The sequence below is a fragment of the Arvicola amphibius genome, chromosome X (genome assembly GCF_903992535.2).
Source record: "Arvicola amphibius chromosome X, mArvAmp1.2, whole genome shotgun sequence".
NCBI lineage: Eukaryota > Metazoa > Chordata > Mammalia > Rodentia > Cricetidae > Arvicola > Arvicola amphibius.
This window is the reverse complement of record NC_052065.1, coordinates 116,894,084-116,966,172: the sequence shown is the minus strand read 5'-3', so window position 1 is coordinate 116,966,172 and position 72,089 is coordinate 116,894,084. Positions and strand designations below refer to the sequence as shown.

General features: G+C 42.3%; 1 protein-coding gene and 1 pseudogene across 1 annotated transcript; one reads left to right on the top strand and one right to left on the bottom strand.

The window, feature by feature from the left end:
* Positions 1-6,976: 6,976 nt before the first annotated feature.
* LOC119804460 lies at positions 6,977-9,465 on the bottom strand (annotated as a pseudogene).
* A 22,982-nt stretch (positions 9,466-32,447) lies between these two features.
* Positions 32,448-47,533, top strand: Rap2c (RAP2C, member of RAS oncogene family). The gene is made up of 4 exons (XM_038316808.1): positions 32,448-32,522; positions 33,997-34,781; positions 37,084-37,397; positions 45,051-47,533. Exons 2-3 carry the CDS (start codon positions 34,509-34,511, stop codon positions 37,360-37,362), a joined length of 552 nt encoding a protein of 183 aa, XP_038172736.1. The 5' UTR covers positions 32,448-32,522; positions 33,997-34,508; the 3' UTR covers positions 37,363-37,397; positions 45,051-47,533.
* The last annotated feature ends 24,556 nt before the right edge of the window (positions 47,534-72,089 follow it).

Here is a 72,089-nt window from a genome sequence, read left to right as displayed (position 1 = left end):
GGAAAGCCAACATATCAACTGCAAGGCTATGGAAATCTTTGTAATACAATAAATATTCCACATTTTATTTAATATAAAGAGCCAAGACATTTAACACAATCATTCTTTTTATTAATTTGGTGTTTAATTTTTAAATGTCTGTTATTTATCACTTTCAAAATAAAATATATTCAAACAAAAATGAAGACGTTTTAGACAACTAATTTGGTAGTCAAGAGTCCTTCTAAAGTCAGTGTAGAGAATTGTCTCTTGGTTGTCATGGGCCACAATAAGAGACCACAACAGACTTTACACAAGTAAACAACAGAATCTATGTTCTCATATTACTGGAGCCTAGTATTCTAAGACACAATTGTTGCCTGGGTTTACTGCTTCTGAGGTCATTTGTCTTGGTTTGTCAATGGGCACCTTTTAACTTCTGTCTTCATAATGCATAGATTAACAATTTACATTTATATTTCTTATTCTTATAAGGTCATAATTCACCTTGGATTAGGGTTCACTATTGTCTTACTTGCAGCTACTACTGCTGTGATGAAACACCATGACCAAAAGCAAGTTGGGGAGGAAAGGGTTTATTTGGCTTACACTCCACATCACAGTTTATTATGAAAGGAAGTCAGGACAGGAACTCAAACAGGGGAGGAACCTGGAGGCAGGAGCTGATGCAAAGGCCATGGAGGGTGCTGTTCACTGGCTTGCTCCTCATGTCTTGCTCAGCCTGCTTTCTTATAGAACCCAGGACCACAAGCCCAAGGCAAGTACCACCTACAATGGGCTGGGCCCTCCCACATCAATCACTAAATAAGAAAACGCCTTGCAGGCAGATCTTGCGAAGGTGTTTTCTCAGTTGAGGTTTCCTTTTCTCAGATGACCTTAGCTTGTGGCAAATGGACAGAAAACTAACAGGGCAGCTGTAATCAGCTCGTTTTAGCATAATTTCCACTTTAAAATCACTGTCTCTAGACACAGGCACATTCTGAGAACAACAGTGCCCATCAAGAACCAACCGAGGGAGAGTCATCATTGGAACAGCGATCCCCTCGCTCCCCTCTCATTATGAGCTCATTCTTTGGACTCCCATAGGACACTGGGGTTACCTTTCCACAGACATTTAATGCAGAAGGTGTTTGTTGTCTGTGTCTGTCCTCCTCACTGGACACTGAATTCCTTGACAATGGCTACCTGACTTGGTCATTGTGGGTTTCTTACCATGGTTAATATGTCATTTGGGATATTACTTATTCTTGAAAACCTGTCTGACTTCATGTCCTCCAGATGAGATGAGGTTCCCCTTCTCCAGGCACTTTTCAAAGTCATCACAATTTCGACTTATCTCTTCTACAACAGTAGTCACATTGTATAAGGGAGGGAGGGAAAGCTTTGGTTAGGATGCATAAACAAGAAAAGCAATTGAATGCGTATGGGTGTTTTGCTGTGTGTTTGTCTGTGCACCATGTGTGTGCAGTGCTTACATAGGCCACAAGAGGGTATCAGATTCCCTGGAACTGGAGGTACAGGTGGTTATGAGTCACCATGTGGTTAGTAGGAATTGAACCCTGGGCTTCTGGAAAAGCACCCAGTGCTCTTTACTACTGAGCCATCTCTTCCTCCCCAGGCTTCAGTTTTTTTAAAAATAGGGTCTCTTGAATATCTACTTCCGCTGCCTCTACCTCATGAGTGCTGAGAGTGTAGGAGTGTGCCAACACGTCTGCAGTGCTGGGGTTGAATACCAGAACTTTCTGTATGCCAGACAGGTACTCTAGCAACCAAGCCAAAGCTCTGAAGGCACTGCTGTGTTTGGGTTGCCATGGCTGGCCCTAACAATGGAGACATTCCAAGAGCTAACCTTTGCAAAGCTCTGAAGCAAAGTCCTCATCGTTTATCTCTGACTTATCCAGCTCAGCTTCTCCTGAGATTCCCACAGTGAAGAGGCTTCTCAGGCTCCTCCTAGCTTGGCAGGAGTTCCTTAGGTGCTGATTTGGACATTGGTCTGGATGGCATCCACCTGCCAGATGTCTGGTTGAAGCAATTAGAGAAAATCTGGTGGGACTGGCACTGGAGACACGTTTTGGTTCCTTCCTGGAAGGCTGATAAACGGTGTACTATGACACGCCTACTGTGGGTTGATTGGCAGTTACGGGCAATGGCCTCCTCTGTGGTTTTGTTAGTGTATCCTCTGCCCAGAAGGCCAGCAGTGGCAAGACCCAGTTTGAGGGCTCTTATCAGATGAGCATGTTGGGAACTGGAACCTAATTTCCCTCTCTGTTACTGCCTCAGCTTGTCTCTTCTAGTGCCCCTTCTCCATTGGCCATGATTTTGTCCTTAGAAAGAAGAGAGGCTGGGAGTAGAACAGGCTGATGGTGGACTTTTGCAAGATCTGAAACCGAGGCCAGGGACTCAGGCCTGCACCCAGCACTTGGGAGGCAGAGAGAGGAGAGGGGATGGCTGCAAGTTTGTGGCATAGACCTTCTTTGTAGCCTGGGCTATGTGACACAGCCCTGTCTCCAAAGTAATGAATGTAATGAATGAATACATAACCAAACAGAAGGGGAAGATGAGGGGGAGCAACAGCAGCAGCAGAGGTGTGAGCAGCAGGAATTTGCTAACCAAGTGTTTGCGCTCCGAGTGGAGGGGCCCACAAAAATCCCATGACTTATACCACATTATCCTTATTCATTCCTCTGTTGTAGGATACTTATACACAATGAATATTTTTTCAGCCATAAGGAAGGAAGTTGTGTTATTTGTGGGAAAATGGATGCAATCAGAGCTGATATAATAAGCGATGTAAGCCAATTGCAGCAAGATGAATATTATGTTTTCCCTCATTTGTGGTTCCTAAAGCATATATATATGGTGACAGCCAGAGGAAGAACTTTCCCTCAAGAATGATTTCCCACCTGACAACTTGTCAGACTGCCTTGCAAGACAATGGCATGTCAATGGTAGGCTGAGACTAGCCCCTGAGCAGACTGCTTATTTATGAACATGTCTTGCCCTCTATTTAAACCTAACTCTCATGTCAGTGCTCTGAAGATAGACTTGAGGATCACTGAGCTCTTTGTTATTCCTCTGCTTCATATAGCCATATTAAGTGATGCTTTTCTTTCGGCTTTTTTACTAATACTTTTCTCTATTTAAAATATTTTTACACTGATTTATTGTATTATTTAATATCTACCAGTGTTTCAGCTGGTGTATGTGTGTGCGCCGCATGCGTGTCTAGTATCCTCAGAGGTTAGAAGAGGGTGTGGAATCCCATGGAACTGGAGTTCTAGATGGTTGTGAACTACCATGCACGCACTAGGAACTGGACCTAGGTTCTCTGCAAGAGCAATAGAAGCTCTTAAACTCTGATCCATCTCACATTTTTAATATTTGTGGGGTGTGTGTAAGTGTGTGCAAGTGAGGGAGGGGGCAGAAGGAGAGGGGAGAGAGTATTCATGTGCCACAGTGTGTGTGTGGAGGCCCGAGGAGAACCATGAGCATCAGTCCTGACCTTCCTGTTTGAGATAACCTCTCTTGTTATTCACCACTATTTATACCAGCTTTGCTGGCCATTGAGCTTCCAGGGATGCTACTGTCTGTCCCTCCCGATTCACAGTAGGAGTGCAGTGATAACAGCTGTATGCACATCTGCGTCCAGCTTTACTTTGGTTCTGATTAACTGAACTCAGGGTCTCACCCTTGAGTAGCAAGTCGTTTCCTGAGTGAGCCATTTCCCAACTGCCCCTAAAATGTCCCTGTTAATTGGCAGGTTGGGGATGGGTAGCTGTACTAGCTATTATGTTAACTTGACATAAGAGAGTCATTTTGGAAGAGGGAACCTCAATTGAGAAAATGCCTTCAGCAAATTACCCTGTAAGCAAGCCTGTGGTACATTTTACTGAATGATGATTAATTTCACTGTGGGTGGTACCACTTCTGGTATGATGATCCTGGGTACTAGAAAAAAAGCAGGTTGAACAAGTCATGAGGAGGAAGCAGTAAGCAGCACGCTATTCTATGGCCTCTGCTTCGGTTCCTGCCTCCAGGCTTCTACCTTGACTTCCTGCCCTGACTTCCCTCAGTGATGGACTGTCTTGTGAAACAGTAAGCTGAAACAAACCCTTTCCTCCCCAGGTTGCTTTTTATCATGATGTTTTTTCATAACAACAGAAACCCTAACTATGACAATAGCTAAGCCTGTCCTGTTGGGTTAAGCTCACACTTAACCCTAAAAACACCAGTAGCAAAAGCACTTTTGTGCAGTGGGTACCGAAACTGGGGTCCCTCAAGTCAGTCCTAGATCCTATTGGCTGCTGCGTCTTTATTCACACATTAACTAGATGAGCTTGGCCTTATAGGATTCAGACAAGACAACCTTGGTAAAAAAAAAAGTCATTTATGAATGCAATATAGCTGTTTGGTTTGGTTACTCCACTGAGTTATACACGAGAGCTTCCCTGCTACCAAGTACCAACCCGTGCAACTGAACTTTGTCTTGATCAAGATTTCTGCTACTGTCTTGTATATCCATGTCCAGAATTATTCCTTGCTCAGAACTGGCACACCCCACACTCTTCTTTTTTTTGAGACAGGGTTACTCTGCAGCTTTTTTAGAGCCTGGCCTGGAACTAGCTCTTGTAGACCAGGCTGGCCTCGAACTCACAGAGATCTGCCTGCCTCTGCCTCCCGAGTGCTGGGATTAAAGGCGTGCGCCACCACCGCCCGGCTCTTCTTTTTTTAAAACTGAAAAGCTGATGAAGCCACTAAGGAAATCAGTATGGAGCTTCTCAAAAAAATTAAAACCAGGATTACCATGTTACCCAGCTATACCACTCCTGGGCATATACCCAAAGGACTCTAACTCCTACCTCTGAGATACTTACAGTTCTACGTTCATTGTTTCACACGATTCCCAATAGCCAGGTGTGGATCCAGCTGAGCTGTCCATCAACAGACAAGTGGCTAGGGAAAATGTGGTCCATAAACATGGTGGAGATCTATTCAGTAAGAAAGAAAACTGAAGCCATGATACATGTAGGAAAATGGATAGAACAGAAAATTACTACCTAAAGTGAGGAAACCCAGGCTTGGAAGGACTAATGCTGGATACATTCTCTTATACATGGTTCCCAAGTTTTAATCTTATTTATGTGGATATGCTGTAGGAATTCCTACAGCCAGTAGCCTTTAATTTACCTGCCCACTTAGGCATGGTCTCTTATACTGTATATGCCAATGTAAAGCGCACGTCTGGCCTCTTTTCTGGGTGGCGTGATTCGGTTCCTGTTCCCTGTTCATGCAGAGGATCATGCTCTGTGAGTCTACCCCTAAATAAATAACCCTTTATTATACTCAATTGTGAGCTAGTGTGGGATTTCTTCTTCGCGTCCTTCTTCATGTATATATGTAAAGGTATGTGTATAGATCATGAGGGTAGAATGGAAGGCACAGAGAGGAGAATAATGGTATTAAATGACGGGATGAGGGGACAAAAGAGGGTAACAGGGTACCTGTGACATGAAAGCTGTCTTAGGGTTTTTATTGCTGTGAAGAGAAACCATGACTGTAGTGACTCTTATCAAGAAAGCATTTAATTGGGGTGGCTCATTTACAGTCTATTACCATCATAGCAGGGAGCATGGTGGCATGCAGGCAGATGTGGTGCTGGCTGCCTCTTGGCTTGCAGGAAACAGGAAGTTGACTGAGATGCTGGGTGGTATTCTCAGCATAGAAAATCTCAAAGCCCACCCCACAGTGACACGCTTCCTCCAACAAGGTCATGCCAAAAGAGTCACGCCTCCTAATAGTGCCACTCCCATGAGATCATATTCAAACTCCCACAAAAACTATTAGTGTAATAATGGAAGGGGACCAACAGGAGGAGGGCAGGGTGATTGGGAGAAGGAGGGAGGAGGTTCAACAATAACAAAGTAAATATGGGAATGCCATACCCAAACCCATTGCTTTGTATGCTGATTTTAAAAATAAAAAAAAAACTTTAACATAAAGTTCAAAAAAGGAAGCAATCTAATTTAAACCATCAAAAATAAATAAAACTATAGATTTTTGTCTTCTGGGATCCTTCGGGCTTGCTCTGCTAGCTTTTCTAGGCCACTGGGACCACCTTCCCAGGAGTGGTTATCGTCCACAGTAGGATGGGCCCTTCCAAATCAATTAATATAAAGCAAATGGCCCGACACACTTGCCTACAGGCCAATATTAGAGAGGCATTTTCTCAGTTGAAATTTCCCCTTCTCCTATGACCCTAGCTTATATGAAGTTGACAAAAATTAACCATTACTACCATCATTGACTATTTTTCCAAATAATTGTGGTGTGTGCGTGTGTGTGTGTGTGTGTGTGTGTGTGTGTGTGTGTGTGTGTACACGTGCACGTGTATGTTGTAATATGCATGCAGGTGCACACTCTCATGCGATGAAACTAGAGGGTGCTGCCAGGGCTCCTGCTCAATTACCTTCTAACTTATTTCCTGGAAACAGGGTCTCCCACTGAAGCTGGAGCTATGCTGGTAGCCAGCAAGACCCAGTAATCCTTCTGACTCCACTCCACCCCCCTCAGTGCTGGACTTGCAGACTTGCATGCAACCACCTCTGACTTTTTTAACATGAGTTCTGGGATTTGATCTCAGGTCCCCTTGCTTGCACAGCAAGCACCTTTACCCACTGAGCCATCTCCCCAGCCAACAGTCTTTGTTTTTACAAAAGTAATTTACGGTGCATTGCGATATTGTGTCACTTTGTTCTGAAGGCTAAGCTTTCTGCTCTTCCTCTGTCCACATACGTGCCACATCGAACTTTAAACCTCTTTCTCATGGCAACTTGTTTGTCATAAGATAATTTACAAACACCTTGCCGTCTCTGCATCTCAGTGGACCCCGCTTCTTCTGACGGAGAGCCGTCAGTCAAAATCAGCTCGCTGAGTTTTCCTTCATTGCCTCTTGTCTAAGGATGCAACTTGATTTTCATTAATCCTGAGCGGCAGCCCCAGAGATGATTTTAATCAACTCCTTTGTGATGATAGCCACGCAGCTGAGGTTGAACATCAGCATCAATCATAGCAGAGGCATTCTTGCGGGTGCTATCCATAGCTGCCGGCCTGGCACTGTGCTCACTGATGGCAGGCTCCTTCGGGTAGATGTACAGATTGTGTTCCTGGTGATGCTGTGGCGCATCCGCAGCAATGTCCTCAGAAACCCTCGTGCTCTCGGCAGTTGCAATGGCACCGAGAGATAAGGGGGCTTCTCTTCTGTCTTCCAGGGGACAGCAGACTTGAGCTGATCAAAAATGATAGCGCCTTCCTCAAAGTCATATCCAGAACTTAGCAATCCAAGGGCGATGATTTACTCATCTCCAAGTCTTTGGATGACACCAAAAACTGGTCAGAGTGAGCCCCTTAAAATATGCCCCTGATTTTTTTTCGCCAATCCTAGCAAGCTGCTGGGAGGATAGTCCCTGAGGACTGAATAGTCCCACAAAGCCCTCAACCTGAGGACACACTGATAAGAAGGTGTGTGTTTCTTCTTGTCCCCAGACCCCTTACTATAGCCTTCTCATGGAGAGCCAAGGAGCCTGTTCTGTACCCCTGAGCTGGCTCCTCCCGCTCACCTGGCACCATCTTCAGAGACCTGGTAATTTTCTGAATAGTTCGAATGGACTTCAGTGTCTGGTAATATCTGTCAAAGTTGTGTTTCAAACTTGGATCCATTGCAGCTGCAAGGTAGAAGCCGAAAAGCCAGCGATGCTGGCTGGTGAGAACGGCCAGGCAGACAGGCCTCACTGTGCATGCGTGGGAGCTCCCAGTTCACTGGCCCTCTTGGCTTGTATGTTTAACTGTTAATGTTTAACTGCTTCCATGTTTCTAAATAGCATTCACGCTTATCTTTTCATTTATTACCGTGGGTCTATGTTCATCTACTAGTAGATGAGGATTTAGTCTACGTACAACCCCCTCCATCATACAGTAGAGGTATACCACAATGTAAAGCTATCATCCTTGAGATAATGGAAACACATTCACCACTGATCCAAAGAATATGCTATGTTTACATTTTCTTCAGGGTTCAATGACATTTTCAAGGGAATTCATGATAGTGTAATCCTTTTTTTCTTTGCATACTGTGACCAAATTTCTAATATCTTCGAATCCTCTTGTCTCCGGTAGCACATGATCACACCCTTCTTAAAGCTCTTCTGACCCAGGAGCCCTTAGTGGGCATAGTCAGAAAACCTGCCAAGTAGCATGATATTGGAACAGAGCGTGAAGGATGCTCTGTTAGGCTTCTATGACTTGCCTAACAGAGTACAACTATACTATGAACTTTGGATCTTAAAAAGACAAAACATTTTTACAGATTTTTTTAATTTTATACATACGTTGTTCTTGCATGTGTGGTTTTGTACCACAAGCATGCAGTGCCTACAGAGGCCAGAAGAAGGCATAGATCCCAAGGAATTAGATTTAGAAAGAGTTGGAAGCCACCATGTGGGTGCTGAGGACCAAACCCAGGTCCTCTGTAGGAACAGTTCTCGCCAGGTTGAGAAAACCCATTTATTAGCTTACTGTTCCATTGTTGAAAAATAACTTTGTGGACATTATGACCTCATGGCTTCTATGCTTTGAGCGTCACAAAGTCTAAGATATGATAGCTGCATTTATTTCTGGGACTTGGAGATGGATTTGCTTTCATGCCTGCTCAGATGTTCACCAAATTCACTTCCTTACCTTTGTAGGACAGAGGTTTTCATTTCCTCACTGGCTCTTAGCCAGAGGCCAATCTTTGCTCGCAGAGTCCACCCTCATTCCTTCTCACAATTTTCGTGTCACGTCTCCCTCCAGCAAAAGTGGATATAATGGCTGTGAGTTGTTCTCGTATTTCACGTTTCTCTGACATTTCCTTTTTTCCTCTGTTTTCTTTAGCTCTCTAATTACAGACAAGAAAAGTTCTCTGATTGGAACTGACCTTCTCAGATGGCTCAGGACCAGCCTCCCTATCTTGAGCTCTGTACACTGCTACATTTCCAAAAGTCCTTCTTTCTACACCATAACATGTTCACAGAATCCCGAGAGTATGGCCTGAATATCTTTGGTGGCCATTCTATCTACAAAAGATGCATTCAAGACAGCAAGAGAAAGCATGTTCTGGCCAACAGTCTGGAAGGATTAGAAAACATGAATTTCTGGGCGGTTCAATGATGGTGCAAATGAAAACTGGGTTGGGGTGGCAGGCACAGGGCCAGGTAATAATAGATGCTCACTGTTGTAGCTCTCCTCTTTTGCTGGGTTTATGTGCCTCTTGGTTCCCTCTGGGTACACTATACCAGAATGCTGCATTGCAGCCTTGTTGTAAGCCAGGCGAAGGTGTGTGTCCTTCGCACCTGAATTCCTTCTGTTAGGTCCTATTCTCCAACGGAGCCTGCTTTGCTGCGGCTTTTCAGCTTTCCTCTCACAACTCATTGTGGGGGCAAGGAAGAATTTTTGCAGCTGGAGGATTTGCCATCTGGCTGGCCATATGTAATCCCATAAATCCTACTCTAATTGTCCCACAACACTGCTTTCTTCACGTCGTTATGCTCTTCAACGGATCCTGATGCTTTTGCTTTGAATACGGAACTCAAATCGTGTGTGTGTGTGTGTGTGTGTGTGTGTGTGTGTGTGTGTGTGTGTAGGCACATGTACAGACATTCACATGCATGTGCCTGTGCACATGGCAGCCAGAGAAAGACATCATTCTCTGCCTTGAAACATGTTATTGTGTAGCAAGGAGGACTTTGGGAAATTTAACAGTGTACAGAGCTCTTGAAACTCTTAGAACAGAGTTTCTCACTGAACCCAGAGCTCACTGTTTTTTAGCCAGGACGGTAGCCACAGTGACCTGCTTGTCTCCCTCTCAGCCTCAGCACTGGGGTGGCAGGTGCTCACATGGACACACCTGGCATTTTACCTAGGTGCTGAGTCAGGTTTTCAAGCTGGCACAACAAAATCTCTTACACACTGAGCCATCTCCATGCCAACCTCGCAAAACAAGTTCTCCTTCCTTCCTTCCTTCCTTCCTTCCTTCCTTCCTTCCTTCAATCTTCCTTTTCTTTCTTTCTTTCTTTCTTTCTTTCTTTCTTTCTTTCTTTCTTTCTTTCTTTCTTGTTTTGTTTGTTTGCTTTTGTTTTTTGTTTTTCTTTGAGACAGGGTCTCACTATACAGCTGTGTCTGACCTGAAACTCACTATGTAAACTAGGCTGTCCACAAACTCACCCAAGATCATTAACTCCTGAATGATGGGATTAAAGGCTCTGGGGGCCACCACACCCAGTATCAAACTAAATTCTTAAGATTACACCACAAAGGCCAAGTGGGAATCCACCAGGTCAGGCCAACCTTCTCACATACTCTACCCCAGGCAATCGTGGGTCTTTTTTTGACTTTCTGCCCACCATTCAGAGTCTATTGCCTATGTCTTGCTAGTTTCTTCCTCCATTGTCAGTCAAAATGTCCCATTCCCTTTCATTTTGTATGTACAAACTATCTAGCTTTTCAGTCAGAACACAAATCACAACCTTCCTGAATCTTTCCTCAGGATTCCAAACTCAGTGCTTCGTTGTTCCACTTTATTTTTAAGATTTTTGTAAAAACTTTTCTATTTGTAAGATGTCTTTCTGTATGCTCAGGCTAACTTTGAACTCACCGCCCTCCTGCCATAACCTCATGAGTGGTGGGATTACAGATGCGTCTTCCCAGAGCGTAAGGTGTGGATCTTTAACGCAGTAACTTCACTTCATCCTTCATTGTGAACTTCCTTTGAGCTGAATAACAACGCCACCCTCATCTTTCCAACTGCATTAGAAGTGAGTCGAGGACAGACCACGTGTTCTATTAGACATTTGATATGCTTTTCAACTTCAAGCCACGTGTCCGACATTCTATTTCCAAACTAGAGAAGAAGATGCATATTTTTTTTTTCTGTTCCACCTATAAGTCCGTCATCTGAGCTGAAAAGAAAGGGGAACTCCCATGCTATCATTTTGGGATAGGATTATGAAATATGTATCTGTGACTCAGAAATCTTTACCGATCCCTTTGGATATATTTCCAAGCCAATGAATATATGTACTTATCCTAATGTTTTCTAGCTTGTCCTATAGGCCAAGGTTTTGTCACTTGGCCAAAGATGAAGATGATTTAGGAGCGGTGCTATTGTTTTATTGAATGCTTGCATTCTCTTCACCGGTGATGAGAGGAGAAGAGACCTACCTTTGGAAGACTCTGCCAAACTCTTCCCTGAGATGTCTGACAAAGAAGAAACTGAATTCGTTACACAACTCATTCTGTTGAAAGAGCTTACTCAGTTTGGGTCCAAACCATGATCTCCTTAAGGTTCTAACTGGAGTGCTTTGGAGACTCAAAAACCCAAGTCTTCCTTTTATTCTAAGAAGAAAAACTATTACTGGAAATGCTGACAGTTGATAAGTTTGAGACATATGGTCCTATTCTATTTCTCCAAAATGAGAATGGGGGTTTCAGCAGTAAATTGATAGTGTAAGTAAATCTAGCACTTGGGAGAACTTAATTAATTTCCCCCCATCTTTAGCGTCAACACCAGACAGAATCTATCCTTCTGGTAAAGACAGGTAATGGGATTCCCCCATGGCAAATGACTGCTGCACTGGACCAACCCCTGCTGAAAAGACAGGAATGATGTCCATGCAAGATTGTCTGTAGTCAACAACAGATAAAGACGCTGCAATTCTGAGTGGGGAATATATCACAAAAGGGCACTAACATGACAGCTTCCTAGGAGCACTGAGTATTCATTGCTATGAGCTTGACCACAGTAGCCCATAGGTTCCACAGCCAAAGGGAAAGGCCTCAATCTCACTGACTCGTGAACAGTGTTGTACTTGAAGCCACAGAGTTGAGGTAATGTCAACATGGAACGCACAGAATTTCCTTAAAAACATTTCCAAACAACATTAACATTTATTGGGCTAACAGCTGACTCCGAGCTCTAGAAAACTGACTGGTAATTTGTATTTGTTTTGTAACACGTTTTTATTTCCTGACAAGGAAAGCTCACATAGAAACCCTTTAACCAATGTACAAGAGAGGGCAATGGCCCTGGAAATCCAGTTGCACTGCTCGGTATCATGGCTTTTGTATGGAAAATATTTGTAAACAGTTTCAGAAACTCACATGTAAGTAAAAGGGCTTCCAACTCAGGATGACTTGAAATGGATGGGATTTTATGAAACAGAGGCAAGGCAGATGGAAAGGTGATTTCAGCTTCGCATCTAGATAGTTATGACAGAGAGCGAAGTGATCCCATTATATAATCTCTGCCTCTTCCCTTACTCCAACTCAGTCTGTAATGCAGCTATGCAAAGTTGGTCGCATTCCCCAACTGTTTTTGCCTCTGTGTTTGCATCCAGGCCCTTACCTCTGCTGGAAATAACCATGCTCCTTGCTTCCTATCTGCCTTAGAATCTTCCCTCTCCTATATTCAATGGTGACCTTCTCTATGAACATCCTCAGGGACAGGTCTTGAATGCAGGTTCAAGAGGGACATTGAGACAGTTTGTTCTGGGGTGTGTAGTTTAATAGAAGAGTTACCAGTGTTGTGGACAGCTAGACAACACTACGGTGAGGGCTTTGATGAGGGTCCAGGCCACAGTATCAGTGACAACATGGCAGGGTGTCTGAAGAGAGGAATCAGAGCCCACATGGGAGAAGTGAGGTCTCTTCTTGAACCTTTCTGAGCATGGGGGTGATTTTACGGCACAAGTCATTAACATTGTAAGTTACTTTTATTTGCTCTTGTTGACCTGTAATACTCAGAGCTCCATCTCACTCTATCCCCAGATGAAACCAACTGTTGCTTCCTTTGGTCTCCCCACTTGAAATACTCTAGTGTCCACAATTACACCCTGTTCTTTTGGATCTTTTGGATCACATTATTTCTACTCCAGAGCTATAGTTTTCCTCCTAGCTCGGGGAACAACACACAATGTCGTTGGCAGAGGCTGCTCATTTGTTTCCTGGCCACCTAGACCAGAAATAAGCACACTGAAACGATATTAATTGTAACACTGTTTGGCCAGTGACTCTAGCATATTACAACACTGCTTAGTCTATTAGCTCACACTTCTTATTGGCTAGCTCTTATATCTTAAATTAACCCATTTCTATTAATCGGTGTATTGCCATGTGGTTGTGGCCTACTGGTAAGGGTCTGTTTGGCGTCCAGCATCTGTCTCCTGCAGCAGCTACGTGGCTTCTCCCTGACTCTGCTTACTTTCTCCCAGCATTCAGTTTAATTTTCCTGCCTAGCTCTATTCTGCCCTACCACAAGTCAAAGCAGCTTCTTTATTAACTAATGATAATAAAACATATTCATTACATACAGAGGGGAATCCCACATCACAATGTTGTCCAACAAACCTTTGCTCAGTGAAAGAATTCAATGCATTAAGCTCAAGGAACAAAATGAATGTGACACTAAAGCTGTGTACTTGAAGGGAATTGCTTTATAATTTTAACCATCTTACTGATCAGTTCCAGCCCAGCAGCCACATACTTGATTTGCCTTTTGAAATAGTATGCTTGCCTCTATTTTGACTACCATGATTTCTAAGAAATGCCAGCTTTGCCAGGTATTGGTGGCGCATGCCTTTAATTCCAGCACTCAAGAGGCAGATGCAGGTGGATCTCTGAGTTTGGGGCCAGCCTGGGCTATAGAGCAAATTCCAGGAAAGCCTGTAGGACTACACAGAGAAAGCCTGTTATAAAAACAAAAAGAAAAAGAAATGAAGGAAGAGAAACAAGGAAGAGAGGGAGGAAGAGAGGGGGTGAGAGAGAAAGGAAGGAAGGGAGGAAGGAAGGAAGGAAGGAAGGAAGAAAGAAAGAAAGAAAGACCAGTTCCTTGAATGGATGCTTTTCTTTTCTTTTCTTTTCTTTCCTTTTCTTTTCTTTTCTTTTTACTATGAAAGAGGACATGCCTGTCACATGCTGGTAGAGACAACTAGGCTCATGATTTTCTACTTCACAATTCATATATGTTCTTTCTGTGATGATTACTAGTTTCTTTGTTTATGTGGGGGATGCAAGGTTGTGTGTGTGTGTGTGTGTGTGTGTGTAGAACTCAGGTGCAGAGGCAAACATCAACTGACCTATCTACCAGTTTCTTTCTTTCCTTTTCTTTGTTTCTCTGTTTATCTCTCCTCTTCTTTCCTCCTTTCCTTTCTTGTGTCTGTGTTATATGGTACTTTGTGTGTTTCTGTGGTGTTGCGTATATGGGTAGTATTGCCTGTGTGCATGTAGAGACCCAAAGCAGATTTCAAATGTCTCTCCTTGGTCAGCCGCTGCTTTTATTTTGGGGACAAGTTCTCTTGGTGAACCTGTAACTTGTGATTCCACTAGGCTGGTTGGCCAAGGGGCTTCAGGGATCTGTCTCCCTCCTCTGAATCCCTCCAATTCTGGAATCACTGACTTGTGTTTTATTCTTGGGTTTTTATATTGGGCATTTTGTGTGGGTTCTTTTATAGGTTCTGAGGACTTGAACTTGACTCACTGTGCTTGCCGGAGCAGGCACTTTTACTGGCTGAATCACCTCCTAATTCCCAAGACTTTAAGGGCAGGTAAATGGCAAGTGTGAGTTTTCTTAGGATGCATTCTACACAGTAGGCACTCAATAAGCATTTCTTGAGTTAATACCTTGTGTATGGCTCTTTACAATTGACAAAGCATCTTACAGCATTCCAGCAGGGCAAGTAAAGCAAATGTTATTCCTTCAGCCCATCCTCTTCTTTAGTTAAAGAAACTGAGTAATCAGAAAGCAGAGAGGGCTTAGCCCACCATCAAACAATGGGCAAGAATCAGGGCTGAATGCCCTGGGAGCCCCCCTGCTTCTAACACTGAGAGTGTTTACTTCTTCCCTTTGTTTCCCTTCTGTAGGCCAATCAGCGTCTCCCTGCAGGGAGCTCCTTCTTGAGAAAAGTTCCCACTGGGTTCATTGATATAAACCACCCCATAGAATGCTTCAGACAGTGAGCAGTAACCACTGCCACACTTGATTGTCCGAAGGAAATTCTTGTGAAGCAGGACTTGAGTACTGTGCAATTCCTTTCCCCTGTTACCAGCTAGCACAAGCAAGTCATCTTTTTTGGAGCCAGCTCAGAGCCCAGATCAAATTACATACATCTGAATCGGCGGTGACTACATGTTAGTCAATCACATAATCACTGGGGGAAAAACCTGTGCATTTTGGAGCATATATTATGCTTCTTCAGGGTCCATTCAAATACATTACCACGTTCGAATCATCCATCAGTGCCCCCAGGGGCAGCAAGAGGCAATTTTATTCCCAGGTGCAAGAAAGAAAACACGTTCAGAGTGATTAAATACATTACCCGGGGTTAGTTAGTTACCATTTTCTTGGCTGTGATTTTTTTTTTTGAAGCCTGGAGACTAAGTAGTCCAGACTTAAAAGAACAAAGAACATTTATTCGTAGTCAAAATGAATCCTTACTGCGGGTCAAAAAGACGTGGCGCTTAATAAAGCATATCAACCATGCAACAGCAGAGGGAAGCCCTTCCGTAGACAACTGACAAAGGAAGTTATATGCTTCATTTATTTGGTCAATAAATAAAATTATTTTTTATCGCATTAGTCTGTGGCAGGCTCTTATGACAGGGATGTTGGGCTCTCTTCAGCTAACATGGTATTCTTGCACTGAAAAGGGGCCAACTCTATTGTACTAATACTGCATTGTTGACTACTGAGCAAGAACCGTTCCCATGCACCACAAGCAAGTCCACTTTTGTAGAGTTTTGCAAACCTGGAGGAAGATTCTGATATTTTGGATACAGCATTTGATTTCCCTGGATCTTGATTTCAACAGAAGATACATGGTATCTTCTTCACAGAGATGGCTCTGGGCGTTAATCCTCTACAGTGTGTAGACTCCTGAAAGGAGGGCGCATTGCATATTGCTTCCAAATACTGTTCTACTGAAGTAAAAGATGTTTCATATTCCCAAACTATAACAATGAGGATGATGATGATGATGATGATATTATAATAATAAGGGTAATAATTAGGGTTTAATATGTAACTCTTTGTGGGGGGTCTCACTATTTAGCTGGGGTTGGGAATTTAGCTCAGTGGTAGAGCACTTACCTAGGAAGTGCAAAGCCCTGAGTTCTGTCCTCAAATCTGGGGAAAAAAAGTCTAAAGAAGTCAAAATAACAAAAATGCCAAGTAGGGGTGGCACACGCCTTTAATCCAAGCACTTGGGAGACAGAGGTAGGCAGATCTGTAAGTTTGAGACCAGCCTGGTCTACTGAGTGAGTTTCAGGACAACCAGGGCTACACAGAGAAACCCTGTCCTGAAACACCCACAAAGAGAAAACAAACAAACAAAACACTTATGCCCTCTTGATGTAGCTGAAGTAGGCCTAGACTCGATGTATACTGGCTCTCCTAAAACTTGTGAATCTCCTGCCTCAGCCTTCCAAGTGCTGGTGTTATGAGCGTGTGCCAACATGCATAGCTTGTAACTCATAATAACCCTATATTTCAAATTAAACAAGCCTGGAAGTCACAGGCACACCAGATAAGTACTATTGCCTTTCCAAAGTTCTCCCGTGGGAGGCAGTGTACTTAGACTTTGATACTTAAAAACATCGCCAGGAATGGGACTCGCTTTCAGAGCCAATTACAGAGCCCTCAAGAAAAGCTATCTCATTTCTTAATGATCACACTTCAGCTTTAACTCAAAATTTACGGACCAGCCAGACCACTTATTCATTTGACTTGTCTTTACATGATATCTGGCTGTTAACAAACACCTAGTGAACTCTCGATGTAAAGCCAATCCAACTGAGTACATCGAAGCGCATGCCAGACCATGGAGGAGGTAGTTACTTACCAAGTCCTGATGAACGGTCCATCTGTTACTTCAGAGACTATACTTGTGCCTTTGTCCTTGAAAGCCAGTTATCAAATCAATATGCTTTGTCTATTTAGAAATTATTTTCTTGCTTCCTTATGAATTCTGGGATTACCTTCTCTAGTCCTGTGAAGAATGACTTTATGGAGATAGGATGAATCTGTAATTTCTTTCAGTAACAGCAATTTTTGATATTAATCACTTTATTAGTATGAGAGATAGTTTTTCATCTTCTGTGTCCTTCTTCAGTTTTTTTCCAGGATCTTAAATTTTTCACCGTAGATGCATTCCACTTCCTTAGGCTTCTTCCTATGGATTTTATGTTTTACTGATGCTTTAGTAAATGAGATTTTCTTTCCTCCTTTTCCTTGAATGTGTTATTGATACACAGCAAGGCTACTAATTTTATGAGCTGTTTTTGTATTGTGGTAGGATGCTGACAGTGTATGTCAGGCCATAGAGATTCATGATACCATGAGTTCTTTCTTTGTATTTGTGGCCCTTTTGATTGGTTATTTCTTAAGTGAAAAACTTAAACATTATATTGAATAGTATTATAAAGGGTGGATACACTTGCCCTATTCCAAATTTTAGAAAATATGCTTATAGTTTGTGCACATTTGATATACTGTTGGCTATAGGTTTATAATATATGCCTTTATTGTGTTGAAACATATTCCTTCATTCCTACTTTCTTTCATGAAGAAAGGATGCTTAACTCTGTCAAAGTCTATATGTCTATTGAGATGATCATATGGTTTCTGTTTTTAATTCTATTTATGCTTTGTGTTATATTGATTGTTTTGTGGATATTGAACCAACCATCCATACCTGAGATGAAAGCAACTTGGTCATGGTGCATGATCTTTAAAGAGTTCATAGATTCAATTTGCAAGTTGGGTTTTTTTTTTTGAGAATTTTGTCTGCTAGGTTTATCACAAAAATTAGTCTGTGGTTCTTTTGTTTTCTTTTCTTGTGTCCTTTTCTGGTTTTGGAATTGTAGAATGTTATTGATAGTTCTTTCATTCCTACTTTATGGGATGGTTAGGGGAATTGGGGCACTACCTCTTCCTTGAAAGGTCTGTGGAATAAAGCTTCAGTGTTAACACTAGCTGCAGACATCAACACAGCCCTTGACTGTCAAGACCACCAACCCAGTGATGGCCCTTACCAGCTGCAATGGTCATGGGTCTCAACATGGCCCGAGGTGGCTACACATGCCACTCACGTCAGGATGGCACCCCAAGGCGGAAAAATCTGAGGACATCACCAAGGCATCACCAAGGCAGCAGCACAGAGGGCATATGATCACATGGGTCACAGGCTTCATCACGGCCTGGGACAGCAGCATGGACCACAGACAGCAACATGACCTCTGGCGGCATCATGGACCACGGTGGTCCTTTCAGAAGGTCTAATCTGGATGGTGAGCCTTTCCTCATCATGGTCTTCCATGGTTGCCCAGAGCCAGGGGGTATCACCTGGCCAGGGATCGGGTTCTGGGGTTGAGTCTTTGTCCGCATCAGCGACAGACTGTTGCGCTCTCCATCACACATTCGCTCATTGTAGTGCCATTAGTCCCTGCCACCCCGGGCTGCAAAGCCCCAGCAACCCTTGGGTGTCTTCCGCCTCTGCCCAGTGACAAAGCTCTGATTTTTAAATGTAAGCGGGCATAACCATAAAATTTCCTCTTACGATTGGATTCCTTCTCTTCGAAGGGGTCTGCTAAGTAGTAGTCTCCTTTTCACTTGAGTTTAGGAGTTTTTTTTTTTTTTAAACATCCTCACTATTTTTTTTCTCAATGACCCATCTATCACTCAGGAGTGTAGCATTCATTCTCTACATGTCTGTGTAGTTTCTACAGGTTTTTTTTAAATTCACTTTGAATGTTTTTATCCCAATTCAAAGCTCATGGTGAAACTTACTCCCAAAGCAAGAGTGTTCGGTGGAGGAGCTAAATGGGAAATGATTACTCTCGAATGGTCAACCATCCTACTATTTTGCTGCAACAATATTCCTTACCTGTATCATTTCAAATTCATATCTTCCTGGTAGATTCTTAAAAATTGCTCCATGAAAGAGTATGTAGAACTATAGTGGCATAAATTGCGAAATATGCCCAGAAACTTATAGTTTGCAGTCCCACTATCAATGTCTGGTCGTGTTAGTTTTCCAGTACCCTTGTCACTGAAGCTTGTTGTTAAACATTTCGTCCCTTGAAAATCTGAGATGTCGTAAGAAAAAAGCACCTCCGTGTGGTTCCAATCCATATTTTTCTCACTAAGGAGTGAAGTCAGACATCTTTGTTATGTTTCAAGTACATGGATATTTTTGTTAGATGGTGACTTTTAAGAAAATATCCACATATCACCTGTAAAGATAGCATACAGAAAACTGAGATGAAGCTTTTTTTAAAGATAAGTCGTCATATCCTCTGGATAAAGGGAACATATATATTATGCACCCACCCCCAAGAGTTAGGGATGTTTGCAAAAGAGGGGGCAGAAAGAGTCTAAGAGCCAAAGGCAATGCATGACGACAAGGGAACAGACGGCAGTCCCAACAACATGCACAAAACCTATGCAAGCCCACGTCAGTCCAAAGGCCATCATAGAGAGGGGATTGGGCATACAATTCCACACGAGTCATGGAAGACTTGTCACCTGTTTATTGCTGGGAGAGAGATAGAGAGTTTTCTCTAAGAGTGTCACTCCTGATCAGCCCACCAAGTGCCAGTGAAAAACCACATATCTAAAAGTTGCTGGGCATCATAAACTGGTCTTGAAGGGTTTAAAAAGAAGGCCACAAAGTTAAGTGGATAAGGAAGGATGGTAGATGTGGGAAGAGTTGAGAGAAGGGGCGAGTGTGATCGATACACATTGGACAAAACTCAAAACTCTTAAAGAACTGATAAAATAAATAAAACTGTCACATCAAATTGAGAAAAATGAATGTCGAAGATTCATATTTCCTAATTCTAAAGCTTAGTAAAATCTGTAATAGTCAAGAAAATATTCCATCAATTTCAGATTGTGTAGGATTATTTATAGTAAATTGTTGTGGTGGTAAATAATGAATATTCATTAAATTATAACAAAGGGATTTTACCTGTTATGTATTCTGAAGAATAATGGTAGATTTGAAACAAATTAACCTTGTTTGAATGTCTTAAACATCGCCATTTATCTTAATATGCTAATACGCTTAATTGTTCATATTTAATATCCTTATATTCTTAGTTTTTCCTTGTTCTTTGTACTCAGGGTTATAATGACACAATATGCATAGTGTGTATTTTTATCATTGTTTTAGTCTCAATAATATATTAATTAAAAATAGTCATTATTGCCTTCTTAAAATCTTGATGTATTTCACACTATAGAATCCCTGGTTCTTTGTTGCCAAGGTGTTCAGTGAAAGCGGAAGAGGATGTGAGAACAGAATGGGGTACATAAGATAAAAATACATTCTGAACATGCGCAACATTGCCAAAGAATGAATAAATTTATATCGGTTTGCAAAGTCACTCTGTTTCCATTTAACTACTATGTGAATATCTTTTATGGTACATAAATTGCTATTGAACTCTTTAGTCTCCTCAATAAAACTGAAACTAGGCTCTAAATATTCTGCAAGGTTAAACCTGAATTTTTTCTGTGGGGATTTTTAAAAAAATTATATTTTGACTTTCTTTCTATTAAAATATAGCACCCTTAAAAGCATTACTTTTATGATTAATATTTATTAAATTTTCATCTGAGTCTTGCATTAATTTTGAGGGCAAAACCAGTAGACATACAGAGCAACAAACAGACTAAAAGCTCAGAAATAAACTAGATGCCTATGATTAATTGATTGTTGACAAGGTTGGTAATATTACTAAACAGGAAAAAAAATTTAATAGCATCTGAGATTTAGCATGTCCAATGTTGACCATTGATAAATTACCTATCCTCAGAATACACCTCAGTCAATGGAAACTGGAACTTCATTTGCTTAGTTCAACCTTTTACAGGTGGACTTCAGTCTTCGAGTTATAAAGTGTTGTGCTATTAAATTTATCTTGAGATACTGAAAGTTTTACGTGTGTGTGTGTGTGTGTGTGTGTGTGTGTGTGTGTGTGATGTTTTCCTGGCTTTTATGTGGTTTCTGAGCATATAAACTCCTGTCCTCATGCTTTTGAGACAAGAACTTTTAAAAATGATTTGTTTTTATTTTATATATGAGTGTTTTGCTTGTATATATGTATGCACATGCACCATGTGCATGCAATGCCTACCAAGGCCAGAAGAGGGCGCTGTATTCCCTCGAATTGGAGTTATAGATTAATGGGTACTGCTTTGTGGATGCTGGGAACTAACCTTTTATTGCTTATGGTTTAGGCATAATATCATAACTGTTTTGTCAGTTTTGAGGTCATTAAGACACCTTACATTTTCATTTGGGAAATTTTAAAATTAGCCTTACATCTTTAATCCTTTCTGATGTTGTTATTTTATGGTTTGAGTCATGGTCTGGTTTCAACATTTTGCATCTGGATGGCTAAGTAGTTGTTACAGCACCATTTGTTGAAAGGGGGAATTTTAGAAAACAGAGCTTATGATCTTGAGGAAACGGCTTAATGAGTATTTAAAATGCCTGACACACAACTGTAAGAACTTGAGTTCAGATCTGCGTAAAAGCTGAGCACAGAAAACACATCAGTCATCCAAGCACTGGGACACATGGCTACCTGGAGATCCCTGGCTGGGCAGTCTAACCCAATGAACAACTGCAGTATAGCACAATTAATAAACACCCAGAGACAGAAAGTAGGGTTCAACCTGAAGGTCAGAAGATCAAAACAGCCAATCACTGGCTCTCACCTCTACCTCAGTCCGAAATGGCGATCCTGCCTCTGGGAATCTCAGAATGAGACTGAGACTGAGAGCTGACTCCTCCCATTTTATAATCCTCTCTAGTTCTGGGATTAAAGGCCTGCACCACTACCGCCTGGTTTCTATGGCAAACCACTGTGGCTACTGGGATTAAAGGTGTGTGCCGCCACTGCCTGGTCTGCAAGGCTGACCAGTGCGGCTGTTTTACTCTCTGATCTTCAGGCAAGCTTTAGTTATTAAAATACAAATGAAATAGCACTACACCGCAGGCTCAGTGAGACAGCCTGTCTCAAAATGTAAGACAGAGAGCAACTGAGGAAGACCCTGGCCATCAGCCTCTGGTCTCCACACACGTGTACATACATGGATGCATTTAATTTGGGCAAAGCGTAGCTGAAGCCAATAGAAAGAAAGAAGTTATCAACAGAATAGCCTTTCTTCAATGAAAGTATAAAGAAAAGATTGGGGACACCCAAACCTTTTAGGAGACTATTATGAAGTTTAAGATGTCATGGAAGTGTTTCTGAACATCATATATACATAGATTACAGCACACATGCAACGGGACAGAATTAAGAAATAGTAAAGAGAGGATCCATAGGGCTTCAATTGTTTTTGATTATGGGGACTGAGGATGAAGGCAGACTAGAAGGTGGTATCCTAAGTTCTATTTTCAATACATGGGAGGGAGCATGATAATAGGGGGGTGCAGGCTGGACAGGAAAAGAAAACGCTAAATGTATGGATATAGATTGAGGATCCCTTATCTGAAATACTTAAGAGCCTGAAGGATTTCAGACTTCTGACTGCGTCCAGATCTTGGGATATTTACACAGACATAATGACATCTGGGAGCCATAGGAAATTCGTTTGTTTCATATCAACCTTCTACGCGGAGCCAGAAGGGAATGGTCTACAGTTGTAGCATACCTGTATTTTGACTACAACTCTAGCATGAGGCCAGGCGTGGAATTTTTGATTTGTGGCATGTTGGCACTGATAAAGATTTGGCTAGTGGACATTTCAGATTTTCAGTATGTTCAGCTTATAGCAAATCTGAGGCATCCTTGGATCAGCAAACGCATGACTCTCAGAGCGTTTGGTCCTCTTCCTTTTGTTCATATTGTCCACATGGGAAGAAACTGCAGTAGTTGATCCAGACAAGCACTATGTTCAGTGTGAACATTATATTACCGTGTACAAGATAATTAGATGTTTAGGTTCCAGACTCTTCATCTCTGAGGCCAATGTAGTCCAAAATTCCTTAAGCCATGGCGGTCTCCACTCTGAACAGCAGCAATCCAACCTTCTCCACATCAATAGTGTTACAGCCACAAGGAAATATGCTGTGTCTTTGTTATGAAATCCAGAAAATCTATTATACTTTTATTCTTCTAAGAGCTATGAAAAATGTAGATAATTAGAAAAAACTAAAGTGGATATTTTTAATTTAATCTTCTGCTGACACCTAGTGCCAGAATTCTGCATATTCTGCTAACTGTCCCACACAAAGGGTGGGGGCAGTATCTGGATTTTAAAGTTATCGTTCATTTGAAACTAAAAAAAATGATCTATTTTTGTAGGCAGAGACTGCTCATTCATTCTCGGCTGCCCAGACTCCTGAAGTAACCACACAGAAACTGTATTAATTAAATCACGTCTTGGCCTATTAGCTCTAGCTTCTCATTGGCTAACTCTTACATCTTAAATTAACCCATTTCTATTATTTTATATTTTACCATGAGGCTCGTGGTTTGCCGGCAAGGTTCTGGTGCGTCTGTCTCCTGCGGCGGCTACATGGGGTCCCACTAATTCCACCTACTTTCTTCCAGCATTCAGGTTAGTTTTCCCACCTAGCTCTATTCTGCCCTATCAAAGGCCAAAGAAGCTTCTTCATTCATTAACCAATAAAAGCAACACATATTCAGAAGGACTTCCCACATCATATTTCATTGAACAATCCTAGCTGGGGCTGGTTAGATTGCTGAGGGGATAAAGGCACTTACTTGCCTGGCAAGCCTAATGACCAGAGGGCTGTCACCTAATGTGGTAGTGACATCTGTACTCCCAGAACTCTTACATCACAATGGGAGGTGCAGAGAGGACAATCAGTCAATAGCTCATTGGCCAGCTAACCTGGAGTACATAGCATAGCACCAACAGAAAGAGAGGCCTTACACTGAAATCAAGATGTAGAGAGAAGCAATTCTTGGATGCTGTCCTCCACGTAAGTGCTGGGGTATGTGTGCATCTACACTCACAAAGCACACACCACACACACCATTTTAAAACAGCAATCATACCATCACATTTCCATACCTTTATGTCAGTTTTCGAACATCAGCCCCCACACTAAATACCAGTCAGAAGAAGCAATTAGATATCCATCTTTTTGAAGGTCCAGAAATTCCAAGTTCAGGTCATCTCTACTCTTAATTTGCTTACCTGCTACAGATATTCTTCACAGTCCGTGGAGGCCTAAATTACAGTTACACCCTGCACGTTTTGAAGCAGAAAATGTTCACGTCTCCTTGGAAGTAATGTTGCCTGGGACTGGAGGCTACAATATTTCCATAACCATACTTCTCGGCCATTGAAGAACCCTCAAATTTATAGTAAGAGTCCATGCTAAACAACAAAACTTTAGCCTGACATGTAATTACTATAATGCATATCTACAAGGAAGAAGGCATGTGTAGATGGGGGAGGGGGCAGAACCACCTCTGGAGGATGAGGCTTGATCTGTGTATGCATTTTTGAAATAGTGTTTGAAGGATTTGTAGTAATTAAATCACGTAGTCAGTAGGGACATTCAAGAGGATTAGATTTGTGGTTGGTAATGTTATAGGCATAGAGACAAAGAGAAATTAATACTCTAAGGTTTACACAGAATGAGTGTGCCTGTCTCTTCTTCTACCGTAAGCCGGGTACTGTTTCTTTATCTCTGAACTCAAGATAATGATATTACTTACCTTGTGGTGGTGTTGGAAGGATCGAAATGTGCCACAAAACCATAGACACAATAAACCTAACTGCCATTTGTAATAACCATATTGAAAAGCATGTAGCATGCCTTGCCTCTACCCATGCAGTCAAACGCTGTCCCAGTCGCTCGAGGAGGAGATAGTTGGCTAGAAAGGCTCCAGAGAACTTTGGACGGTAATTGTGACCACCCCAGCATCTCAGCACAAAGTGAAACAGACCCAAGGTCAAGGGTCCTGTGGCAGGCAGAGTAGCAAGTTCCCCGAGGGGATATCAAATTGTTCCAAATAACCGACCTTGTTCAACGTCACAGACTGGGGCTAATAAAACACAAATTGTTTCCCACTGTTCACTAGCACTTCAGACCTGCGCAGTTGAAAGAGAACTGGCTGGTATGGAGGGAGGTGGTGAGTGAACACGGGGGAGGCTCCAGGCTCAGACTGAACTGAGTTATAATTCAACTTCCACCCGTAAACTTCCCTGAGAGTTCACGCTTTGGTTCGTAAAACTGGGAGTAATGGGAATGTATAACTTAAAGGTTTTTTTTTTTTTAATTCTTTGGTCTTTGGAGGCCTGCCACCCAGCTCTCAAATAAATACACAGAGACTTACTCTTACTTAAGAATGTATGGCCTTTGCCAGGCAGTGGTGGCACATGCCTTTAATCCCAGAACTCAGGAGGCGGAGGCAGGCAGATCTCTGAGTTCAAGGCCAGCCTGGCCTACAAGAGCTGTTACACAGAGAAACCCTGTCTCGAAAAAACAAAACCAACCAACCAACCAAACAAACAAACAAAAAGAATGCCCGGCCTTAGCTTGACTTGTTTCTAGCCAGTTTTTCTTAAATTATCCCATCTACCTTTTGCTTCTGGGCTTTTACCTTTCTCTACATTCTTTTTTTTTATTTTTATTTTTACTTTTTACTCAAATAGCTGGCTTAGTGGTTGAATGTCCGGCCCCTGGTATCCTCTCTCCTTCTCCTTTCCCACTCCCCCTCTTCTCTCTTCTATTCATTCTCCCTGCCTGGTAGCCCCGCCTATCCCTCTCCTGCCAAGCTATTGGCCTTTCAGCTCTTTATGAGACCAATCAGGTGTTTTACACAGGCAAAGTAACACAGCTTCACAGAGTTAAACAAACACGACCTAATGTAATACATCTTTGCGTCATTAAACAAATATTCCACAGCATAAACGAATGCAACACATCTTAAAATATTATTCCACAAAAATAACTCTTAAGGCAATTGCAAGAATTAAATGAAATGTGTACAAATCACTTTGCTGAATGCCTAGTATCTAATCTGTAATCAATAAATGATTTTCATTATTTCATTAAATCATGCTACTTGCTGCCACATCCAATCCGACCTTTATATTTGAAGCATCCTGCAGTGGCAAATAAATCATAATAATTATGTCTTGAGGATGTGCATTTTGTATATGTGTGTGGTGTGTGCACATGTGTGTGAAGGTTCATACACCCCTGTGTGTAAGAGAAGGCCACAGGAAGACAATGGGTGTCCTGCTCTAACACCTTTTGCCTTATTGTTTAGAAACAGGGTCTCTCACTGAACATGAAATAGGCTGGTGGCCAGCAAGTCCCAGTATCTTTCTGTCCCTTTCCCAAGCAGTGCTGGTGCATGGATAGATACAGATGCACACACACTTACACCCAGCTTTTCACATGGGTGCTGTGGATTTGAATTCAGGTCCTCCTGCTTGTGCAGTAAGTGCTGTTACCCAATGAGTCAGCTCCTCATGCCCTTGCCCTGAATTATATAAATGTAGATAGTATGTCTTTCGTTTTCTGATGTTCAAACCTGACCATCATTACCGTGAGTTAAGCACCTACCACACGCCAGATGTTTAGGGAAGGGGGATGCTATCTGACCTTTACACTTGTAGAAATGGAAGCTCAGAGAAGGTAAGTAATTTCTTCTCAAGCACCACCACCAAATGTTGAACCCAGACCAGTACTGTAGCCCACCAACCTATACTTAATGTAAGGTATTCCCTGACGTTTGAAAAGATGTGTTTCGCAACTCCCTACGGTATCCAGGGGAAAGGTCAAAACCTATCACAAGGCTAATTTTTGTCTACCTCTACCTACTAACCCGTATGACTCTCCTCACTTGCAGTCCAACAACCTTCTCAAAGAAACTCTCTAGAACTCTCTGGCCATATTGCCATCATAGTCCTTTCCAGGTTGTTTTGGAAATGTTGATTTAATTGTCTTTCTTCCTAACAACTCACTGGCTCCAAGTGTGATGAATTAACAAATTAATGAATATTGACTAAGGAGGGCTCAGATATCAAGTTCCACCATACCCTGCAACAAAAATTAAATTAGTTCAGATTGTTTTAAGTACGTCCATATTTAAGGGTACTATGGTAGTTTGAATGTAGTTGGCCCTCATAATCCCATAGAGGGTGGCGCTATTAGAAGGTGTGCCTTTGTTGAAGTAGGTATGGCCTTGTTGGAGGAAGTGTGTCACTACGGGAACAGACTTTGAGGTTTCCTATGCTCAGGATACTGCCCAGTGCCTCAGCCAACTTCTTGTGGCCTGCAAGATGTAGGACTCCCAATTACTACTCCAGCACCCTATCTGCCTGCGCGCTGCCATGCTCCCCACCATGGTGATAAAGGACCAACCTTCGAAACTGTAAGTGAACCACCCCAATTAAATATTTTCCTTTATAAGTGTTGCCGCGGTCACAGTCCCTTCGCAGCAATAACAGCCCTAACTAACACAAGTGTCTACCCTTGGTAAGCAGCGTCTGTGTTGATATGTGAACGTTTGCCTGTAGCATGAATTCTAATTGGTTTTAATAAATAAAACCCAGAGTCAGCTATCGGGAGTGAAAGTTGAAGGATCAGAGAAGCAGAGCGGCCAGTCACTAGAGTTCTTACCTCTACCAACGCTCAGATCAAAGGGGCAATTCTGTCCTCAGACTGCATCTCCAGACTCCGCGTGCCTCCACCAAACCTCAGACTGTACTGAGCTCCTGTCTTCTTCTGCTTTATATTCCTCTCTCCACCCAGTCATATTGCTCCTGTCTCCACCTGCCTAGTGCTGAGATTAAAGGCACGTGATGTCAAGTGCTGGGATCTCCTTTGTGTGAGCTGTTTCTCTTTTAGACAGATTCAATCTCTTGTAGCTCAGGATGGCCTTGAACTAACAGAGTTCAGTCTGCCTTTGTCTCCCGAGTCCTCGGATTAAAGGTGTGCACCACTCCCTGGTCTCTCATGGCTTAGCTCTGCACTCTGATCTTCAGGCAAGCTTTATTTTTTAAAACACAAGCCAAATATCACCACATTTGTCTGCAGAGGCTGGGATTGTGCATTATGTACTAGTTAGTCCCTCTCATGGAATTCCAGTGGATGGGTGAAGAATTCCAGGCAGGCAAAGTTGAACGGGATTAAACAGCAACCGCGGTGTAGGAAAGGAGACTAATTTAGGTAATCAGTAGGAAGCAGTTTTAGTTCTGTGTATGAACATGATATTTCAGTAAGCAAACGACACTGTGCTCAAAAGTTTATAATTCCATTCTTTGTTAAACATTTTACTTGATTTTTATTCCTTGTATGTATGTTCATGGGTGGAGGGGCTGCATAATCATTAAAATTATTTACCACAGCAACAATTTGTGAACTGATGGTAAAATCTTTTTTTATTTATTTGTTTGTTTATTTATTATGTATACAATATTCTGTCTGTGTGTATGCCTGCATGCCAGAAGAGGGCACCAGACCCCATTTTAGATGGTTGTGAGCCACCATGTGGTTGCTGGGAATTGAACTCAGGACCTTTGGAAGAGCAGGCTGTGCTCTTAACCTCTGAGCCATCTCTCCAGCCCCCTGATGGTAAAATCTTAATGGTGATTTTCCGTTAGTTACGGGACGACACATTTGTCTTATCTTTTCCAAAGAGTATTAATCTTTGTAATGAGAAAAGATAAAAAATTTTAAGATGTTATGAATATCTGGGAAAATTGAGAGGAGGACCAGGAGGCAGGATTCCCAAGGGAAGAGTGTGGGATTTGAGAAGTCAGAAGAAGCCGCAAAGACCCCCACACAGTCTCCACCATATGGCGTGGGAGGGGGGCTTCTGCAGCATCGATGAAGGCAGAGAGCCTTCAGAATATGGCTTTAGTGAGCACTCAGGACACTATTGACTCATTCATCCAGGAACTCAGCAATCTGAGGCCAAAAAGAAGGAAGGCTCCAGGACATGGCTCTTCCCTGAGATCTTGAAGCATGTTCTTTGTCACAGTTAAAGGCCCTGAGGACAGCAACTGACAGAAGCGTGGACTGGAAAGAAGGGCAGGAGACTTAACAAAAGTGAGCAACGGATAACTTAAGCAGGCTATCAAAGACTTCAACCATGTGCCAGGGGGATATGAAAAACTGAAAATATTTACCTATGATTTAGATATTCGACATACAATTTAGTCTCTTTTTTCATACCATGGTAAAAAAAATGTTGTGCTCTTGTGAATGAGACCTGTGCAGTAGGTCCATTGGAGAGGAGGTGTGTACAGAATGAAAGAAAAAATTAAATCTCAAGGGCATGGGTTTTGAGGTCCCTCAATGAGGATAAAATTTATTGTTAGAACAGTTTGCCTTCTTTGAACAGTCAGTGTCTGGAAGACTAAATCTTTGAGTAGGTTGTCTGTCTTGCTTACTCTATGAATTAGACTACTGCGACCACCTTTAGAAACAAAGGAGTAAAAGTATGCCTGGCTTTATGACGTTGAAGCTCAAACTCCTTCTAGACTAAAACCCTGCATATTTCAGCCCTCTAGATACTCCAAAGCAAGTAGCAATAGCCATAGAATGCTAAAATTAGTAATACCTAGGATGAATTTACAAAGACAGTAACATGGCCGTACTTCACTGGTGAGAATGTAAATCGGGTGACCCTTCAGAAGAACAACTTAACAATATTTTCTCAAGGAAATGAACATTCAAATACCCTTTGTTTCCATTATTGAACAACTAGACGTTTGCCCTAACAACAACATATGCACGAACCGTTCAGTGCAAGAAACTGGAAGCAAAGACTGTTTTTCAGTGGGACCTGACCCGCAGACCCAAAGCTGCAGGATTCCACAACACAGAGCCACGAAAGGATATCCAGGAAGGGTCCTAGTGAGGGCCCAGCATCAGTAGTGCAATAGAAACCAGAGGCCTCGAACCAGACCAATGACTCTTTGCAATGAACACTTGCAAGTAATGGACAAAGGGGATCCACTGCATGACTCACTGTGTCACGCCGCATCTTCCATGTTGAGAATTTTTTTTTTCTTTTTTAATACTTTCTCTCTTAAATTTTATTTTACTGGGGGTGGGGGATGAAGGGGTGGAGTGCAGATGCAAAGGGACGGGGAAATGAATAGGATCAAGACACATGATGTAAAAGATGCATAGAACAAATGAAAAGAAAAAAGATTGTCCTTCAGTTAGGAACATGGTTTATTTGATACAGGCACGAAGGGAAAAACAAACTCATAGAAAAACGTCAACGTACATGCTCTGAAAAGAAAAAGAACTATCAAGATGTATTAAGTGCAAAAAGAAGCAAGGTGCAGAATAGTGTAAATACTCTTTTGGCTTTTAAAAAATATGTGTGTGTAGGAAGGGGACTGACAGACACACTGTCATGTAATGACTTTACCCTGAAACAGAACACAAGAAGCTTTTAACAGTATAGGCCAGAGAATTATTTTGCTGTGTCAGTTGAACCCATTAGGCCTTTATAAGTTTTGTTTTCTTCCCTAACATTTTATTTTTTTTTCACTTTTTATTTTATTAGCCTTTTTTGGAGACAGGGTCTTGGGTGCTCAAAGCTCAACTATGTAGCTCAAGATGACCTGGAACTTCTGGTCCTCTGGCATCCACTTCCCAAGCACTGGTATTATAGGCATGGGCCACTACGCCTGGATATATGCGGTGCTGGTGACCGCAATCGGGGCTTCGTGCATGCTCGGCAGTCTCTCTACCACCTGAGACCCATATACACAGCCTCATTAAACTCTTATACAAACATGGCATGTATGTGTTGAAGCTCCATAATGCTCGAGGGGCCTGTGCACTGCTGGTTACTTCTAATACCCCACTTCATTCCCATGTCAGACTCTTATCTCCCTTTTACAGGTGAGGAGCTGCAGGCTCAGAGCTGCGAAGTCTCTTAAGGTCGTACAGCTAGATGGCTGCAGAGCTACAACTTAAATGTACCAGTTAGAGCACTGCTTCTCAACTGCCAGGCCAAACCCCTTAAAATCGTCTTTATACCCTCACTGCCTACCGAGAATATGCTGGTGAACAACTGGGACCTTATCAGATAATTCACAAGAAATACTTTCCTAAGCAGAGAGCCACTCAGGGAGGCAGGCAGAAGGTCGGAGCTTGTTTAAATTAGACAGACCCATCCCTAAATGGTTGGGAGATTGGGTTTTTGATGCAGTGACGATTAAGAATCTTATTTAGCTCCTCCTTCCAAAGCATTATGAACGGTAGGGTCAGCAAGATGGCTCAAAGGGTAAGGGCGTTTGCTGACAAGCCTGGCAACCTGAGTTTGATCTCAGGAATCCAAAATGGAAAAAGAGAACTGGTGTTTCCTAAGGGTTATCCTCTAACATCTATTCACATGCATGTCATACATGCATATCATACACAACACATCAAACACATACATGCACATCATACACAACATGTCATGCACATACACGCACATCATACACAATAATAATAATACATAAAATAAAAATTCAAAGATTGCAATTACTTTCTGTCTACAATAATTTCTCTTTGCTCTTTAAAAAAAATAAAATTATTTGGGAGATGAAAGTCCTCTCATAATGCTCTGAGCCCATAATTAATGGCTTTGTTTCCGAGTCAAAGGCTGTATCACACTCATATTTTACTATACATTTGTTCATTTTTCTTCTCTTTTAGTCCTCCATGGGCCATTTTTAATACTAACACGTAACTCTTGTGCCTCTAAACTGCAGGGTATTCCATTTTAAACATATGCAATTTTTAAAAAGTACCTGAAATAAATTGGAATCGAGTTACTTCCAAGTCTAATCTCCTACCAAGTGGTGTAACTGATGAGCAAGCATCCTTCCGGCCAAGATCTGAAGGGCTCTTCAGACGGGGTGTACCATTTGGCCTTCCTGTACTGAAGAGAGTTGGGAGTGACTCAGTAGAACTCTGTTACATGCTGGACTGTGTTTCAGTATGTGCAAAAGCAAAGAACTTTCTCCTCAAACGAGGCCAAAACAAAGCTATTAAAGTTGCCAACAGGTGAGATGGCCTCAAAAAGAACAGCTTTGACAGTTGTGTGACAGTTGTGTGACAGAGCACAGCCTTGCTTTGACGGCTCATTGCTGGCTGGATCAGAAGAGGAATTTCCCCCATTCGGTTCTAAGCATGGCTGGTGGAGGGCTGTGGATTCCACCAGACAGTCTGGAGACAGCCAGACTGGGCGATGAGCAGCAGAGCTCCAAATCTGGCAACAGCACGTGTGGGCAAGGAACAGTGAGTGACCTATGGGGAGTCTCCGAGCTCACAGGCCAAAGCTCTTCCAGCAGGGGGCAGTGCCTTGTATTGCAGGCGGGACCCAGGCTAGCTGGAGGCAGAGCTGGAGACTTCGCTGGAGAGATTGCACCAGCTTGCCACCGAGGAGAAACTGAACCAAACTATCATTTGACTACTGTAAGTGACATTGGGGAATATTGACCAGGGACAATGGGACCTCCCACTTCTGTGTTTCGCTTTTTTTTCTAATGTCTAACACTTTAGACTGCTCATTAATGTTTGCAAATAAGGAAATGTGGAGTCACTTTAACTAGGCTGGCCAGCGACTCTCTCAGATTTCTGTGTGCTTGAATAAAGAAGGGAGTGAAAAGCCCAAAATACTGCCCAGCCTTGTGGCCCCGTGGATCTGACATAAAGTTTACAAATAGAAAGTTAGCAGTAACAATTTTCTCTAAAAATAGAACTCAGTTCAACAGGAGAGTTATTGTTTTTGAATTTCAAGGCTATGAAAAATGGCTTTTAAAACAAAGTTCCACTGTGGAACAGCCAGCTGGGCAATTTCTTAGACATGCAGATGATAAAAAAAAAAAGATTAAATAAAATTATTTCACGGGCCCAAACATTTGCAATCAACTTTCTTGAATATTGGTTCCCATTTCTGCTGTGTTAAACAAAACTGAACAGCCCACCATAACGTCTACTTGTAATGTTTTTGTTTTGATCTTTGTGATTTTTTTTTGCTGAGGGACGTGAGGCAGCTATGCCAATTGATAAAGTACAAAGTGGAACTTATGACTAAAACACCACCTTAAAAAATCAGAGCCCAAACCAACTCTGAGGGTCCTTGGCATACATTGCTCAGGAAAAACATCAAGTTGAAGAAATGTCAGCGAAGAGAATCAACTTCCTAAACTGTTTTATTTTCCAAGCAACTTCCAGCCTAGGGATGTTTGGTGTTCTCTCTGTTGCTAGATTATTGGCTGGCGGTCTTGCAAGGGCCAAGCAGAGAATCTGGTCCTCAGAAACAGCTGGTGGACGCCTAGAAGCCAGGGGGACTCTGGCGGGCCAGGGGTCGAGAAAAATCGGCCAATCGCAACAGCCTGCCGGCAAGGGAGCCTTAGGTTTCACCGAGGCGCCCTTTCTCAAGGCCATGGCCCCGACCTGTAACCCGGCCGAGCCGCCTGGCTCGCTCAGCAGGGCGCGGCCCTAGCGCCACCCGGCTCGCCCCGAAGAAGAGGTGGGACTTTCCCCACCGGAAGTGAACGCGTCCAGTCTCGGGGAATTGGGGCACCTCAGCCAGTGTGTCAGGGAAACCCTTCCGGGTTTATGCTGGGGGTGGGGGTGGGGGGGTGGGAGTGGGGGGTGGGTGAAGAAAAAAAAAGAGGTGGGTTCGACTGGAGTCGCTGCGGCCGCCGCCGCCGCCGCCGGACGGCCCCCGCCCCTTTCCCGTCCGCGAGCTGCAGGGCCGGGCCGGCCGAGTGGCCATGGCCTTGGCTTGACAGAGCCTCCCAGGCGGCAGGGTAAGCGGCGGCGGCGGCGGCGGCGGCTCCAGGGAAGGAGGCAGCAGAGGCGACGGCTTTGGGGGCCGGCGTGGGGGTCAGGCGACTCCTAACGTGCGCCTCCCTCTGTTTCCCCCCCCCCCCCGTTTCAGGCCGGACGACCCCCGCGGGAACCCGGGGCCCAAAGACCCCGCCCCGGTAACAGCGAGCGCGGCGGGGCCCCGAAGCCTCGGACCAGCTCGGCCGCGGCGCCAGCAGGAAGCGGGGTCCCCGGGCCCCTTTGTGTGCAGGGCGGGGGAGGGGTGGCGGGCAGCCCCCGGCCGCGAGGCCCCCCGCCCCTTCCCGCGTGGGGGTGCGCGCGCGGCGGCTCCCCCACCCTTGCTCGGCCGCTCGCGGGCGCTCCCTCCTCCCCACGCCCCCCGGGCCAGCCTTGGGTTCCTATAGGAAGGGCATTACCATCCCATCCCCACCCACCCGACACTTGGCTCTTTCCCCTCCCCCTCCTGTAACTTCCTCCTCGTCCCCGGTTGGGCCCTCGGCTTCTCCGCACTCTCCTCCCCAGTTCGCACATTTCCGCCCACCTTCCGCCTCGCCTTGCCGCAGCGCAGCTAGCGGGGTGTTATTTTTTCCCCCCATTGGGTAGGAGTTGGTGAAGGTGAGACTCATGAGGGAATACAAGGTAGTGGTGTTAGGGAGCGGAGGGGTTGGCAAATCTGCCCTCACCGTGCAGTTTGTCACCGGGACTTTCATTGAGAAATATGACCCCACCATTGAAGATTTCTACCGCAAAGAGATCGAAGTGGACTCTTCTCCCTCAGTACTGGAAATTCTGGACACCGCAGGAACCGAGCAGTTTGCCTCCATGAGAGATCTGTACATCAAAAACGGCCAAGGTTTCATCCTGGTGTATAGTTTGGTTAATCAACAGTCTTTTCAGGTAATCAAACCGAGTCGTGTAATTTCTTCGAAGGGGGTGTGGTAATCCTACATGTACTTCTGATTTGCCTGAGCTGTGCGTTAATGAGTGTGTTTGGCTTTTGAAAGTTTGGTGTGGCATGGGCAAGCACTGGGTTATTTCTGGAGAGTGCTAAAGTCCCAGGCATCGACAAACATTTTAAAGTTTTTTTTTTTAAGGAAAAAAAAGTGAAAACGAAATAGGTCAGCCTGCGAATATTTAGCCCTCACTCTAACCCGAAGTTGCTTATTCAATTCAACAAGTATTGATTAACGTGCTCAACAAAATATTTCATAGATAATCTCAAGTAAACGGAGCACGAAGAAAGAAATTGTTAAGTCCATTATCTCGTACACATAGATTTAAAAAAAAAAAAACCCCGCGCGCCTGCCTTTCCTTCCTCCACTTCTCTGTTCGCCTCTTAAGTTCCTCAACTGGAATCCTAAATCTCAGTGCTGCAAAATGAGTACAAGTCCTGTTTTGGTGGTGTTTTACTGGGGGGAATGCAGCCAAAAAGGAAGTTCCTAGTCTAAAAGACTAGTACCTAGGATTCCTAACCACCAGAAAGTAAGAATGACTCTCCTTTTCTCTCGTTGATCCGAATCGTTTCTGTCATGGTAGGCTGTACTTAGAGAAAATATGTGGAACTGGGAACGCTGAGCGCGGGCAGTTTTCTTATCCCAGTGGGGTAGCCAACCTGGATCTGGTCCAGCTGCTTCAGAAAATGCGTCCTGTCTTTCACTGGGAAACAGACTGAAGTTAACGTTATTTTAAGAGATGCAATAATTGTGCTATTTATTCTTTGAAAATAAATGACCTTGTATTGACCCGTTATATTGACCTCCATTGATTTAGGAAACGGATATTTTTTTCTGCATTTAAAGGTATGCACTTAATGCTGCTTACTTAAGAAATCTTAAGTGCCTTAGCTAGTATAATGTGCTAGTTTCACATTCTTCAGGAGTTGAAGTTTAAGTGCTATATAGGAATTTTTCCAGTACCCTCAGAACAACTTCAAGAACTTCTTTGTAAAGATAGTAAGTCCTGAGTAAATGAATCTAAAGCACATTTTAGGTAGATTCGGATTTCAAACTAAAGTACCATAAAGGCATTTCCCCCAGAAAGCACTAAGGGTATTTTCTAAGGGGTCCTCAGATTAGTTTCTTATCAGTAGCCTCTCCCGAGGCTGGGAATCTTTTCAAGGGCGTCTCCTGAGATTTTCACTGGATCCACTTCTGTTCTGGACATCAGTGTGGAATATGGAACTGTGGCATTATTTCAGCAGATACACAGATTTTTTTTTTTGAGGAGAAAGTTAGTATTCTTCGCTAAACTTGTTCCATAAGGAAACTCAGAAAAGCAGCTTGACAATTGAGAGAAGATTGAATGGGAGTATTTGGCCTGTGTGCAAGTGTTCTGTTTACTGGAGTTACTCAAATACATATTTTATATTTTAAGTTACAAAACTAAAAAAAATACAATTTTGGGCCTAAACCTCTAATATTGTCTTACATTAATAGAGTTCTTTCCAGAAATTGATGTTACTGAAAGGCAGCTAAGCCTCTGATCTTCGTGGGGGAAATCGGGAGGAAACACACATGGGAGAAGAAGTGTGTGACTTCCCACCCACACTCCAGATGCGGTGTCCTTCTTGGGCCATGCTCACTGTTAGGACAGTTGGTGGGTGGTGCAAGGTCAAGCATATAGTAACCAATTTAAAATGAAATATTTATGTATATGAATCTGTTTTTAAAACTGGATTTCTAAGCATTACAAAGTAGGTTTTTGAGGGGTTGTTGTTTTGGGGTGGGTTTTTTGGAAGGTTACCTCCTAAAATACTTTCTCTTAAGCCCTCTTGCTGAATGACTAGGAGTTACATAGACACTGCAGTCTTGTGCTGGGATAACAGGTGTTACAGGGAACGGAGAGAGCTAGGCAGGTTTAGGGAGCTGGCCAAACATCTGTATGTGCAAATGGATTAATCATATTTGGGAACTTGATTCTTTAATTGAAACAGACAGAGGGTGGGGGCAGTGGTTAGATGAGTTTTAAGGATAGTGTGCAACTTTTCTGTTTTATATTCCTGATGCAGAAGCACAGCTAATGCCTGTGGAGATTGTCTAGTTCTCATGTCCACGGGGGAAAATGACATTGTTATCTTTGTTTCAGTATGTGGTTCTAGCTTTATATGACACCAAGGAATGATTCTCGTGATATTGTAACCCATCTGCTGTGGAATGCAACCATATAATTTTGTTCTTTTCCTTTGTGATTGCTTGAATAGGATATCAAGCCAATGAGAGATCAGATTGTGAGAGTGAAGAGATATGAGAAAGTCCCACTAATCCTAGTAGGAAACAAGGTGGATCTGGAACCAGAAAGAGAGGTTATGTCTTCAGAAGGCAGAGCTCTGGCTCAAGAATGGGGCTGTCCTTTCATGGAAACATCAGCAAAAAGTAAATCAATGGTGGATGAACTTTTTGCTGAGATCGTCAGGCAAATGAACTATTCATCCCTCCCCGAGAAGCAAGATCAGTGTTGTACAACTTGTGTTGTCCAGTAAAAAAAGAAAACCTCAATCATGGCCATACCGAGCAGGTTAGTTGTTGGTGCAATTGGAATTGTATGGGCCAGGTGGCCTTTTGGTTTTGATGAAGCATACAATAAACAACTGGTTAATAGTAGTACGTCCATACATTTGATACCACCTTAAGTTTCTGTATTTTTAAAATAACAGTTTTTCCTCAGCATAAAACCATCATCATCCAATGCAGAAAACCTTTTTAAACTGCAGCTAAGCAGAACAAAGGTAAGAAACTGTGTGTATTGCCATTGATGAGATTTGGTTTCTTGAGGAGTGGCTTCCTATTTTTCCTTCTCAGCCTTACTCGGTAACATTTGGAGGGGATGATTCATCCCATCGTGCATCTTTCCCATGTTCTGTAGTCTTAGTGTCCAATATGCACAGCAGAACACTGAAAAATAATATCACAAGATGATGAATAATTTTCTGATGTTTTTAATACTTTTATCTTCTGGGCAAGAGAGCCACTATAATTGAAACCACTAATTTTCTAATCATTCAAGTACTTGATTTAACAGAATGATTATTTAATCAAGTTCATCTGTACCTTGCACTTGTTCAACTTAAGTGACCTCTGGTAACAAATTACACTGTCACAAAGTACCTTCACTTCATTCGAATACCTGATGAAGTGAAAATCTGCTTAAATCATCCCTGATGTGTCAGAAGGAACCATCTTAGGCACAGGGGTCATTTCTACTCAGCTTAATAAATAATGCAACTGAGAACAATAAAAACCTCACACCTTATGATAAATTAGAGTATGCTTTGAAGAGCTTTTGGGAAAATAAGGTCATGTAAAACTTTATTGAGCATTTAAAATGAGATGATTGTGTGTGTGTATGTATATATATACACACATATATATATATATGTCTATATTGTGTGTGATATACATATATTTTTTTCAGCTGAATTGTAATCGGTCAAATAGTGTCATTTAGAGTAGCATTTAAATAATCATATAAAGCACCAATACTATGGAAGATTAAGAAAACCACAGTAAATGCCAGACTAGCAAGACAGTATCAGAATGCAGCTGACCCTTCAGAGCCAGGGCTGACCTCCAGTCTAGGAAGCAGCTTTGCAAATGGCAAGAGGCATGCCAGATCACAGGCATGATTCCTAACCAGAGGTCTGCCTTTATTTGTGCTGCCTCGAGAAAGGACTCACAGACCCTTATTTATCTCTTTGGACAAGGACTCTTGTCAGGTAGTGTGGTAGTGTCACCTTTGAAAATAAAGGATGACAATGGTGCTTTATTCAAAATGCCTTTACCATCCCAAAACATTGATGAAAACCAATTTATAACCTCTAGCTACATCTGTTATTTTATAGTCACTGCTAGGGCTTTGGTCTAGCTTATGTATGCTGACAGTGGCGCCCATCCAGTGTAGTTCTTGAGGTGGGAACAGGCTTAGGTAGCTGTGTATGTGATTGAGTCCCACGTTCTTGACTCTGCAATCTGTCTTTTAAGTTGTAAACCAGCTTCAGGTTTGAACAAGTCCTGTATGCTGATAGCATCTGTACTACTGAGTTCTACTTCTCTCACACTTTTGAACAAAAGACATAAATCTATGCACTTTGTTTCAGTTTTAGCATCCTTATAAAAACTTAACCAAAACATGTAAAATGGTTCTTCTCATTGTTAATGTAGGAAAGGAGGGTAAAAGCAAAATTAGTTTCATATACCTAAAGGGTCAATTGTTACGCCTGTTGGGATTTGGATAATTTCTACAGATATCCTTAAATTTTTATTATAAATTATATCTGAGTTTGTTTCATCGTATATGCTCTCATGATCTCAGTTTTCTTACTTACAGGGATGTGTACATAGGAGGGCTTAAATATACCAAGCCTACTGTGTTCATGTTTCTTGTTGATTAACATCAACTAAACTCAGATGTTATTTATACCAGTAATCACACATTTTTATTAAGTGACTTTGTAATAATATATAGCTTTCTGCTTGATTTTTTTCTTCTTGTAAGCAGAGCACATGGCTGAAGGTGTGGCCCCTGAAATAAAGCACTTAATCAGCTGGATTTCTGAAGGATCTTTTAGAACAGTGTGCACTGTATGCAGAGTTTTTTCTAGCGCCAAGTCAGATGGAACTGATAGGTATGCGGGTCTGTAACCTGAGGCCAGTGGAGTTTGTGGTTGTCCTTCCTCACTGTTACCTGAACAAGTATGTGATGGATTGTGAGTCCCTGTGAGTCATGGAGCCCTGCAGGCTGTCACTTCCAGATCTAGACTGACGATCAAACTTCAACAGGAAAGGTGACTTGAGAAGGGTTTGTCCTTCGTCTTAGGAAAGTACTTTGTCTGGTTAGAAGTAGTAATACTTAAGACAGAAAGACCATGGCTTCTGCTAATCATTGGCTGTGTTCGACTGAGATGGGGATTTCTTAGTGCTTTAAGAATGGCTCCTGGTAATTCCTCACATTTATTTTCTAATACCCTTTTATTTGGGTCACCAGTCTGTTGCCCAACACCTGCTTCAGGGCCCGGCTCCCATGATTGCTTCTTCCCCTTTTACCCTCCTACTGGCAGTCATTTTATTGTAAATTAGGAAGTGTGGCAGATTCTTTAGACCCAGCCGCCATCCTGATTTCCTTACTGACTGACCCACAGTGGCTTCTAGCAAGCACCTTGTAGAACTGTTTCAGGCAGCGCAGTTTCATAAAAGCCTAGGTCAGTGTTGGAGCCCTTGTTTCAGTCCCATCTGGTGGATATTATTTCAGTCGACATGTGCTGTTTGGGTATAATGGTATTGAGAAGGATGGCTGTTTTGTTAATAATATACTATAAAGGAAGCAAATCAGAGCAGTATGGGCATTGAGAGGAAGGAAAAAGCAGAAATTCCCAGTACTCAGGGCTTTGTTTTTGAGGACTGTCCTATGTTTGGGGCCATCAAATGTTGAGCAATATCCCTGGCAGTTACCCTGTAGATTTGGTATTATGCTCCAACCATCCACTTTGGACAAAACATATTATCTCTAGACATTGCAGACTACCCATTGACTGTGGGGATTGAACGACCCCTCGTTAAGAGCCAGTGAGCTTCAGTAGCTTGGGAACAGTAGCATTTGAGTCAGGCCTTGGCAAATGGATATGGTGCAGGGGATAGAAGGTAGAAAGTTTTTCCTAAACAGAAGGAATCTGAAGAAAAGGCATAATAATAGCCTCAAATATTCTAGCCATGTTCAGGTTATCCCTTATGTGATAATTTGGTCTAACCTTTTGGCAAATAGAGTTTTTAAAATGATACTTGAAGCAGTCGTATGTGTCAGTTAAGCACTGATGAATGTTACAAAGGAAACTGTTTTTACAAAAGGGAAATGTGTTCTTTACTGTGGGCTGAAGGTCTGAAAAATGTTCTACCATTTTCCTCAGCATGATATGGAACAGGTTCTCCCAAGTACAGTAAATGGTGCATCAGAGTACCAAACACCAGGAAGCGAAATGAAAGAACAAAGATCATTATTTATGGCAGCCCCAGTTCATTATATATGTCAGCCTGAAGAAAAAGGGAGATTCTTATTTCAAGACTAGCACGTCATTTCACGTGGCAGCGGAGTGCCCGGGATGGTAACAAAGACTCCTGGGAGGTTCAACCATCTATGAATGGGATTTTATTCTAGCTGGGTTTATTATTTCTTAAATGGACTAGGATGGATTCCAATTTTCAAGATTTTTAATGTAAATGTAGACTAAGAACAGTTTCTTAATCTTTTTTTCTTTTCACTAAATATGATAGTTGAGCAAATGTAAAAGAAAGATCCTCAAGATCAAATTACATGTACCTTAAAATGCTGGCATTTTTTTATCCAAGGCAAATATTTCTCATATGAGTAGAATCCTAGGATGCATTTCTGTTACAAAAAGTGCATTGTCGTCAGGTGCATCTTCTGTCCCCTGCCCTTTTGAGCGTGCGACTTGGAGTGGGACAACAGTCCCCTCTTCATTTTGTGAGCCAGAGAGAAGAGGATTTGGGTTGGGGAAAAGCTTGCTTTGGAGCAGAATATCATGAGTGCCTACAGCGGACCTGGGGTGCTAGGGATGAACAGAGCTGTTTGTCTTCCCCTACCACTCTTGATTCTCCCCGGCCCTTCTGACCTCCACAAGGTTCTCAGTTTGACACTTCAGACAAGATAGGTGCCTCATTAGCCCTGCACTGGGTGTGGGGGTGTGACTAGAGAGAGAGAGACTGTGTACCTGTTCCCTCTTTAATTGCTTCCTCTCCACCTCAAGATTAGGCTTTTAATATAGAATGAAATGTGTGCAAACTGCTAAGTTTTCCTCCATTACCTCTTTGGCTTAGAATGGATCGTCAGTAGAATTAACAAATATTGCATCATGGAGCTGGAGAAGTGCCTCTGAGGAAGTGTTCTAGCCTTACTACTGGAACAATTCTCCTCATGGGATTGCTTCTCAGTGGACTTGTACAAATCAGAAGATAATGTAACTAAGGAAAAATGTCAGTTGTTGGAAAAACGTATCCAATCAAAACCATATGCACAAATTCCTTGGATTAGCCAAAAGTATTGGAAATGTCACTTTCAGAAAGTACTACTTATATTTGTGGAGAACAGTACTTTACTTGGTCTGATTCAAAGTTAGCAATTGGAGTCACATCATTGGCCTTACATTATTACCACTGGACATGGCGACAGTATTTGAGATGTCGGAATTGAATTCATCATGTTAAAGCATTTGACAATCTTAGGTCTAGGCAACAAGAACACTATCTAAACCATTCCTCTTGACTCAGGGTTCATCATGTGCGCTCAGCATGTGTGCTTCCCTTCCAGCATGGCTCCACCTCCCTTCAAGGCATCGGTGATATAGATTCATCTTTTGCTCTCTGTATAATGGGAGACAATGAAAACTGTCAATGTTTTGGTCTTCCTAGTCCAGTGCCAATAAGATTCATGCAAATTAGAATAAAGAAATGAAACAAGATAGGTAACAACAACAATAAAAATCTGCCTCGAACACATAACAGAATTTCATTAGTACAACTAATAATTTAGCTCAAATATGAAAAGGTCAAGTAAAAATGTAAAAAGAAATTTATCTTTTAGGATTGTCCCTTGCTTAAATCTCCAGAATTTCAAATGTCTGAAACTAGAAAAGAAGAAAAGGAAAGAAAACAGTGACTGGGATTGCATGTCTATATTTGCTAAAATGAGAAAAATTATAGTAGTAAATACCATTGTGTTTTAAAATGGAAACTCTAGTTAAGCTAAAAAAATTCACAGACTGGTAGTGTGTCATGATCCTTTGTTACAATCCCAGGCATTCTGCTGCCTCGTGAAATGATGTGTTTTGTCCTGAATCAAGAATCTGCCTTTTTCTTCAGGCTGACATAAATAATGATCTTTGTTCTTTCAGGTCTGTGTGTGGTGCGTTTGTGTACCAGGTTACTACACTTGGGAGGTCCTTTTTCATTTACTGAGTCAGTGTTTGAACTACTGTTTGCTTCTGTTTTTTACTCTGATAATTTTATTAGAAAAAAATATTAAATAAAACCAAACACTTTAGTGAGAGTTTGAGTAGAAGCTGCCAGAACCAAGATTTGTTTGCTGGCTGGTAGCTTAAGTATTATCCTCTGGCCTGTGAACAAGGAAAGTAGCAAGTTAAGGCTTTGCATCAAGAGTGTCTCAGTGTAATAGCCCGAGAGTGCAAATGTACTAATCTGAGTGGCTGCCTCTAAAGATTCTGGAGTGCTTTTCTTTTAAGTGGACGAGAGTGTTAATAAACTGAACATTTTGCTGCCACTGTACAGCAAGGACATTTACATTTCCCATCTTGAACATTCCTAATATGAGAGACACTGTCCTTTTAGCTTAATGCAAGAAGTTGCTTCAGAATTTATTGCTACAGAGGATTATAATGTATTGCTCGTTTAAAAAGTGACCCTTATTTGTTTAAAGGTATGCTCAATGTTAATATTGTTGAGTGTGGCGCAGAATTGGTCTGCTTGGCTTGATTTCACTGGAGGCATGTAGATAGACCAAATGTTACTCAGGGTTTTTTGGCTGGGAAGTGATGGATATGTAATTTTTATTTCATATAGATTTTGATTAGTAAGCTGGTTTGTGGGATGTATTTTGTCACTTTGATGGTAGAGTGTTAAATCGTCACATTTAATATCTCAGATATGATGCTGTAATCATATCTGAAAAATCCAAGCTCTTGTATATTTATTTTGAAAATTGCAAATTAGAATTTATAGTATACTGTTTTGAATTAATCAGGGGAAGTCTAATATGAATTAGTAGAAAGTCAAATATTATATATAAATAATCAAGTACTTTTTGGTTTAAAACATACATTAAAAGTCCTAACTAAGCTTGAAAAGCAAATATCCTTAGTGTAGATATTAAAGAATTGATGATCTGATCCTAGTGGTTGAAAAATCAATAACATAGTTGGAAAAGGAAAGCAATTCCTTGTATTATATTCTCATTTTATGGAGTACTTTCCCACATTGCCTTATATGATAGAGATAATACCTCTGGGAGGGAAGAATTTTTCTTGCTATTTTAGTAAATGGTGAAACTGTACTTTCTCAAACTTAACCCATGTTCTAATCTAATACTTAGCTTTTCCATGTTTAAGCCTGACTTTTAAGAAGACAAAGTTTTTATTATAGTTTCTAAAGAGAAAAAGCTTTTTCTAGTTATGTTTAGGTGGCAGAATTTCAATAATGATGAGTGGGGAATTCTTTCAAAGTGATGGTGTTTATGATGCAGCTAATGAGAACACATTCTTGCAAGCTCTTTGAACACTAATAGAAGTTTAGCTGTTAAGTGAATGTAAAATCATGTGTTTGTAGACATTGCTAGAGCCCATGCAGCTCCCACAGCGACTTAATTGGCACTCTTTCATAGTTGCTTTTCTTTTGTTTCTGCCTGATAGGCTAGCATATTTTATCTTCTGCAGTAAACAACAAACACAGTTTCGTTCCTGTAGAAGCCAGTTGGGGACTCAGCACAGCTGAAGGGCATAATATTGGTCTGAATGATAGTTTTTTCTCTCCTAGTATTACATGGAAGGCAGAAATCTGTCAGCTATAAGGATAGAAACTGAAGAATCTCTATTGCAGAAGTTCTTGTGAATGGGAGGGTTCCATGAAAAGAGTAGATCAGAGTAGGGCATGTGGCCTGCTGCGTGTCACCCTCCTGGTCTGAGTGTCTGCACTCTGAATCATACAAAATTCCCACAAAGCCAAACTTTGGAAAAGTAGTATACTTACAAGGTAACTCATAATGAGCAATGAAATCTATCATCATTTCAAACCAGAAGCACCATTTGTCCCAATTTCTGTATTGTAAGTAATCAGTACAAATGTTGTTAATATCACATATGTGTGAGTAGGAAGTGTCATACATAGGATTATAACAACTACTAACAGATGCAGTGTCTTCTCTCCAGTTCAGCCATACTACACTAATGCTTTCTGGTGACTTTTCTGAATCTGCAGAAAATGATTCTGTTACTTAAACTGATGGAGACCACAGTGAAATTAGACCCTAAGATACCATACTAATGAACTTCAGCATGCATGCATACATCTGGATCTGTTGTCAGGGTTGCTTCTGAATATTCTACTGTATATCTCTTAAGTTTTCATGAAATTTCTTTGATCTTACTTGCAGATAAAACTCAGAGGAAATTTGCACAGATGCTGCTTTGGAGAACTTTACAACCTGGGTTGCAGAACTGAGCCTTGGTAAACCTGTCTCTATCACAGCATGTTGCCATACATCTAATGAAGTGCATAAGGTCTTTGGCCCTCAAGATCCAAGGACCTTAACAGTAATGCTTAGCACGTTTACCATACATTTAAAATCTGTTCTTTATCAATCCGTCCTTTTATAGCTTTTTAAGTTCTTATTGATGGCTAATATGAAAGGGTTAATTTTTAATATGTTAGTTGATTTCTTTAATCAGTTTCTCAACTTGTATTTATTACTCAAACTCAGTATTACCTACTCAATGCCTTTTAAAAGAAAGATATAATGGAGAAAAATTGAGCCTTAAACAAATGGTTACTTCTGTATATTACCTCGTACCGATGCTTCATCCTATTTGTAAAATCTTTCTCCTTTAAATGGTTGCTTAATACTTTGAGACTTTGTTTACGTGTGGCAGTGTTGTAAAAAGAAACTAAAGATCACATTTTACCTGTATGGATGGAAATTCCCTTTTCTTCAAGTGCAGTTTGTGATGTGTTTTGTAATTAACAATCTGAAAGTTACAGGTGATATTGGAAGTTGATTGTACAGCATTTACTTGAAGAAGTTGATTCCATTAGGCCTTCACATGTGTTAATCTCATTTACAGCATTGAATTGCGGCAGTAACATTTTCCTTTCTGTGAAGTTCTAAACTTAGTTATGACCTACTTAGCAATGCCTTTGAAAAGGGATATTGTGTCCATGGTAAACTAATTGTATACCTAAACAGAGATAGCTCAGCTTTGCCTGTCAGGCATGTCATTGACATCTTGTAGACTTCTGCACATGTAAAATTGAATTCAAATAAAATTATGTACACTTTCTAGTTCTTAGTATTTGTCTTTCTGAACAGTAGTTTAAAGCAATAGTTGTTGATGTTTTTCTTGCACTATCACAACTGCTTTTTAGTTCTTTGCTCAAGAAGCATGTTCGTAGTAGAGACAAAAATCTGTGTAACAGGAGGGGGAATAGCACCAAGTCTCTGGCTGTTTTTATTTTTATTTTTTCATTTTTGCAAATGTGCTTTCTAATAGCCATTGCCTTCCATGTTGTTTACCTAAGCAGCACATTTTGTCTGAATACTTGAACATTTTACCAGTAACACAGGTATAGAAACAGAAAATAAAACTTACAATGAGTAATCTTTTGGTTCAGTTTTAACATCATGACCAGTGCTTTTTCTAGCAATTATTTTTCAATTGTATAAGTTTGACAGTATTTTGTTCTTGAGTTTTTATTTGGTTTTATTTGTGTCCTTTTAATTTGCAGAAGTTAGAAACTGCAGCTCACCTACTGCACCAAAGTTCTCAATTTTAGGAGCCCAGCTTTAGTCATTTGAACATGCCTCTAAATAAAAGAAAACCAAAACTATACTTTTGCTCTATAATAATAGCTCGATAACTTTGTCAAGAAAAGCTCTACCATATGCAGTGATGGTTTGTGGAAGGGTGTGGCAGTTTTAAATTTGTCTTGTGTGTGGTGTTTAAATAAAGTGATATCTACATTCATGTGATTTACTGGTCAGCATGGCCATTAATGAGTAGAAAGTGATTGAGCTTTGATTGCCTTTTTTTAAATCGTGTTGCATTTGATTCCTGATCAGATTCCCTCAAAGTGAGCTCTTATTCTTCAATTTGGGATTTGATGGTGAGCTTATAAAGGTAGAGGCAATCAAAACATTGTTCCTTATTTACAAACGGCTTGAAATAAATACTTCATTTAAGTTTGTGCTTTCAAACCAAACATTCATTTCAGAGTAGCTGAAGTGGTTGTGGCTCAGCGTTACTAGCTCTGTGAAATTCTAAGGGAATCAAATAATTCATGATGACTTCAATTTTCTGCAGACTGATTTTTATACAGTGTTTCTTTCCTATGGACATTCTTCCCTCCTTCCCTTCTTCACCTTCTGTCACCTCTATCTCTATCACAGTGGTCATTGTCATTGACCTCAGCAGCAAATTTCACTTGGATTCACTTAGGATCACAGGAATCAGGGGAAAAGTGGTTTTAAAGGTGGTTTCTCCAGCACATTTTAAGAAAAGGGACCAAAAGTTATTTTAGCTTCCTCAATAGATTGCATGTTGCTTATTAGGATAAGAAGTGAATATTAAATGCAATATATGTCTTGTCTTTACTATGGCATCTGTTTAGGAGTTGTTCAAATCACTGCAGTAGGGCTCTGCGAATAAAACCATGTAACCTATTATCATGGATCTAATGTACTGTAACTTTATCAGTGAACGGTAAAATCTCGAATAACAAGTACAAACATTGAACAATTACCTATGAAGATTTGTAAAAGTAAAATTTTTCCAATAGATTTCATTCTTGTCATTTTGTAAGACGACCCTGCAGTCCACCTGTTTGTAACTTTTTTAATAAAATAGATATCTGTATTACTGAGGCTTGTCTCTTTAATTAATTATTGGTATATTGCTTCTTGTTCTAGATTTGCTAACTTGTTTTTTTTAGCAGAAAGTCATTATCCACATGATACGTATTATAGTACATAATTTAAATAGAAATTAAAAATTTATTCACTTATTTCCGTAATTGCTATTTTGACATTGTAGAGGGAATGTTATAAGATGTCCTAAATTATAATGCTTAATCAATTGGAGTAACTCAGAAATGATAAATGAGTAAAAATGCATATAACCTAGCCCATATGCAGAAGGTGATCCAAATACAAATTGGTTGGCTAGAAACTATCCGTAGATTAATAATTTCAGACAATATTTTGTGTATAATTAAGTTTTGATATACCAAATTAGGAAAGTTCAAACAAAGTTCAAAAGTTACTGTAGTTTTGCTTTTGGGGTGCCATTTGATTTGTTTGTTTTGGAAGTGCTTGGAATTGAATCCAGAGCCTTGTACAGCTGGGCAAACTCAGGTGCATTGCTATATTGTCTTTTCCATTTGAAGGTTTTGCAAGTCGCTTAATTCACTGTCAAGACCAGTACTTTTAACTTGAACTGTGTAGGTGTTTTAACCTTACTTTTTAAACTTAAGATCAACTTTTTAAAATGAAAGTGCCTGTGTAGGTACCTGTGGACTACATTTGGGAATTCAGAAAGAATTGGCAGAATTCCTGTGTCACACTGCAAGACTTACTTAGGATTGAGGTATAGTCTCATTTATAGTTGACGAAACTAAGACACAGGAAAGTCATGACTTAAGCGTATGAAGGAAAAAATTACATGACAACGATTATTTTGGACATGAATTCATCGTTGGGTAGAATCAAGCTGGTACTATTAAAACCTTGTACGGGTAGAGAGATGGCTCGGCAGTTAAAGGGTACTTATACCAGGAAAGCGTTTTGTTGCCAGCACCCACATCAGGTGACTAACAATGCTCTTAACTCCAGTCCCAGCAACTCCACCCTCTTCTGTTGCCTGTAGGTACCAGGTACACACACACATAGTCTGTGTGCATTCAGGAAGCATTCTTCCCAAACTAATATTAAAGTTTTGTTGTATTTTTTGTAGAAACCTTGAAGAAGCAAGACTTTAAAAAAAAAAAAAAAAAGAAGAAATGGCTGTTTAACTCAGTGTGACAGTCCACGTGCAATAAAGTACTGTGGGTCCTATTTAATGTGTGTGTGATACTGCTAAGGGTTTATGTAAGACATAAGCTATTTTCATTATAGCTATTTTTCATTGGAAAGGCAATGTCTTAAATCAGGGATTTGGCAGCCTTTGACTACCAGACAGAATCCAGCCCCGTTAGTGCCAAAAAGAACTGAAGTTTGATTTAGCAGCTGTATCCAGAATCCATTGCAGAGCTCAGCTGCTTCCCCTCTCCCCAACCCAGTGCTTAAACTTAACAGTATGCATGGAGAATCAGAAGTGCAGCTGGTCCCAGTCACGTTCTTCAGTAAAGAACACTACTTCCATGATTTTTAGATAGTTTTCATCGTCCAGGTTACCCCATTCAGAAACGCTGAGGTTTCTACCTTTGTATTTTAAATTGAGCTGCTTCCTTGGAGCGCAAGCTCCAGGAACTTTGGCTAAGTCACCTGTTTATCCTTGGTGCTTATCCCTAGTTTGTTAAGAAGATCCAACAAATGTTTTACAAAATAGGCATGCACATAGATGTTTGTCTTTTAGCAACTTCCCCCCCCCCCGCCCTTGTTTCCTGCTGGATTTTCATACTTTATCCATTGGGTATCATGGGAAATGAAATTTTTCCTTCATCTTTGGTAATGCTGGATTTCTTTTTCGTTATGCGTTTTCATTTTGTTTCTAATAGTGGTTTCTAAAATCACTTCCAAAGTAACAGTATAGCATACATAGATGTCAAATATAGGAACCATGTGACTGGATTGAAAAGCCTTGGGTCCATAATCAAATCCTCTCTGATTCAAGGGACAACATTACAGTGAGTGGATTTAAGACCTACTCCACGAGTAAGATGAATGTCTGACACGGTAAATCTGGCTATGAGCTCACAGACACCGTGGGGACCCTACTACTCTATTATTATATATTAGTCTGCTAAATAAATGGACATAGTGTCAAACTTCCCTCAAAATTTGTACCTCTCAGACCTCATCAGAGACATTTCTTCGTGCGGTGGACAGTGGTTCGCATAGAATCAACTATCAATCAAATGCAGAAAATAAGGGTGCACGGAGTGCTCAGTCACTTCTCCCCAAGGCTCAGGGATTGGGGGGTTGTAGGAGTTCCTTCTGTGTGTGTGTGTTGCTTTCGTTGGTTAATGAATAAAGAGACTGCCTTGGTCTAGTTGATAGGGCAGAACTTAGGTAGGCGGGGAAGACAACTGAATGCTGGGAGGAAGAGAGGCAGAGTAGGAGAGAGATATGCCATGGATTCACCAGAGACAGATGCTAAGAATTTTACCCGGTAAGCCACTGCAACGTGGCAATATACAGATTAATAAAAACAGGTTAAATTAAGACGTAAAAACTAGCCAATACAAAAGTAGAGATAATGGGCCAAGCAGTAATTTAATTAATAGTTTCTGTGTGGTTATTGTGCTGCTAAGCTAGCCAGATGACCGGGAAGAACAAGCGGGCCCTCTCCCTACAACAGGGGGTGGAAAAATGGTGAGAGCCAGGGTCTTCTGTCCATGACAGAGGTTCAGCCACAGCAGCTGTCAACATTCTAGTATGGAGTGGAAAGGGGAGGTTAGCAGCCACCCTGCCGAAGGAGCTATCGACAGTTTAGATATTTCTTTAAAATGTATAATCAGGAAAGCATTTGCTGCCCATCATTGGGGTTCCTTTCCTCTCTACACTCAACTGCACTCAATGCTTATGTCTGAGAAAAATGTTCCCATGAAGATCCCCAAGCTGTCAAATGTTTCCCTTTTAATGAGGCAACAATTTCCACTTTCCTTCTAAACCATCAAATGAGCTCCTACCCAGACTGCTCTTGTCAACTCCTCTGCCTTGCCTTTGTTCCGACCCGCATTTTCTTAGTGTTCTCAGCAGCTTGTACCTCATTTAAATTTAACTGAACTACTCAACACCCCCCCCCATCGCCCTTTTCTGTATGAATCAGTTTAATGAGTGATGAAGCCCTAAAACGCAGTTCCTAACTCCTTTCGCAATGGTTTGTGGAACAGTTTGCTGCTTGTCCTTAGCCAGTCTAAGACCATCCTGGGAATATGAGCATGTACTCCCATATAGTGCTCTGTGCGGTCTTTCATATACGCAGTCTTCCAGATGCCCCAGAAAGTCCTCCAGGAACTGGATACGGAGGGTCTACGTACTCCATACTCTGCAGCAAACATCATGGAATGTCCCAGTGTTTAAAGCCTTCCATTTCAGAGCTTCTGCAGGCAGCTAGAATGTTGAGAAGTTGGGAGTTGGTGAGGTGCCAGGCCAAGCCCATGCTAATCTTTCCTTCCAACTTAAAAGTGGACAGATGTAATTATGATATTATCTCAAAAAATAAATTTTAAAAAGATTTGAGCTTGAAACTGCAAACTTCCTCTGCAAGAAGGAATAACAAGAATACTAATGGAAAGCCGAGAAAGCAAGGGAATTCCTGAGCGTGATGATTGTAAGATGACGCGGACATTTGATTTTTTAAAAAGTGAACAGATGTGAATTCCACAGTTGAGAAATAGAAATATCCCTGCCAGTGTGAACCCTTTAGGGGAGGAGAGCAGAGCTCCCTGTGGTTTCTCTCTTGTACATACTGGCTATCTTTAGAAAAAAAAAATCCCCACTTTAAGTATAGACATGGCATTCCCTAAGATCACTCTAAGCATGTTTTCAGTACTTTGCTTGGGTCCCAAAATGTACAAAAGTGAACGGGAGGCCATTTAAAACACATGCCAGGCTTTCTATGCTAATTGTTGATCAATCGAGTCTAAGTATGTGCTTGAGTCCCGCTGGTAGCTGTGGCCCAGCTGTTCCTGAGCCGTAGACCTTTCAAAATCTCCAGCTGGGTAAAGATAGCAGTTACCTTGACCTAGGAATAGAAACCTGCCCAGAAAAGTGGTTTGCTTGTTACAGTAAAGTTGCTTGGTGTTGATGCGATCTATTTTTTTAAAAAAAAAAAAAATGGACCTAAAAGATCAGTGCCTTCATTTACCATTCATTGAGGTTCTAAGGTTGTGCCAAACATGATGTTATAAGCTGGGTATAAATGATATATGATATGGCCTCATGCTCCTATAGAGCTTACCTTCTAACCCAGGAGACAGGCTTCCAAATAACCACCACAAGGCTATGTGATGTGAATTGTAATGGAATCGGCATGTACTGGATGGCAGGGAGTCCAGAGAAAGGATTTGATCTCCTTTTTTTTTGGGGGGGGGGTCAAGGGAAGGTCAGAGGAATTTGTGATGTGAGTTGTTTCTTCAAGGCGGAGAGCAATTTACAAAAAGTGGGCATCTCCAGTGGGCTTTGAAAGACGAGTGTGAGCAAATACGTCCTGAGAGTCCCTGGTAGGCTCCGGGCATCTGCAACGAGAAGATAACCGCGAAAGCACTCTGGCGTGAAAAGGATGAAGAGGAGGCTGTGAGGCTTCAACAGACCAGACGGTGAGGCTCTTTCCTGGGACAGACAGGTCTGGGAACGAGGCTGCTACAATTCTGTAAATGATATGGAGGATGGACACCCTTAGAGAAAATGAGAGCGATACATGTGAAGTTCCACTTATGCCTCTATCCCTCTTATCCAGCTTAAATATCTTTCCTCACTCTGGGTCCCATCTTAGGAAGCCAGGGCTTTCACATGTCAGCATGGCCCACTCCTCCCAGCTCATCTTCCATTCCTTCTCCCAGAACTAATCTTGGGTGGCAGGGATCCCACACATCATGCCCTCTCTTCCCATGTCCTCACATAAGCTGATCCATCCCATAGAACACCCCTTCCCCAGCCTCTTGCCCGAAGAGGGTTCTTTGGCTAGTACACCGTAAGTGCCTACTGCGGTAATTCACATTTACCTGTTCACAATCAGTCAGCTCCACGAGGCAGTCACCTTCTCTGAGATGGAGTGGATGCACAGAAGGATCCAGTAAGAACTGGGGGATTAAATGAATTTCAGATGAAGAAATCACAGGACTTGGTGTAATTATTGCGGATGCATTATTAAAAAGGTGTATGAGTTCCTTGGCTTGTGACAAAATTCCGGACAAAAGCAACTTAAAAGAGGAAAAACGTGAAGCTTAATTTTGCTCCCAGCTTTCTCATGCTAGGAAGGCATGGCAGCAGGCATGGGGGCTAGGTGACCACACTGTGTCCACAATGAGAAAACTGGGACAGAGCGGCGCAAGGGCTCGGCTCAGTTTCTTCTTTTCCACTCAGTTCTGGACCCCAGCCCACAGCATAGTGCTGCCTCTGTTCATGGTGGCTCTTCTTGCTCCGGTGAAGCTCTTTGGAAATGTCCCTGAAGATGCACCCTCCCAGGTGTGTTTCCATGGTGATTCTAAATGCAGGCAAGCTGCTAATTCTTGCCATCCTAGGATAGAAGTAAAGCTGTGGCCAATAGTCTGGGCACTGGCCCTAAATTCTCTTTGTTTCACACTGTAGGCTCCTCTGTTTTTTATTGAGAAAGAGTGGGTACAGTGTCTTGCCCTGGAGACCAGGTTTGCCCAGAACTCCACATCCTTCTGTCTCAGCTGGACCAATCCTGGAATTCAAGCTCTGAGCCACCTCTCACACCCCTTCACCTGCCTGCACCCCACTTTCACCCTTCTGTTGTAATCCTTTCTGTGAGGCAACCAGACTAATCTTTTACAAATGTAAATACAAGCCCAGCCTGATTTTCCCTGGTCAAAAGCTCCCAGGAGATTGCTTGCTTATCAGGATCCTGTGGTTCCGACTTCCTGGCGGGGTCTGTTCCCTGCTGAGCTGTCTGTTCTTCTTTTCCACCCTTTTTCCCTTCGTGTCCCTTCCCCTCCAATAGCAAATGACTTTGGAGATTCTTGAAAAACGAGTTCTCTCTCCTGCAAGTCCCTTCTCTTTCTTTGCCTGTCTCTTACTTCCACTCTGAATTTGCTCGCCTAGCCGCCTTTGCATGTACTAGAAGCTTCTTGGACTAAGCACAGAACGAGAACGATCGTGGTATTAGGACTCCTGTATAGAATGAGGAAGCTACTGGGCTATGGGAGCAATGGTGTGTGTTGTAACTTTAACCTGGGGCCTGCTCAGCCCTTGACAGGTGCGGAGGCTTGTGATCTTCTCCAGGCACAAGCTCCTGCCCTCCATCCTTTCGTGGAATGGCATTCTTAAAGCAGAGCCAGAGACTATTTTCAGTCCAGGGAGATAGCTGTCAACCTCCCAGTTTCACATCAGTGCAAATTTGGCTGCGTGGGGCGGTGCACACTCGTAGTTCCGGACAATTGGGAGGCTGAGACAACAAGAGCTTGAGCCCAGGACAACACAGAGGCTCTCTCAAACAACTACAGCAACTATGCAAATGCACACCCAATAGTCAAAAGAAAGTCAGCCAAGCTAAATTTCTAGACTTTTTACTTCCGGCTCTGTGCCTAGAGATGAGGACTGGACTTGGGCAAAATATACACGTTTTCCTCTGTCACCCTCAAGCGCGTTCATTTGTAGCCCAAGTCAAATGATTCTAGTAAAGGCTGCCTCATCCCTGCAGCCCATACGACTGACGTGGTTGATTTTCAGTCCTGCTCACGTTCCTTCAACCCAAGGAAATCTCTGGGTGCCACAATCCATTCCTGAACAAATGAATACTCTCCTATCTTTCCCGTTGGCTGTGTATGTCAAGGCAGAAGTACCTTTTACAGATAGAGGCAGAATTAAAGATTTCCGTTTCCAATGAAAGTTTTCTTGAGAGCGTTAGAAACAAACAGATCCGTTCCCTTTGGCAAATAATTCCATTTCTGATATGTTTCTTTCTTTGCCACTATCAAAGAATCCCGAGAGGTGTAATGGATTCTAAGCAGAGATCACTCACCCGACGGAGGCCAGTCATTGTGTAGTGTGTGCATCTGTATTGTCTGACACAAGAATATTCTTTCTGTCGGGTATTGCTTCTGAATGGCTCTCATTAACTGTAGAAATACAGCATAAAGAAGGGTCCCTTTCTAGCTTTCCTTTTTTTTTTTGTTTCCAGTTTTTCTTTTCCTCAATGCTGGGAGTGGAATCTTCCTCTTCCCCAGTGCTATACCCAGGCCAAAGCAGCTTGCTTTCATTCAGAGAGCAGGACTCTGAGGGCTCGTGAGCCTTGAGAGTGACACACATGTGACATGGGAACAGAAGGAAGGATGACTTAGGGACGGAAGGGGAACAGTGAGGAGGGAGAAGGTGTTAGGAACAAAGTAGAACAACTAGAAAAATGGCACAGTGAAAGCACCAGTTTGTATTCTAATGCAAAATTGGGTTCTGGAGCTCTAGAGGGATGACTCAGCGCTATGAATGGGTGCTACTCTTACAGAGGAGCCAAGTTCGGTTCCCAGCACCCGTGTCAGGTGTCCCACAATCACCCTAACTCCAGACAAGGATCTGAAACCCTCGTCTGAATTCCGAGACGTGTACTCGTGTGCACATACCCACTCACAGGCACATACACACATGCGCTCATAATTTGAACCAATAGAAATGAACCTAAAACTTTAACTTTGGGGCCAGCAAAATGGTGAAGTGGATAAAAGCCTTTGTTGCTGAGCCTAGCTACCTGATTATTTATATATAATATTTGACTTTCTACTAATTCATATTAGACTTCCCCTGATTAATTCAAAACAGTATACTATAAATTCTAATTTGCAATTTTCAAAATAAATATACAAGAGCATGCACCACAGAACACCCCCCCCACACACACTCACACAAACAATTGAATGAACAAATGAACGGATAAATAACTAAATAGAAAAATTAAATTAATTAAAAAAGAAAAGCCAGCAAAATGGCTCATCGGATAAAGGCGCTTGACACCAAGTTTGACGGCCTGAGTTTGGTCCCTGGAACTTTAGAGCCATGGCTTCAAGTTGTTCTCTGAGCTCTCCACAGGCATCATGGACTACACAGATAAGCACAGTCATGCACAAAGTAAGTAAATAAATAAATGTTAGAAAAAAATTAAAAGAATATTCTATGTATATATATATTACACAAGCATATGATATATATTCTTATATGTGAATTTATATATGGTTATATATGTTTTATGTAGCAATTTAAATTGTTTTCTTCTGTAGAAACTGTTCAAATGTGTAGACCGGCATACTGTCTGAACTGAAAACATCCTTTTGATAACTAAATTAGCAAAACTAGTTGAAAGACAGTCCTCACTATTAGTACGTGTGTGCTGAAAACAGTATCCATATATTCCTGGTAGGACTATACACTGAGTATAAATTAGTTCCACAATAAAGGACTATTTAGCAATATGACTCTGGAAACTTGTTTAAATTTTCACACACCTGCCTGTATAATTCCACTTTGAAAACTATGTAATAGCAAAGCAAAGATACTCACAGACATGTATGTCTAATGATTTTTATTGAGACACTTCTGTGCTAACTTTTATTTCTTCAGCTTGATGTAAGCTAGAACCATTTAGGAAGGACTCTCAATTAAGGCAATCAATGCCTCTAGGCCATTAGCCTATAGGCAAACCTGTGGAGCATTGTTTTGATTACAGATTGATGTGGGAAGGCCCAGCCTACTGTGGGTGGTGCCAAGCGAGGCAGATGGTCCTGAGCTGTATTGGAAAGCAGGCTGAGCAAGCCATGGAAAGAAGGGTAGTCACATCCCTCCTCCGTGGCTTTTGCTTCAGTTCCTGCCTCCAGGGTCCTGCCTAGAATTCCTACCCTGAATTCTCTTCATGATGAACACATGTGAGCCAAATATACCCTTTCCTACCCAACTTCCTTTTGGTTGTAGTGTTTAAACACTTTAATATAAAATCTAACTAAGACATCTTTATAATAGCAGAAAGATCTTGTATATCCATAAAATGAAATCTTTTTGTAGCCATGTGTTAATTTATATATTATAGAATGTATGATGAGGAATGTTCTTTTTTCTTACTATGCTTTTGAAAAATATTTTATTAGGGTATATTTGTTGTATAAATCAATAGATTCCATGATTTTTTTAAAGTGTATTTTCTATTTTGACTAAATTCACTCCCTATTACTCTCTTCTGATTCCTTCCCTACTCCACTTGTTCCCTTCTGCATCCCAGACACCATCCTTTCTATTTTGATGCCATATATGTGTATATGTGTGTAAGGTATACATACATATATTCATATATATGTATATACATGTGTGTGTGTGCTCTAGGTTCCACATACAAGAGAAAACCTCTATATCTGAATTATTTTGCTTTATATGATTATCTCCAATTCAGTTAATATTCCCATAAGTGACACAATTTTATTCTTGTTTTGAAGAATAAAACTTATTATGTTTATGTATTTCACTTCTTTACTAGTCCATATGTCGATGAGCATCTGGGCTGGCTCCATATATTGTGAATTCACTATTGTAAACAGTGGAATAGTGCAAGAATAAATGGGCGTGCAAGTATTTCTGGGTATGCTGGCCGCATTCCGTCAGGTAGAGTCCCAGAAGTGGCAGATCTGGATCAATTTTAGTCCTTTGAGAAACTTCCATATTCATTTCCATAGTAGTCCTACCGGTCTACTTTCCCACCAGCAGCGTATGACTGCTTTGTCTTCCCACATCCTTGCCAGCTTTTGTTGTCTGTGTTTTTATGATAACATTCTGATACTAGTCAGATGGAGTTTCAGTCTAGTTTTTATTTGCAGGAAAATGTTCTTGATATAATGGTAAGTAAAAATTAGCCAACAATATTGTAGAGAGTAGCATAGTCCTAATACATTTGTGTGTGTGTGTGTACATGAAACTATTTTGGAATATTAATGCATGTATGTAGATGGTGGGTTTGTGACCAATTTTTATTTCCTTCTTTACGCATATTCTTCCTATTTTACATATACCTCAGGCTAGTGAGTGCACATCGAGTTTTTTTTTAAAACACATTTAATAATTATTTTTAAGCATGTGTATTCACATGGCTGTATGCGGGTGCATGTGAGTGCGGGTGCCTGTGGAGTCCAGGAGAGTGTGTCATATCCTCTGAAGCTAGAATTACAGGTGACTGGGAGATTCTGACATGCGTGCTTGGAACTGAAGTCAGGTCCTCTGCAAGATCATTGCATGCTCTTAACTACTGAGCCATCTCTCCAGCCCCTACACATTGCTTTTATAACCCGAACTGATGTGGGAGAGTCTTCTGTTTGTGTTGATTTCATTCTTTAATAAAGAAACTGCCTTGGCCCATTTGATTGGCCAGCCCATAGGTGGGCGGAGTAGACAGAACAGAATGCTGGGAAGGGAAGTTAATAAATTGCCATGCCTTGCCTCTCTGGGGCAGATGCCATGCCTCTCCTCTCTGAGACAGATGCGATGAAGCTCCAGCCCAAGATGGACGTACACTAGAATCTTCCCGGTAAGGCACCACTTCATGGTGCTACACAAATTATTAGATATGGGTTAATCAAGATGTGAGTAAGAGGCTGAAACTAATGGGCCAGGCAGTGTTTAAATGAATACAGTTTGTGTGTTGTTATTTCGGGGCATAAGCTAGCCAGGAGGCCGGGAGCAGGGAGTCGGGAACGTGGCCCGCTGCTCCTCACTACAGAATGGTGCCCAACGTGGGGCTCGAACCCTGGACCCTGAGATTAAGAGTCTCATGCTCTACCAACTGAGCTAGCCGGGAGCCAGAGTGCAAGTGTAGGGAAGTGTCCGCATTTTTAAAGAGAGAGACCACGTCCCAATGGGCTGGTATCTCAGCGGCTATTGGCTGAAGGAGCGGAAGGAGCTCCCGCAACACCGAACAAAAAATGTCAACCAGATCCCAGTATTCGGAGGTGTCTGTGACTGTGCACAACAACTCCTTACTGGTGGGCACACTACTCTTTTGATGCTGAGATAAAATAACCTGACCAAGTCAGCCAGTGGAAGAAAGAAGTTATTTTGGTTTCCTACTCCAGTAGGAGGAGCGTCTCTGATGGCAGAAGGCATAGCCACAAGCAGCAGCCATGGGAGTGGTAGCAGGAACCTGAAAACTCCTATCTTCAAACAACGAGGAAGCAAAGAGAGCAAACAGGAAATGGCATGAAGCCTCTAACCTCCAAGTCCCCCTTACTGACTCCAGCAAGCTGTGTTACCTCCCAGTAAAATGCCACCAACTGGGGACTAAGTAGTCAAATGCTGGAGATGGGGGTCAGAGAGGCACTTCTCATTCAAACCACTATAGCGGGCATTGTTATTATGTATTATTATTCTAGGCTGAAAGCACACCCATTGAAGGCAAGTCCCACGGATGTAGATTTAAAGATACCCTTTGGTTGCAGTTCAGTAACACTTTGTATCCTGTGAGCCTAAATTCAACAGTCCAACTAAAATCCCAGAAAGCCCTTTCTGCCTAGCAAAAAGCAATGGATTTTCTTTTACTCAGGAAGGAAAACAAACAAACAAACAAAACCACTCCTGCTCTCAAAGCGCCCAGAAAGTTCTGTCTCTGCATGCTGGACTTCCCCTTTCCTATGAAATGTGACGCAGAGCCGAGTTCAGATATTCCATTCTTTTATACATGTGCCGCGCCTGATTGGCCCTTGCCTCCTCTCTCAGCTCACTGAATGGAGACTCCCACCATAAACATGTCTCTGGATGATTTTAGGGGGACTCTCATATGTGCTCATGAATAAATACTGACAATTTGTTTCCACATTGCTTCTGTGTTTTCTCCTTTTCCTATTCTCCGGGTCCAGCTTGTGTCCTCTGAGGGCTGTTGTTGTGAACGAGGAATGGCTGTTTTCTGGGCAGAGTCGACACTTGTATTGTAGAATGTTGCATTTGGAAAACACGGTGCCACATCTACTGAGCATCAGCAGCTTCCACCGGCTTCTCCAATTCACTCTGGAGCCCGCAGCTTACTTTCTATGTTCCTGGTAACAGCTTTTTCTAGACACCACAAAAGAGGGTTGGCTATCACCAACTCACCTGTGCCCAGAGAAGACACACCTTGGAGCCTAGGCGCAGATGTCGACACAGGTCCTTACGAAGGCTATACAGGCACGAGAGATGGTTAGCTGAGAAAAAGACACTGCAACCTAGCCAGCCCTGCCATGCAGCCCAGATGCAATGTTGGATCCCTCTCCTGGGAGGCGATGACTATCGGATTCTAGCTAACCCACCTTAAAAGGCGTTGCTCTGACTTAGCTTTGGGGATGCCTAGAGTGGGTATCATAGGTACCATTTAGATTAGCGGTGACTTTGTTTGGTACGAAGTCCAGAAACAGCCTGACCCTTTTAAAGTCCACACCACAATGAGGACTCTGTCGCTTTAGTCGCGGCCGTCTCCCCACCCCCTAGCACAGAATCTGCGACAAAGTCGTTCTGAGGCTCAAGATAGGCCGGCATGTGCCATGATGATCATAGGTTTATGCAAAACAACTCTTTCCCTTTAAGTACAATTTCTTTGGGGCCAATAAGGCTGAGACACTGAACGCCTGTGACTATATCAAGAGAGAATTTCAAGTGAAAAACCTCTAGCCCCTGCTCAGCAAGGCCTGTCCTTGCATGTAGTGACAAAGGCTTCCTTCCTGGGCCAAGTGTGTATTGTGCCTGCTTCTTCCCTAGGATAAACCATCTCCCGGGAGCTCCTGAAAATTTCAATACAAATACACTTCTGCCAGGCCTGCCTAACCTGTTTCCCAGCCATGCCTGGGCATGTGTGGATGCCAGCATTGACCCAGCTTCCTCTCTAGTAAAGACCCTCCCTCCCCGCAACTACATACGCAGCGCACACAGCCCCACTGAATGCATTCCTAACCAGAACCAGGCACACAGACGTCTGCTCACGCAGAGCCACAGCCACTCACTTCCCCATTCACATATATGCCGTCACACAGAGCTACAGAGACGAGCATGCGTGTGCATGTTTCCAGACACGCCATGCGCGTTCCTACGCATTGCATGCTTCCAGACATGCCATGCGCGTTCCCACGCACAAGCACATGCCCAGAACAACTGTCTGACAGACTGGTAATTAGGTGGAGTCCTTTGCCAAGGAACTTGATTTCATTGTTCAGTCCGGAGCTTTGGGCTGAATTCCCCCAAAGCTAAATCCACACACAGGACCCTCTAAGCGGGGAGGATTCTAATCCGTTTCAGTTACCCTGGAAGAGTATATATGGAAGCTTGGCCCGCTTCCCACTGTCATAACTGTCCCCTTCCCCAGCTAATATCTTCGCTCTCTGCTTTCTGCTTGAAGTTTCAGTCAGGAATTTGTGGTTAAACCTCAAGTCTCTCAAAGCTGAGGCAGACAGATGCATCCTGGCCTTGATGAAAAATGAAATAAGAAAGTACAAGACAAGGGACAACATATAATACGCTTGCTAAAAGCCAGAAAGCACGGCTCCTTGAGTTCTGGGGGAGAACTGTTGAAAGCAGCGCCACTTAAATTAGGCCTTGACGGACGTGGAATGTGGCTATGCCAGGCCAGAGGTAGTAAATTCTGGAAAGGAGGGAGGTTCACAGAAGTCCGGAGTTGGGACAGAGGGATGAATACAGACTCTGTAATATTTCATATTTCAGATATTTGCAGCAAGGGGGCTGCTGGCATGGTAGGTTTGTGGAAGGTCATGCGGCTCTGCTAAGAAGATCCATCTTTCGCTTTGGAAAACCGAGGAGGCGAACTAGGCTTTGCTGAACTTCCGGGTAAGACTGTAAGCTAGAAGCTGCCTCTGAGTGAGACAGTGAAGGAGTCGGAAAGTGACAAATCAGATTTTGTCCCTAAGACAAGCAAAGAAAGAGCTTTCCATAGAAAGCCCCCAAGGAAGTAGGCAGACATGGAACAAGAGGCCTGGCGTGCTGAGAACTGCTTTGTGCAAAGTGAACTAATGAAGCAATGGCCAAAGCTGGGGAGGAGGCCTGTTATCGGGGTGCATGAGCCCCGGCAGCATGCAATGACAGCGTGGGTGGGGTACATGGAGTCAGAAAGAGAGAGATAATAGTCCAAGGGTATATAAGTGGCAGGTGGCAGCAACAGACAAGACCGGGTGGGGGGAGGGAGACACCAAGGTCTAGGGAAGCGCTGGGAGGCATTTGTACAAGACAGACAGTTGAGATGCCATTGGCACTTTCCCATGATGCCTGGGACTGCAGAGTAAAAAAGGTTGGGAGGGGAAGAAGAGAGGCAGGCCAGGAAGATGTCGCAATCATTATGCAAGACGTGCTGGAGGCCTGGCCTAGGTGGTGCCTGTGGAAATTAGTGCAAGAGCTGTCGTACAGTGGATTTTGATGGCATCTGATGACAAATGCATTATGAAAGGTAGGGTCATGCCAGTCAATCTCACTGAAGACTAGTGTTTGCTTTTCTATCAGGTTCAGCGGGATGGGGGTGGGGTATCATAGTCGCTTGGGGGAAAAGGATACTTGTTCCTTACTCATAGCAAGAATAAAGACTTTGTGAGGAGCCTGAAACATTGCTGTCAGCCCAGAGGACACTGACTGAACGTTCTCAGAGCTGATGTTTCTCCTAGTCCCCTCCGTTGCTTCCGGCACTGCCTCCCCAGCACAGGGAAAACTGCTGCCTGCTGAAGGAGCCTTGGGCTCTGAAGACATGAGGATGAGCCTCTGTGCATACTTTTATTTGCTTTCTAAACCAGAAGCCCTTTCGAAGCCTAGGAGACCTCAGTTATTCTCCTCAATGGAAAAATGAAGTCTCAGCCAGGTCAACGAACGGCCCGCTCATCTGATTCAGTCTGGGTCACATCGAGAACACGCTCTATCATCTCGATTAGTGTTGGACAACTCAGGGGCACACTCTAATCATGTGGTGAGTGTTCACTCTTTTAACACGGCTTGAATGAGATATGATTCATACCATGCAGTCTTCCCATTTCAACTGTCTAGTTCCAGGACGAATACACTCACAGATCGGGGCTGCCATCACCACAGTCCATGTCAGGGCATTTCATCTCCCCCACAGGGAACACTAGTCAGGTCTCACTGTACTGTCAACACCCCCCTCCTGCCCAGCTCTCGGCACTCGGTCACTAATTAAATTCCCCACTCCAAGAAATGAACAAGAAGCCATCGCTCCTGGAGACACGCAATTCTGGGGAAAGAAGATTTGACTAGAACTTTCAAGGCCTGGAGCTCCTTTTATGATTTTTTCACAACCGGAAATCAAGACGACAAATACCAGGTTAGACTGTCAGTGTCCTCCAAAGGGACTGCTTCCACTCGTTGACTGTCACATTTCCTTCACCGGAATCTGGACAGACTTTGCAAGTTAAAGAGTTCCTTCTGCCCAGGCAAAGCCCGGAGGGAGGAAGTTGGGAGGCAGAGGGAACCAGGTGGAGATGCAACTTGGGTTTTGGCAAAATGTGAAGGGAGGGGAAATTGGCAGGAAGGAGTGTTTGCTTCTCTCGGCCCCCTTGTGCCCTCAGGCAGTTCCTCCACTTTCCTGCATTGCTGGAGAGTGAGGTCTGTGCTGCCTCTGCGGGTAGGGGCCAGTGGGGGCGGAGACTGCGGGGTGGGGGTGGAGGGTGATGAGGGAGGTCAAAAAGACACATCCTGGATTTCGTCATCCCACCCCAGGAGAACGCTCCCTGTTTGGCCAGACTCGGGGCCTGGAGGTTTACAGCTGAGGATTCTCAGAGTATTGCCGGGAGTATGTTCAAGCAAAAGCACATTGAATCCGTTGCTAATTATGAATTCTCCATCCCCTTCATATTGCTTCCAGGCATTTTCTCTGGTGACTGGTCTTCTTAATGCATTTTAAAAGAACTGCCACACCTTTGAAATTTCAGCCATTTCAATTTTCGGCACGTGGTGTTATAGTTTAGGAGTGCACAAAATAAATTTGTGTACGCACATTAAAATTTTGACCTTGAAACGTGTTGTAGGGACGAGGAAACAATGGCTTGGCAGCAGAGAAAGCACTACAACTGGGGTCTTCTGAAGACATGCACTTTCTGAGATTAATCTCCACTCTACTCTGAAAAGCATCTATTTTTGTGATTAGGTTTATTTTCAATGTCTCCATCTGCAACTATTAACAAGGGTGAAGGGTAAAACATATTACTAAGATTGAGAAATATGTTGAGTTAAAAAAAATTAGTTTGCAGTGGAGCTAATTGTAACAGTTGTTTACAAAACCTATTTTAAAAGAAACAAAAACAACCCACTGGATTTATCGTAGAGAAGTTCTTATATGCTCACAAAGCACTTTATTACACTAACCTCCAGCTTGCTACTTCTTCCCTTAATGTGCCCCCTTCCATATTTGTGTCCAATTAAAACAATTAGCCAGGGAGTCCAATTACAGCGGCTCATATGCACATGGATGTAGGATCATTCACTGGAGCATGGTCAACCTACGAGGGGCCACGACCACAAAGAAAATTGGTTCTTCTCCTGAAGCAACCATCAACTGCCAATGGCTCCTCAGCTAACCGAGGGGCCTCGGTATTCCCTCCCACCTCCATTCTGAACTTTTTAACTGGCTTCATCTTCTGCAGGTCTTTTGCAGGTAACGAAAGCTACTGGGAGTTCACGGCCATGTCCAGAAGACAGCGTCTCTCAGCACTTCTCTGTATCCTCTGGCTCTCAGTCTTTCCAAGCCCTCTTCTGAGATGTTCTTTAAGCACCAAGGGCTGAGCACTCAGCATCGTTTTTTTTTTCTCAATATCTTAAGCAGTTTTGAGTCACTTTATCAATTGTTGTCATTCCGGGGGTGTGTGTGGGGGGAGGAGGTCCTCTTTGGCCAGAGTCGAGAAGAGCACAAATCTATGGGTATGACTATAAATATTTAGAAGACAGTTCAACAACAAGACCCTTTAGGAAAGCAAGAGTGGATTCAGCCCTGGGGCCTATGATCTCTCCAGCCATGTGATTTTGATCAGGTTTACAGCAACAGGTATACAGCCCTTCCTTGGAACAGTCCTCAAAGCCAACCAGAAAGCAGCTGGCTACCCTCAAAATAGTCATGATCCTATTGCACCCGTGGACACGTGTTGACTGACAGGTCAGTATTGTAGCATGGCCCAGAGCTTGGTAAGACCATGGAAGTTTTCCCTGCAGAGCACCTTCTAGCCCTGTGAAAGCTAGACAGCAGGGAGGAAGTTTCCTAGTCAGTTCCAGGTTGATGTCTTCGTGTCTTGCAACCCACATAATATGTGAGTGTCTTACCATCTAGTTATGGTGGGCAACCAAGAGCAATGGGAATAGCTTTCATTGTTTAGGGGCATTGAGGGGCCCCCTGGCCAATAACTTTTAGGGCTCTATCTCACGTCTGAGATTTTTTTTTAAGTTACCCCTTGTGTTCTGGAAACATCAATACCTACCCACCACCACAGGGCACTTCTTTTCAAACTCAATTTTTAACTAATGTTCTTTTTAATTATCTTACAAAATAATAGGTCTCCATTGGGATTTTTCATGCATCCTTAGTTTTGGTTAATCCAGAACTTCCTTGCCCCATCTCCCTAGACCAATCCCGATTTAAACCCTTAATCCCCAGTATTTCCCCCCCACACACACCCTTTTCATATAATGTGTTCCACTAAATTCTCCCCCATACGGGCCCTCCCCCACCCCCTCACATAGACTCTGGCTTCCTGATTTCTACACACATCCAAGTTCAACATACAACATGTAAAATGTGAAGCTAAGATCCACATATGAAAAAGAGCACATGATGTTTATCTTTCTGGGCCTGGTTATCTCAGTATGCTGTTTTCCAGTCCCATTCATCTCTCTGAAAATGTTACAATTGTATTTTTTTTTACAACGGAGGAAATTTTATTGTGCATATGTGTTGCATTTTCATTACCAATTCATCAGTCAGTAGGCATCTGTGGGGATTCCATTTCCTAGCTATTGTGAACATGGATGTGCAAGTAACTCTGGAGTTAAGATACAGACTCCTTTGTGAATGTGCCCAGAAATATCTGGGTCATATGATAGTGCCTATACCAATTTACAATCCCAAGCATAGTGGAGAAAAGGTCCCCTTTTCCGACATCCTTGGCAGCGTTGCTATCTGTATTCCTGATAATAGTTATTCTGATTGAGATGAGGTAGAATCTCTAAGTAGTTTTAATTTGGATTTTCCTGATGTTGAATACTTTTTAAAGAGCTTATTAGATATTGGCTTTTCTGCTTTTCAGAATTCTCTGTCAGTTGCAGAACCTGTTTTTGATTGAGTTCTTTTCATGGTGTTTGGTTTCTTAAGTTGACTGTATAGTCTAGGTGTTAATCCTCAGTTGGATGTATAGAAGAAAAGATTTTTCTCCCATTCTGCAGGCTACTTCTTCACTTAAAGGATAGTTTCCTGTGCTGTCTGGGGGCTTTTTTTTAAACCTCACGAGGCCTTGTTTGTCAGGTTTTTTGCCTTATTTCTTGACCAGGTGGATTTCTATGCAGCAAGTCTTTATCTATGCCTATACCTTGAAATGCATTCCATAGTTTTTCATTCAGCATCTTGTTTCGTGTCTTATGCTGAGGTTCTTAATCCATTTGAGATGCGTTTTGTGCAGGAAGAGTAATAACGATCTAGTTTCGTTCCTCTGCATGCAGATTATTTCCACAACACCATTTGATGAAGATGTTGTCTTTTATCTAAGTTTTTTTTGGGGGGGAGGGCATCTTTGTTACAAATCAGATGGCACTTCATCCCAAATCCTTCTGGCTTTAAAAATTTCAGTTGAATAATCTGGCATGATTTTGATGGGCATGCCTTTATATGTGTTTGGTGTTTCCCATTGCTGCTTTCAAAAACACATTCTTCATTCTGTGTATTTATCTTTTAATTACGATGTGATGGTAGAGATTCTTTTCTGGTTTTGTCTATTTGGTGTCCTAAATATCCCGTTTCTGGATCGTCTTCTGTTTTCTTCGGGCTGGGAAATTTTGATATTATTCCTTCGAAAATGCTCTCTATGCCCTTAGAATGAAATTCTCCTGCTTTGATTTCTGTAATGTGTACATTTGGTCTTTACAGAGTGTCATGTATATCTGAGAATTCCCCTAGTACTTTATTATCTTTGTTCTTGTTGAGTTCTTCCTGTTCCTCCGCCTTGTCTTCAAGCTCAGATACTCTGTTTTCTCTCTGACTAATTCCATTGCTAAGACTTTTTACTGAGACTTTTCTTTGACTTTCGATGTTCTTTATTTTGGTGGTTTTCCTTCAGTATTTCTATCCTCTTGTTAGAGTCCTCTTTCACATCATCCACCGCCTTCTTTATTGCATTCAGTTACTTGTATCTTTGAGCACACTTCTAGCCATACTTTTGAGTTGTCTGTATGGGGTTTCATCTAATTCACTCTCATTAGATGACATTACTTAGATTTGATAAGTTTTCAGGAGTTACATTGTCTTGACCTTTTGATGGTGGTTCTTATGTCACTGCATTGGGATTTATACAACTGGTGGTGGTTTTTTGTTTTCAGTTTGGGGGCTATTTTTGTCAGCTCTATTCTTTCAGCTGTAGTATTTGTGATGTCTAAATAGTATTTGGATGTAATGTATTTGAGCCTATTTGTCCCAATAGGATTTGGATGCAGTGTATTTGAGCCTATGAGGTCATTCTCATCCAGATGCAAGAGGTAATATGAAGTATACTCAGATTTTAGTTAATAAGGTTAGGGGTGAGAAGGAAGTATAGGTGATAAGGATAAATAAAGATTTAACAAAGGGGAAAAAGGAGGTGGTTAAAGTAGCTGGGAAAGGAAAGCTGGTATACTAGTAGGGCTCAGAGATTTTAGAGACTTAAATCTATGCAAGATGACAAATGAGACATGAAAGAGGAAGGGCGAAAAATAAGAGAAAGAAAGAAAGAAAGAAGAATGAGGGGAATTATTTGACTGGTGGGTGAAGTGCATAGTGGAGAATTTCTTGTAGTATAGCATTTGGGCAAACTTAAACAACAGCCCTAAACCTGATTGAGCAATATAGGAACAAAAGGAAACCTGTCATGAGACACATATCCAATAATGTAAATTAAATAATTGAAAATAAGAAATATAAAGATAGAGCTGCCGGAGATTAATGACTTCTGAGAAAGGGCTTCAGAGACAAGCCCCTTCAGATGAGATCTAATCCCAGAGGCCAGCCCTATACATGTATCCATATGAACAACACTAGCTGAACCCAGAACTTTGTATTTATGAATCCAGATGTGTATATAATATGTAACAATAACATCTAAAGAATGAGAGGCCGTGAGTTTGAGAAGGAGTACAGAGGACATGGTAGGATTTAGAGTGAGGAGGAGTGAATAATATATAGTACTCATATATTAAATTCTCAGAAATTGAATTATATATATATATGTGTATATAAACATACATATGCACACATATATAGCACAAATTCTAATTGGTCTTAATAACAAAAACTCAGATATTAGGGGGTGAAAGCTGAAGGATCAGAGAAGCAGAGCAGCCCGCTATTAGTTCTTACCTCTGCCAATGCTCAGACCAAAGGGGCGATCCTATCTCTACAGATCCTCAGACTGCTACTGTCTCTTGGCACTACCCGCAAACTGCTAGTCATTCTAGATTCTTCTTTCTCTTTCCTTGCCTGTCAAATTTGACTCCATCAGATATCCTACAGCCATTAGATTCTGTCCATCTCCCTTGCTATTGGTCTAGTCCACGCTGTGAAAGGGGTGGAGAACGTCACCATAACGACATGACATTTAAGCTGACCTTTGAAAAGGTAAACTATTGTGAAGTCATCTATGTCACCCTGGGGACAGCAATGGTGGCTTTGGGCTCTAGAAGTATCGGTGTGTCTTTTCCCTTCCCTTTCTGAGCAACTGCATGTCTGAGTCATTGGTAGTCAGGAGCAGGGTCCATGGAAGGTAATCTAGAGAGTGGAGCCAGTGTCTCTTCAGAGAGCCCTAACAAGACAGAGACTCAGACAACAAGTGGGTACAGCGGATCAGAGTCTGAGGAGGGGTTGGCGGGGAGTGCTCCTGTGTGAGGCCGCAGAGCCTGAAGAAGGTAGCAATCTTGTTCACACTTGAGTGAGGCAAACATCCATGAAGAGCAGCCTATTTTCGGTTATGAAATGGAAGTCCAAGCAGGATGAAGAAGGTCACAGAAAACTCATTACAAAAACGAACAAAATGGTATCTTCGGAGTGGGGAGGGCTGGCGGATACACCTTCCAGAGCAGGTAAGCAGCAGCATCCTTAGTAGAACACACTGAAGTCACATGTTCCCTGTCCAAATGTGGCAAAGAAGACAGAACCCCACTGCTCTAGTGACCGTGACAAATATCTGTCACCTGTACTGGACAAAGAAGTGACTTAAGAGCCAGGAGAAGAGTCAGAGACAGCCCCTATTCCAGGATGGGGAGAATGAAAGGAGGGATTGGGAGATGAGGACTTGGGGGAGGCTTCAGCCGCAATGTAAATTAAATAGATGAATTAAGAAGGTGACTCAAAAGAGGAGGAATTCTATGTAATGACTGACTGTGTGGACTCTTCTAATATAACTGACACCCACAACAAACTAGAATTCCCATATTGTTGATATCTAGAAACTCATACAAACATGGAAGAAAGGAAACCTTAAGGAAAGCAATTGACCTGGGGAATGGTTGCACATGCCTTCAATCTCAGCACTCTGGAGGCAGAGGCAGGCAAGCCAAACAGCAACAACAATAAAAACACACTTATACACTTTTGGAGGATTTTATTTCAAAGACAAGCCTGATAATAACCCGATTTCTTCACAGAACCCTGTAGTCTTCCTTCATTGCTTGCTATTCTTCATAATCAATTAAATATTTGTTGTTTCAGCCGGGCGGTGGTGGTGCATGCCTCTAATCCCAGCACTTGGGAGGCAGAGGCAGGGGGATCTCTGTGAGTTCAAGGCCAACCTGGTCTACAAGAGCTAGTTCCAGGACAGGCACTAAAGCTACAGAGAAACCTTGTCTCAAAAAAAACAAAAAAAAACTGTTGTTTCTATTTAATGTCTGTAGTCTGAATCAGGCAGTACTATTATTGTCTTTTTGTGCCTGTTTTGTGCGTTGGTGAATACTTAGCATTTAATAAAGTGCCTGGCATATAGTTTCAGTCCAAAAATATTGGTTAATTGCACAAACGGAAGAGGGAGGAGATAGGAAAAGGAGAAGGGAGGTGAGAAGAAGGGGAGAGCGAGAGAGTGGGCTACATGTATGGAGCAGAGACCGAGAACTCTGCCAGGAGCCAATAGTGATGAGAACTGTCCTGTCCACCCACCTGCTTTAGAGTCTGGCCCTGAGACAGGACCCGGATCCTCAGCAGAATCCTTTTTCGTGCTGGCACCCAAAGCAAAAGAAACTGGAGGACTGCCAGCAGGGAGAGCCAGCCTGAGAACTTGGCGGCCCTGTAGCATCTCTCAGAACTAGCATGCATCCGGACGAGACCATGACCACAGAAGTTGCCTTCGCTCTGCAGCTCTTGGCAGTGAGTGAGATGTTGGCACATCCCCCGGGTGTGAACTGTCATCGAGGAGCATCTCTCTCATCTGACCTTCAGAGAGGAGGTCATGACTGGGCCTTTGGAATCGTTGAGGAGAGAGACTTTGGGAGAGAAGGTATAGGGGGAAGTACTCCAGGTAGCAAGAGAAGGTTATGCAAATAGCTCCCCCATAGTCAACACTAAAACCATCTAAGTTCTCTGATACTGTAGTGGGCAGAACATCCTGGAAGATGGAAGTTGAAAGTTCAAGACTCCCCGTTCATTAGGGAATGTGGATTTTTCCATGAGGCAATAAAGAGCCATTGCAACAGCCATTTTCCTGTGGTGATATTTTCCCTCTAGGTGCCATTGGGGAATAGTATAGGACGGGAAGTAGACCACATGGAATGATTTTAAAAGTTCATAGTACAACAAAGGCTCTATTTAGGGTAGTGATTATCAAGAGACAAGGCCAGGTAAGAGGCAGAGCTGTGAGCTGGACGTGAAGGGTAAAAAGCACAGGCACTTCTGGCAGATGGTGCTTTCATTGAGCTGGGCGTAAGCAATATTCGTTTGGACAGGTTACATTTGAGAAGCCCACATGCATCACCCCAGTAGAACTTCCAGTCAGTAATCAGATACCGGCTGTGGAGTTGAGGAAAGAGTCAAAGTTGTAGACAGACTTGGAAATCATTAGCCTTCAGTGGAATCCATGAGAACAAATGGGATCACCCACCTCCTGCGGAAATCTCCAGTGCTTAAAGGATGGTCATAGGGTGCTGGAGAAAGTAGCTCAGAAGCTTTCCAAAATCAAGGAAGGGCAGAAGTTTTATTGCCTAGCCCCGTGAAGGGTTTAAAACTTAGTAGACTACATGAATTACGGAGGCAATTGAGAGCCTTTTCTGTGGCACTGGGTATTGATCCCACAGCATCCCACATGCTGGGCAAGTGCTCTAGCACTGAGAGGTACCCTCAGTTCTCACTGAGTGCCTTTCTGAGGACTCCCCGGGGATGTAGCAAAACAAAACATGACACCACTGAGATTCCCAAGGAGGTTTCAGCAATCTAAATCTATTCTTCCATAACTATGTATTTCAAAACTTTCAGACTTTGATGAGCAAATGTTTTCTTGTTTCAAAATCTAGATTTCTCTGTGGAGGTGTCACTGGTAAACTGGCTCTCCTTCCTTTAGACTGAAGGTCTAAATTGCCCACGTGAAGTCATTATTCCGTTTGTTTGCTGTATTGTGTCCCCCCCCAGAGATATATTGGAGGCCTATGCCCCAAGTCTTTCAAAATATGATTTTATTTGGAAATGCATTTGTTATAGACAGAACCAAGTTAGAATGGAATCCTAATAGAGTGGTGTAGTAGGAGCGTGGGGCTCCTTGTTTGGTCCCGGCCCCCCGGCTAGCTTAACCCCTGAAATAACCACAAAGAAATTGTATTAATTAAATTACTGCCTGGCCCACTAGCTTTAGCCTCTTATTGGCTAACTCTCACATCTTGATTAACCCATTTCTATTAAATCTGTGTATCACCACATGACTGTGGCTTACTGGCAAGATTCTAACCTATGTCTGTCTCAGGCCAGAGATTCATCATGGTGTCTGCCTCACTGCCCTTCTTCCCAGCATTCTGTTTTGTCTACTCTGCCCACCTAAGGGCTGCCCTATCAAAAGGCCAAGGCAGTTTCTTTATTCAACCAATGAAAGCAACACATAGACAGAAGAACCTCCTACATCAGAGTGGTCCCATAAAGCCAAATTGATGATATCCTTGTAAGAAGCAGAGAGAGACACAGAGAAAGGGGGAATACAATGTGCAAGCCAAGACTACAACAATGCAGGGCCTTCAAGCCAAGGAAGACCAAACACTAGCAGCCACCAGCAGAAACTGGGTAGAGGCTAGGAAGGAATCCACTCAGTCTGTAAATGTGTGCTGTTTTAAGACACCTATATTGTGATACAATTCTGTACTCACAGGCACCACACCCATGATTTC

Bases quoted from the DNA above. Each gene is read 5' to 3' on its own strand.
- Rap2c (XM_038316808.1), top strand. From the start codon at position 34,509: ATGAGGGAATACAAGGTAGTGGTGTTAGGGAGCGGAGGGGTTGGCAAA. The intron at 34,782-37,083 runs GTAATCAAACCG...TTGCTTGAATAG, and splicing joins TTAATCAACAGTCTTTTCAG to GATATCAAGCCAATGAGAGA.